General features: G+C 44.3%; 2 protein-coding genes across 3 annotated transcripts; both read left to right on the plus strand.

The window, feature by feature from the left end:
- Positions 1–8507: 8507 nt before the first annotated feature.
- Positions 8508–12132, plus strand: LOC120909440 (zinc finger protein 501-like). Its single transcript, XM_040321210.1, has 3 exons — positions 8508–8542; positions 8635–8776; positions 10713–12132. Exons 2-3 carry the CDS (start codon positions 8686–8688, stop codon positions 12065–12067), a joined length of 1446 nt encoding a protein of 481 aa, XP_040177144.1. The 5' UTR covers positions 8508–8542; positions 8635–8685; the 3' UTR covers positions 12068–12132.
- Positions 12133–16951: 4819 nt separating this feature from the next.
- LOC120909441 (NACHT, LRR and PYD domains-containing protein 3-like) lies at positions 16952–55570 on the plus strand. Of its 2 annotated transcripts, none has more exons than XM_040321211.1 (12): positions 16952–17156; positions 19555–19612; positions 21338–21622; positions 22317–22355; positions 25457–27224; positions 29365–29541; positions 29855–30025; positions 41424–41594; positions 41721–41891; positions 43321–43488; positions 51931–52004; positions 54721–55570. In XM_040321211.1, exons 2-11 carry the CDS (start codon positions 19591–19593, stop codon positions 51974–51976), a joined length of 3018 nt encoding a protein of 1005 aa, XP_040177145.1. In that variant the 5' UTR covers positions 16952–17156; positions 19555–19590; the 3' UTR covers positions 51977–52004; positions 54721–55570. The 2 variants fall into 2 exon arrangements, with proteins under 2 accessions (XP_040177145.1, XP_040177146.1); XM_040321212.1 differs by having other exon boundaries at positions 16952–17137.
- The last annotated feature ends 13743 nt before the right edge of the window (positions 55571–69313 follow it).

Raw genomic sequence — 69313 nt, forward strand, 5'->3', positions numbered from 1 at the left:
TCATCATCATTTTTTTTTGCTAGAAAATTACTCAGAACAGGACAGAAGGTTTGAGTAAGCGCTGTATTTAACGCAAAACGCATCACCTTTTATTGTTCCTGCTACACCTGTAATGGGATTTGATACCATAAAAAAAGATAGCGAGGAGTGCAGAAAATTCCAGACTTTTTGGCCCAGATCCACAAAGATCTGCCTATCTTTAGGCAGGCGTATTGTATCTCAGATACACTACGCCGCCGTAACTTACAGCATACTTTCCGTATCTAGAAAGAATTTGTGCCGTATGTTACGGCGGCGTAGTGTAAATGTGTCGGCGTAAGGGCGCGCAATTCAAATGACTAACATGTGGGTGTGTTTTATGTTAATTCAACTTGACCCCACTTAAATGACGTTTTTTTTGAACGGCGCATGCACCGTCCGTGGGGGTATCCCAGTGCGCATGATCAAAACCACGTCGCAAATAGTCAATGCTTTCGTCGTGAACGTAATTTACGCAAAAGCCCTATTCGCGAACGTTTTACGCAAACGACGTAAACAACGGAAAATTTTACGCTGTACCGACGTCCATACTTAACATTGCGTACACCTCATAGACCCAGGGGTAACGTTACGCCGAAAAAAGCCTTACGTAAACGACATAAAAAAATGCGCCGGGCGGACGTACGTTTGAGAATCGGCGTATTTAGCAAATTTGCATACTCTACGCGGAAATCAACGGAAGCGCCACCTAGCGGCCAGCGTAAATATGCACCTAAGATCCGACGGCGTACTAAGACGTACGTCAGTTGGATCGAGCCCACATTCAGTCGTATCTTGTTTTGTGGATACAAAACAAAGATACGACGGGGCATCGTAGAACTTACGCGGCGTATCAATAGATACGCCGATGTTAGTTCTTTGTGGATCTGGGCCTTTGTTTTTTCAAATCCCCAAACATTATATATAATATATATATATATATATATATATATATATATATATATATATATATATATATATATATATATATATATATATTTATTTATTTTTTTATATATATTTGTTTTTTAAATAGAGGCTCTAGAGAATGGGCGTTGCAATTTTTTGATATCACACGGTATTTAAGCAGCGATTTTTCAAACACAATTTTTGGGTGAAAAATTACACTTTAATGAATTTTAATGCAATAAAACACAATATATAACAACATTTTTTTGTAAGATATAAAAGATGATGTTACGCTGAGTAAATAGATATCTAACATGTCATGCTTCAGAATTGCGCATGCTTGTGGAATGGAACCAAACTACGGTACTTAAAAATTTTCATAGGCGACGCTTTAAAACATTTTTACAGGTTACCAGTTTAGCGTTACAGAGAAGGTCTAGTGCTAGAATTATTACTCTCTCTCTATAACATTTGCGGCGATACCTCACATGTGATGTTTACGTATGTGGGCACAACCTATGTATGAGTTCAGTTCTGCGCGTGAGCATGGGGAGAAGGAAGAGCTTTTATTTTTTTTTATTTGTTCCTTTTTTTTTTTTACACTGTCCCTTTTTTTTTTATTACTTTTAGTCCTATCACAAGAAATGTAAACATCCCTTGTGATAGGAATAGGGCATGACAGGTCCTCTTTATGGAGACATCTGGGGTCTATAAGACCCCAAATCTCTCCTCTTCCCTGGAAAGCATGAAATAAAAAATAAACATTGATCTCTACTTTCCAGAAAAAAAAATGGCAATGATTATAGCTGCCAGAACAGGAAGTGACATCATGCCATTGCTTTTTGCATCCCAGGACCATAGAGCTGGCCAGGGACCATTTGGTCCCTGGCCGGCTCTATGGTGACCTGGCGACACAGTTGGATCGAATACTGGGTTCCCCCATAACATGGGAGAGCCCAGGGATGGGCATGGGACAGTGGGGTGGGGGTGTAGACTGATTGGAGTCCAGGCTGAGGTTGCCACTAACACATTGATCAGAGGGATTTTTTTCAGATGTGCGGCCAAAGGGAGACCTTTCTGTCCATTATACAATCTAATTATACAATTTATACTTTAGATCTATCATCAACTAGGGCAAGGGCCTGCCTGATTGGATACAAATTGAGTGGATTGTTTAGAGGTGTCCTCATGTTACATAGTTTTTAGTAAATGTAAAGGAAATTGTACCATATAGCGTATGGCCAAGAGGTTTTGCGGTTGACATAGACCGGTGCGCTTCATTTTAGAGGATCAGACCTTGGAATTCATGGCTGGAGGAGAGAGGTCATCTGAACACAGGCTTGTCCTTCCTAAAGCCACAGAAACATACAAGAATTCCTTTCAGTGTTTATCTTCAGTCCAAATACGTTCAATCTGTTTATCCCCCCTCCCCCCCTTTCCCAATGAAATTATTAAATAAAACCTTTCCATCTCCATTATATACCTTATTTTGGACCCGGTGATGTCATCACTGGGTCTCTGTGCTTCTCTATGCAATGCAAGCAGATCATGGCTGGTGGGAAAACATCCTGAAAACATCACAGCAGCCGGACTCAGCCCTCAATGGCTGACTCTTGATGGGTGGGGGAGTGGGCTTTCCTAGACTGGCCACCCTAGATAACCCCCACATGTGATGCTAACCTTTTTTGATTGAAAGAACTGAAATCCAATGAATAAAAGGGGCGGGGAGGAAAGGCCTAGATGACGTTGGACATCCTCCTTCCAACTCTATCTGACTTGCTGCAGCTTTTCATGCACATGGTGAAAAGCTTGCAGTGCGCGGTGAAATCAGAGTAAGCAATTTCAGTCCAGCAGAAGAACCTGCACAAAACTGTGCAAGACTGAAGGTTCCGCTTTAATAATAACAGTATTTAAAACAACAGAGAGCAACATAATGAGGCGTCTACAGAGAGGACGGAGTTAATTTGCAGTAAAAGCGCTCAAACGCAGCAAGGCGAGGGTTAATTTGCGAGGAAAAAAACGCCTTTGTGAGCATGCTGCTGTATAACAAAGGGTTAACCACGGTATCCTAGCGTGTCCCCGGCAAGGCAGGGGTTAACCCACATTGCAATCGGCCAATCCAAGGAGCCGTTAATAGCTTGTGGCAAGGCGAGGGTTAATCCACATTAAAGAGCGGTAAGCCAAAGTGCAAACCAGGCAACGAAGGGTTAAATCGCTCGGTAGCGTGCGATACAAGCCCTTCCAACGAAATATTAGCGAACAATGTCCGTTCGCCATAAGGGGTTAATCCTTAGAATACCAGGTAAGGGTTAATCCGTTCTGGTCTTGGCTGGCGATTCTGAATCCCTTTGTATCAGAATTTGAACCTCTGGCTCGTTGTTTCCCTTATCCATGAGACCTCTATAACCTAAACTCTATCAAAACCGTCATTAAAAAGGGTTAATCTCCTGCCAATGAGAAGTTAAACGCTGAGCCTACACGGAATCTACTGAAGAAACTACGTTACCCATAATCCTCCCCACCGGCTTCCTGTGACATCATCGGCTGAAGCCCAAATCCTCGGGAAAGGTATGTTTTGTTCACTGCACATCCAGGCTGCCTGGAGTATTTTATGTGTCGAGGTTTTGGTCCCTTTTCCGCAAGCTGTAATGTTCGGTCGCTTTGGCGCCTTGCGGATTTACGCACGGATAACCCCAATTCTTAATATTTTAGAACGTTTTACGGGAACGTTTTGCAACACAGAGAAGGTTTTAAATCTTGTTTTGTAAAATATTTTGCCCGTTTATAAAGGTCGCTGAAAAATGGCAACTTTCTTTTCGGTTGCCGAATTTCGAATAGTCTCCTTTTTAGTCCCTAAACGTTGAGGTGGAACGTTGTGATGTTTATGTGAAGCATACAAAGCGTGTGAAAAAAATTGAAAAAAAAAAGACCATCGACGTGTCAAAAAACTTCAGTGAAGACCTTCAGCAGAAGGTCTTTTTTAAAATTGGGGGGACTATCAATGAAAAACATCTTTTTAAATTATTTATTTCCACCTATGTCGAAATTTGGTGAAGAATGGCTTTTATAAACTGCTCAGACTGCCAAAACGGATGTTCCTCACACCTAATAAACTGGAAAAATTGCCGTAAATTGATGTTCCTCACACTTAATAAACTTGCAAATTTGCTATAAATTGATGCTCCTCACACTTTATACACTGGCAAAATTTCCGTAAATTGACATTCCATATACTTTATAAACTGGCAAAATTTACGTAAATGAATGTTCCTTGCGCTTTATACGCTGGCAAAATTGCCGTTATTGATGTTCCTCAAACTCCATTAGCTTGCAAAATTGCTGTTATAGATGTTCCTCACACTTAATTAGCTTGCGAAATTGTCGTTATAGATGTTCCTCACACTTCATAAACTGCCAAAATTGTTGTAATTGATGTTGTTTAGACTTCATAAACTGGCAAAACTGCAGAAGCTGAGTTTTCTCACACTTACAACGTAATGAATTGGCAAATTGCCATAGATTGGTGTTCCTCTCACTGCATAAACTGGCAAATTTGACATAAAATGATGTTCCACACACTTCATAAACTAACAAATTTGCTATAAATTGATGCTCCTCACACTTTATACACTGGCAAAATTTCCGTAAATTGATATTCCATATACTTTATGAACTGGCAAAATTTACGTAAATGAATGTTCCTTGCGCTTTATATGCTGGCAAATTTGCCGTTATTGATGTTCCTCACACTTCATTAGCTTGCGAAATTGTCGTTATAGATGTTCCTCACACTTCATAAACTGCCAAAATTGTTGTTAGTGATGTTGTTTAGACTTCATAAACTGGCCCAACTGCAGAAATTGAGGTTTATCACGCTTACAACGTAATGAATTGGCAAAATTGCCATTGATTGATGTTCCTCTCACTGCATAAGCTGGCAAAATTGCCATAAAATTATGTTCCACACACTTCATAAACTGGCAAATTTGCTATAAATTAATGCTCCTCGCACTTTAAACACTGACAACATTTCCGTAAATTGATGTTCCATATACTTTATAAACTGGCAAAATTTACGTAAATTAATGTTCCTTGCGCTTTATACGCTGGCAAAATTGCCCTTATAGATGTTCCTCACACTTCATAAACTGCCAAAATTGTTGTAATTGATGCTGTTTACACTTCATAAACTGGCTGCAGAAATTGAGGTTTCTCACGCTTACAACATAATGAATTGCCAAAATTGCCATAGATTGATGTTCCTCACACTGCATAAACTGGCAAAATTGCCATGAAATGATATTCCACACACTTCAAAAATGGACAAATTTGCTATAAATTGATTCTCCTCACACTTTATACACTGGCAAAATTCCCGTAAATTGATGTTCCACATACTTTATAAACTGGCAAAATGTATGTAAATTAATGTGCCTTGCGCTTTATATGCTGGCAAAATTGCCATTATAGATGTTCCTCACACTTCATAAACTGCCAAAATTGTTGTAATTGATGTTGTATACACTTCATAAACTGTCCAAACGGCAGAAATTGAGGTCTCTCACACTTACAACATAATGAATTGGCAAAATTGCTGAAACTGATGTCCCTCGTACTTCATAAACTGGCAAAATTGCTGTAACTTGATGTTCCTCACACTTTATACACTGGCAAAATTGACATAAATTTATGTTCTTCACATTTCAAAAACTGGGCAAACTGACAAAACTGATGTCCCTGACGCTTAATAAACTGGCAAAATGTCTGTAATTGATATTCCTTGCGTTGCATACACTGGCAAAATTGCCGTATATGATATTCCTTTACATTTCATAAACTGGCCAAACTGCCAAAACTGATGTTCCACACACTTCAAAAACTGGCAAAATGTACGTAAATAGGTGTTCCCCATACCTCCTGCACTGGCAAAATTGCTGTAATTGTTCTTCCTCAAACTTCACAAACTGGCCAACTTGCTGAAACTGATGTTCCGCACATGTAATAAACCGGGGAAATTGCTTTAATTGATGTTATTCGCTTTTTGTACACTGGCTAAATTGCCCTTATTGATTGCCAAAACAAATGTTTCTGAAATGTGATAAACTGGCAAAATTGCCATAATTGTTCTACATACTTCATAAACTGACAAAGCTGCCAACATTAATGTGTGTGTCACACTTCATAATCAGGCAAAACTGCTATAATGGATGTTCCCTACTAGAACCTTTGTCGGCCTTTAGTGATCTAGTTATTGTCTGCACCCCCATTGAAGAGATTCCCCTCACTTCCTGTGCCAGAGTCTCGACAGGAAGTGAGAAAAATTCTTTTAAATGGGAAGACAGACAGCAATAAAAAACCTTAAAGGTATTCTAAGCTGTCCTTACTCCTTGACCTTACATCAACCCTTACCATGTGAACATGGAAGCTGCCATTGGTTACCCTTCTGGCTGTCAGGCTGATCCAAAGGCTAACATATTTCAAACTAAGATAAATTCGAACCCTCCTCTGGCTTTCCTGACATGTGGACTTGTTCCAGGTTAGTGACCCTCTATTGAAGAAAATTCCTTGTTTTTTATTGTCATTTCCGTTTTTTACATGTGTTCGTTCTTTTACCACCTCTTCAGAAACCCTAATCTTTCTTTATTTTAGCCATACATTCTAGTCCTGGATGGTCTACTGGATGTTGGTGTTTCATCGAGACCCTATATAGTCCACCATGGTAGATAATATTCTATAATCACTGTAGAGAGTCCTTCCATGAAGGATGGAGCAAACTAATTGTCTCTCCTCCAACATCTTGGCTGAACACATTCCACTGTGTTAGAGTACAGCTTCTTCTCATAGGTTATTAGAGGATTTTTTTTTTCGCAATTTGCCCGAACACTTGCCTATCTAGCGAACTTTTTTGGAAATGCTGATCTACGGCCCATGGACCAATGTTGTTTAATATTATGTGATTTACAACTATCTCTGGACCATATAATGATGTTTTCTTGGATCTATACTTCAGGGACAGCTGCTCCAACACAGATACATGTGTGTCCTCCAAGCAAGCCATGGACAAGCACAAAATGTACATAAAAGAGTTATTAGATCTTACGTTGGAGATCATCTACCTGCTGACCGGAGAGGTGAGGAGGATTCTGGGAGGTCACATGACATCACTCTTATCTCTATTTATAAAACACAGGCCTGACCAGAGAGGTGAGGAGGATTCTGGGAGGTCACATGATATCACTCTTATCTCTATTAATAAAACAGACCTGTCCGTAGAAGTGGTAAGAATCCCGCGAAGGTTACAAAAGATCACTCTCACCTGCATTATTAAAATACAAATGTGACTGGAAAAGAGAGAGACATCTTCTGGGAATTAATTTAGTAAAAGTTGTTTTTCCATATATAGGACTACACAGTGGTCAAGAAAACATCAGGTGATGGACAATATCCCATCGACATGGATCCATCCCACTTCTTGACATCCGAGAGTAACACCAACAAGAAGATCCTCGAAGTCACCAACAGGATCCTTAAACTGTTGACAGGAGAGGTAAGCGGTACTCGGAATTATGAAGTAGTATCCTATTATACAGGCATGTTTATAATTTGGTGTCTATATATTGCTATTTCTTGATACAGGGTTGGGAGTACCTAGAAGATTCTAAGGATCTGTATAAGGATAAGCACTCAGAGATTCAGAAGATCATTCCAACTCTTGGTAAATCAACCGAAGTCTATAACTTTTTTCATCTAAAGGTCCACTTAGATCACCCATCATTTGATAAACTTTTAACTTCAGTAAAACAAAGTCCCCCTTACATCAGGGGCTCGCATCCGAGCCCCCCTACCCCAAAGTTCACCTTTGGAGTCCCCTCTTACCTTAGAGTCCATATCATAGTTCTAAAGGCATGACTAGAACCTTCAGGGCCTCTGTGCAGGAAACCATGGAGGGCCTCCCTTTCCATTGGTCCCAGTGCCCTTTTGTTCCATGCTTGGGGACCTTCCATTTGGGCCTGGTGCCCTTCCTTCTGGGTCCAGGTCACAAGGAAATCACAAGCAAGTCACATGATTTTGGGGTCATAGCAGTGTAAACCAAGCTTTACGGCCCCGCAGCTGGATTCTCCCATGGTTGTGAAACGCAAGAGCCCAGTTGCAAGTGTGACCTTTGCGACCCTAGTAGTTCCACCACTGTCATTTCTCCCCCTTTAAGTCAGGGTCTTCTTCAAAGCCCCCCTTACATCAAGGTTCCCATTGGTGATCCCATTACATCATGTTCCCATCAGTGGGTGACCCAGACCCTTACTTTGGAATGGTTTTGCCCACGGGCTGTTGTATGGAGACCCCTGGTCTAGAGATATACTGTAGTAGAATTGAGAGCAACCATCATCGTGTCAAAATTTTGTTATGGGGCCCTCCTATATTGACCACCACCGTAGCACCACCTAGACAACCCCCCCACCCCCATCATCTGTTAAACACATAGAAACAATGTATTCAGTCAGTGTGTGTGTTTCCTACAGATGGATCCAGTAATGGGAACCCACCAGAGAGATGTCCCCGTCCTCTGTATTCCCGGGATTCCACACAGGAAAATGACACTATCCCTCACCATCATCAGGTAGGATCTCATTGTCTCCATTATGTATGATCTTTATAGGTAATGTGAACCAATATTGCATGTAGTTACTTTTTATTCTTTTATGGGTTTAGATTCAAGAATTGGCTGAAGTAAAAGTTGAAGGTAAAGAAGAAGCAGAAGAGATGTGTGTGATAGGTGGTCCGCACTCTACAGATAAAGTTAAAGTGAGGGTGACGATTAAAGAGGAAGGTATTTTTCCAGAGATCAGTACGGGTGAGTAATCACTTTCGAAAAGCTTCATATTTAGTCATTATACAAGTTTACTTAAAGAGGAAGTAAACTTCCTTTACTTCCTTTTACCTATTGGTAAGCCCTATAATAAGGCTTACCTATAGGTAGTGTAAACATCTTCTAAACGTTCGCCGTTTCGGAGATATTTACATTATATGCAGCCAGTGACATCACTGGCGCATGCGCTCTGAAATAATGGCCACCAGTGCCGTTCCTTCCGAAGCCCTGTGCTGGGAACAGCGGCTTCCACATGCATGCGCAGGAGTGACGTCATTGCGACTCCGGCCAGTCACAGAGTCGGAGCCCACGAACACTGAAGCAAGACGGGTGAAGATGAAAGCAGCTGTAGTGCTGACATTGCAGATTATTAATGATCAACAGCGATCAAGCTCACTGCTCATCAAATGATCCCCTGGTCTAGGCTCCGTCTCCAGTATGGACCACCTCTGGGCATCACCATCAAAAGGAAACAAATCAATAGAGAAGCATGTAAAAACTAAGTGTGACCCACAACAAAAATTACAGGTGCAGCTCAAGACTCCACTAGGCCCTCTTGCATGACAAACCACTAGGAGTGCTGACAAGGGCAGAGCTTGTTAAGTTGAGTGGGATCTTGATATAGAGCGGTCAATTACCCCGTAGGATCCCGACGTGCTTGACCTTACAACCTAAGGTCCCTAACACATATTCATACATATACTAGGGCCAATTTAGACAGGATCTGATTAACCTAGCAGCATGTCTTTGGAGTGTTGGAGGAAACCGGGGTACCCGGAGGAAACCCACACAGGCACAGGGAGACACATGCACAATCCAGGCAGATGGTGTCGTTGTCAGGATTCGAACCAGCGACCCTTTTTGCTGCTAGGTGAAAGTGCTAACCACTACACCACGGTGCTGCCCTGGTAGCTTGTCCCAGCTCAAAACATCTAGTAGGGAAAAGAAGTCACACACCACAGCAAAACCTTGTAAGGAAGTGTATAACAGCCTCAGCCCGGGCTTCAACCAGGGTACATAGCCTGGTTGGAGCCCAGGCTGAGGCTGTCATACACCTCCTTACAGGGTTTAGCTGTGATGTGCAGCTTTTAGAACTTCCTTTCCCTACTAGAAGTAATAAATAAGCCTTTATTAAGAACTCACAAGTTGCGCCCATATACATTCAAGTTGTATCACTGTAGTGACTAATTCCTGTATAGCAGACTGATCCTCAGTCCTGGACTCTGGGTGGCCCGGCATACGTGATGATGTCACATCGTAGCCATGTCCTACATGTTTGGTCTAAAATTTGATTTTTACTTGTATTTAGTCATTGTTCTGGTCCATTGATTAGTGTCAGAAACCATGAATCAGACCGCGACAGAAGTACAGTTAAATCACACTTGTTTAATAATAATAATAATAATAATAATAATAATAATAATAATCAAAAAAAGATAAACAGGGTAAGCGTAGTCAAAACATAGCCAGAGTTCAGGAACCAGATCGGATACTCAGACAAGCCAAAGGTCAGGGAGCCGGAGATGAACGTAGTAGACCAGCAAGCAGGATCAGGAGCCAGAAGGGATGTCAGCAAAGCAAGGTCTTCAACAGGAACGCACGAGAAAATCTCTGTGATGTTGACCAAGGCGAAGGCAGAGAGCAACTGAACTGTAAGGCTTAAGTAGGCAGGACTGATGAGCAGGATCATGAACAGGTGAGTCAATGTGGAGAGATAGGAGCTGACAATTAGCTGACAGCTGAGCGGCCAGCTCAGAGAAGGAAGGGCTGAGCCCAGCCCTGACAATTAGGAACAGCTTTTTCCACAGTTAGAGTGCTATTAGCCAGAAATAGGACAGTGATCAAGTTCTTGGAAGACAATTGAGTAGCTGTTATATGTTATAAATATGTTATAAATTGTTTTTTTTTTTATAAACCTCAGATGGGCACCTCGACTGTGACCTAGAAGATAACATCATAAGTCAAGATTGTCAAGGAGAAAAACCTGTTACGCAAAATAGCCATCACAGTGAGGAAAGTTCATCAGATCTTTCTAATGTTGAGGAATCTTCTTCAGATCAGGCAGATAGTGTTCCTCCAGCTACACTTCCGGGACCTCACATTATGGATACACTTCCAGGACCTTACATTATGGATGGGTCACCTGATCCTGCTAATCTTGAGGAAACCTCTGCTGATAGCTCACATAGGGTCAGCCCAGTAGTCTGCCCAATAGCTAGATCACCAGATGCCTCTAAACCAGAGGAATCTCCTTCCAATAGCTTAGAAATGGCTTTTTCAGGACTGCACAACATAGCTGGATCACTGGATCTCTCTATCTCTGAAGACCAGCCTGTCTGTAAGTCAGAGAAGGAGGAACCTTGTCCTAGTACTGAAAAAGGTGAATGTCACGTAAGCGCATCAAATATTGATGAAGATCCAAAAACCGACACTGATATAACCTCAGTTATTTGTTCAGACTGTGGGAAAAGCTTTAAGGAACAAGAAGAACTTGACCAACACCGGAGGACTCACACAGGGAAAAAGCCTTATTCATGTTCCGATTGTGGGAAACGGTTTCCCGTGAAATCAAAACTCATCCAACATCTGAGAGTCCACACTGGGGAGAAGCCCTTCCCATGTGCAGTGTGTGGGAGATGCTTCACCACCAAGACCAACCTTGCCACGCATCAGTCCATCCACACAGAAGAGAAACCGTTCCTGTGTACTAAGTGCGGGAAATGCTTCTCAAGGAAGTCCTCCCTCCTGACCCATCTCCGGATTCACAACGGCGACAAAGATTTCACATGCGGAGAGTGTGGGAAGAGCTTTACCCTAAAATGCTATTTACGGATTCACGAAAAGATTCACACCGGCGAGAAGCCATTTGCGTGCTCGGAGTGCGGGAAGTGCTTCCTCCAGCGGTCAGCCTTTGTCAAACATCAGCGCCTTCACCGAGGAGACAAGCCGTTTTCCTGTCCGGAGTGCGGAAGGTGCTTCCTGGAGAAAGGACAACTCGCTATTCATCAGCGTATACACACAGGGGAGCGGCCGTATGCCTGTTCCGAATGCTACAAAAGTTTCATCAAAAAGTCTGATCTTCAGAGGCACCAGAGAACGCACACGGGTGAAAAGCCTTTTTCCTGCAGCGAGTGCGGCAAATGCTTCACGCAGAAAGCTCATCTCGTGGCCCATCGGAGAGTTCACACGGGCGAGAAGTCATCTTCCTGTTCAGAGTGTGGTCGGTGTCCAAGGAAGTCTCTTTCTGGTCAGCACCAGGAAGGTCACACTCATTGACTCTGATGAAGAGCACTTGTTTGAGCAGAGAATAATAATGTGTAATAAAGTGTGGTTTCAACGCAGACCCAAATCTGCCTCCATTCTTTCTGCTTGGTGAAGCAGGTAATACCACCACCCAGGTGTACTTCAGGTAATGCAGGACAACTTTCAGTGACCCACGGATCCATGAGTGTTCATAAGATCTCTGACCTTTAGGCCAGCTTCACACCGCCGCTGCATGTGGCTCACAGCAGGGGTCCGTTGCTTGCTGGTTCACCGGTTCAGGTCTGATTTCAGCCTGAATTTTGGGCTGAAACCGAACTTGAAATGCACCAAAAAAGGCACTTGTTTTTCCGGCACACCGCACCGGACCTGCTGCGGAGATATGTGAACCGGCTCCATAGAGAGCCAGTCACATTCTCCTGCTAAGCGAATTGAATGTGGGAAAACGCGCATTCAGTTTGCATAGTTGTGAACCCGGCCTAACTGAATACCACAGTGGCTTATATGCAAAATAAAGAAGGGAGGGGCTGTTTTTTTTTTTTAATGCATATGTCTCTAAAAGTTATACAAACTCAGTACTTTCTTATCATGATTAAAACTGCTGAATTTAGTTTAACAAGAACTAGCTGATTTTGCTTACACAACAGGCTGCTCCATGAATCAGCTTTAACCGCAATGACTTGCAGGGTGTGTTTCTTTGCAAACTGTTACGCCCCGTACACACAATCGGTTTTCCAGCCGAAAACGGAATTCCTCTCAAGCCTACCTTGCATACACGTGGTCACAAAGTGTGCTGCAGAGTGTGTCAGCTTGTATTTAAACTGGTCGCTCTGTATGTAGCTTCTGACAGGCTGCGCAAGAAGCCCCGTATCTCCGGAACCATAAATGATAGCAGCCCCATATATCGCCAAGCTACAATCCTCAAAGTCGATCTTTTTTCTGGACCCCCTGCATGTAACACTGGGGGGAGACGTGACATGCGGCCCGCCGGGCATATGCCGGTATACCCTATGGCCAGTCTGGGCCTGGTTCCCACCATCCTTGTGCCAAGTTCCCAGTTCTGAACTCCTGTTGTGCTCATTATGAGGGTTCCCAGCATCCCTGTGCTGAGTTCCCGGGTCTGCACTCCTGCCGTGCCCATTATGAGGGTATCATTTTGTTTATTGAAAAATCTTACAAACAACAACTTATATACAATAAAACCATAATAAATAAATAAAACATATTATAAAATAATTGAATATATGACTATACAAAACAAAAAAACAAGAACATAATAAATGGCGCAAAACCAAATTGCGCACAACATAATCCCTACAAGAGAGCCAGACTAAGGAACATCACCGTCACCATGCATGTAGCCTTTTATCAAAAATATATTGGATCTGAAAATCTAGGGGAGTGAAGCAAGGACAGAAAGAAAGCCGCACACCCCGAGATCAACAGGCAGCAGCTACAGAGTCCTGATATTCCTCCACGCCTTTATACAGGCCTCCTGCTGCCACCTGTCTTTCTCAAGACCCTGAATCTTCCCAACCTCACCCAGAATGAATGAATGAATAAAAAAAGTGTTTCCAAATCATAATCCCGACGAGTCTGGAATGCCCCATACACCCACTCTGCATAACTCATATGGTGGAAGAAGGGTATACTCAGGGCCCTCCCCACCCTCTTGTACACCTCTATACTAAAAGGGCACTGAAGTAGAAAGTGATCCATGGACTCCACCACTCTTCCACACTCCACTCTTGGGCAGCCCCGATCACTCATAGAAAGAAACTTCAAGTTGCCCTTCGCATATAGTTTTCCATGAAAGGCAAACCAAGCCTGATCCCTAAACGTCATTGGTATTCTCTCCAAATTAAACAATTGCAAACCCACCCCCAAAACCAGGCTTGGACAATCCCTTAAGGCCAGTGGCTCGCAAAAAGCAGAGCTCATGATCCGCTTCTCAAGAAGTTTCCTTGGAAGGGGTTCTCAACATCCCTGTGCTGAGTTTCCAGTTCTGAACTCCTGCTGTGCCCATTATGAAGGGTTCCCACCATCCCTGTGCTAAGTTCTGAAGTGGCGTACCCCTTTAACCTCCTTCAACAGCAGCCTACTAAGGGCCCTGTAACCCAATTACCCACAATCCCCTGTGGCTCCCTTCATCCCCTGGATTCTCCAATACTCCCAGGGGATAAAAATTACAGATCCTCTACCTTCCTGTTCTCAATGACACTGTACTTGAAGGTGGAAGCTGGTCCCCTGTGTCAAATGGTATAGGAGCAGCACTAACTTAAACCCCAGTCAGAGTCCCCAGTACATCCATTGGGGTGGGATTGCTCACAACCAGCTTGACTACTGTACCAGGGATCTCTGCAGCCACACCTATGCGGAGCCGGCAGCAGGGTTCCTGTCCTCTACTACCTGGGCTGTCCTCTGCAGCCGGACCTCTCTAACCACACAGAGACTGGACTTCTTTGCAGGACCCCCAATTCATCATCACATTCTTTCTTTGCCAGTGACTATTTCCCCTGTACTATATCAATAGTTATGCTGTATCGCCACCTAGAGGGCAAATATAAGAATTGTTGCTGGTATTACAGTTACTCTGAATGTCCTTGTACTTTTCTGTCCTTTGTGCCGTCACTTCACTGCATGTTTGGTCCTTGGGGATACCGCTACACAATGGTTCCCATCTCTATACACCTGCTGTGCCCATTGTGAGGGGTTCCCACCATCCCTGTGCTGAGTTCCCAGGTCTGTACACCCGCTGAGCCTATTATGAGGGGTTCCCACCATCCCTGCGCTGAGATCTGTAGTGGACTACACCTTTACCCTCTTACCCCAGCAGCCTACTAAGGGCCCTGTAATCCAATTACTACCTGGGCTGTCCTCTGCAGCTGGACCCCCCTCACCATACAGAGACTGGACTCCTTTCCAGGGCCCCCAATTCTTCATCACATGCATTGTTTGCCAGTGACTATTTCCCCTGTACCATATTATTTGTTGTACTGTATCGCCATCTAGTGGGCAAATAAAAGAATTGCTGCTGGTATTCTCCTGTTACTCTGGAAGATATTTTTCCTACTGCCAGTTGAATGCTGGTCGCATGTACCTTGTACCTTTTCTGTCCTTGGTGCCGTCATACAGTTGGTAAAGATCAAATGAGCTTCACTGCATGTTTGGTCCCTGGGGACACTGCTACACAATGGTTCCCATCTCTGTACACCCGCTGTGCCCATTATGAGGGGTTCCCACCATCCTTGTGCTGAGTTCCTGGGTCTGTACACCCGCTGTGCCCATTATGAGGGGTTCTCACCATCCTTGTGCTGAGTTCCTGGGTCTGTACACCTGCTGCGACCATTATGGGGGGTTCCCACCATCCCTCTCTCATGCCGTCCCCCCATCACCATAGATAGATCCATACATTGCATGAATCTATCTATGGTTGCCGCTGCCACCCCCTATTCAGGTGTTTGGCCCCTTGTCGGGCACCGAGCACCTAAATTACAGAGGCGGGGTATTTTTTGGAAGCACCTGATTAGAGCTGTAGGCTCTAATAGGCGTCCAAAACAGTGAACGGAGGGCGCCATGCTGGGCATTCCTTGTTCACTCAGCTGTGTGTTAGGAAAGCGAATGAATCGCTTTCCTACCACTGAACCGCCTCTCAGCCAATCAGGTGCTCGGGTCTGTGTTACCTGTCACCTGATTGGCTGAAATGCCAGGCGCTGTGATTGGACGCCACCTATTAGGTGTCCAATCATAGCAGAGGACGGGAAGAGAGGGCGGAAGAAGAGATCGAGGCGCATGGAGGACACAGCAGCCGTGATCCGCTGCCCCACCTAGACAAGGTAAGTGCCGGGCGATGCACATTGGCAGCAGTTGATGGGCACAGTAGTGGCAGTTGATGAGCACACTGGCTGCAGTTGATGGGGACAGTGTCAGCAATAGATGGGCACAGTAGCGGCAACAGATCGGCACAGTGTCAGCAATTGATGGGCACAGTGTCAGCAATTGATGGGCACAGTGTCAGCAATTGATGGATACAGTGTCAGAAATTGATGGCACAGTGGCTGTGTTTGATGGCACAGTGGCTGCCAGTGATGGGCACAGTGTCAACAATTGAAGGGCACAGTGGCTGCATTTAATGGCACAGTAGCAGCAATTGATGGCACAGTGGCTGCGTTTAATGGCACAGTGGTGGCAATTTATGGGTACAGTGTTTGATGAGCACATTGGCTGAGTTTTAGGGCACAGTGGTGGCAAATGATGGCACAATGGCTGCGTTTGATGAGCACAATGGCTGCGTTTTAGGGCACAGTAGCTGCGTTTGATGGGCACAGTGGCTGCATTTGATGGGCACAGTGGCTGCAATTTATGTTTTTTTTTTTTTTCAGTTTGTTTGCCTTTCCCCCAAAAAAATTGAGAACCAGCCGCCACTAATACAGTCCCACAAAAGCGTGGCAGGACCACTCTGTCCTTTACCAGCAATTTAGACAGCATTTTTTTCCTTTATAAATGTCAGGCTCCATTCACACTTGTGCGATTTGTCATGTGACTTTGGACATCAACGTCGCAGGACAAGTCGTAGCCCAGTCTTGTCAATGGCGCCCGTTCAAATCAACTTTGCAACTTTGAAAAGGTCCCTGCACTACTTTGGTGTGACTTTTGTCGCGACTTCGGTCCAGCGAATGCAAAGTCAGATCACTCCACTGGAAACCGTTGTGCGACTTTGGAAACAAACTAATGTGAATGGAGCGTAAACCATTATTATATCGCTGCTTTCCAGATTTTTTTTTACGTTTTTTTTGCTCGGGCATGTATATACAGCGTTGAGGTGACAGGACATAGAGCACCCAATCAGAATCCTCTACTCCTTGACATGAATTCAATGAACTTGTAACCCTAAACCTGAGCAAAGGCTTCTAGTTCCGTGTGTTGGGGAAGAATTTCATCAGCAAACATCAGTACAGGGAAGGCGTGTTCTCCGATATAAGAGCAAAGAGGCGTTTCCGTCTCATTCTGAGATTCCGGACTGATCCAGGAGCCTGGGGGCCCCTGTGCCGCGTCTCGTATATATTACAGGTCGGAGGTCTCCAGGTAATCAGATCATTCCAAGGTAGGAGCCTTTCATACTTCTTCTACCTGACAGAACTTGTCCTTAGAATGTCCCTTTCACCTTCTCCGCCCTTAATCTAAACATTACTGCAGGTAAAATACAGAGCCGGGCCGATGGGAAGGTAAAAAAGGCGGCGGCTTTGGGCTTTTCAGCAGGAAGTATGGGCAGTCTATCGTAAATATATGATTTATTGATTGTTCTTCTTAAACCACTTCCATACCGGGCACTTACGCACCTTCCCGCCCAAGCCAATTTTCAGCTTTCAGCGCTGTCGCACTTTGAATGGCAATTGCGCGGTCATGCTACACTGTACCCAAACAGAATTGGCGTCCTTTTTCCCCCCACAAATAGAGCTTTCTTTTGGTGGTATTTGATCACCTCTGCGGTTTTTTTTTTGCGCAACAACTAAAAAAAGACTGAAAATTTATATTTTTTTCTGTTAATTTTTTTGTAAATAAGTAAGTTTTCTCTTTCAATTACGGGCACTGATATGGCGGCACTGATGGGCACCGATGAGATGGCACTGATGGACATCGATGAGGTAGTACTGATGGGCACAGATGAGGTGGCACTGATTGACGGCGCTGGTATGCGGCACTGATGGGCACTCATAGGCGGCACTGATGGGCATACATAGGCAGCACTTATGGGCACACATAGGCGGCACTGATGGGCACTCATTGGCGGCACTGATGGGCACTCATGGGCGGCACTGATGGGCACTCATGGGCGGCACTGGGCACTCATAGGCGGCACAGATGGGCACTAATGGGTGGCACTTATGGGTGGCACTGATGGATACTTATGGGTGGCACAGATGGGCACTGATAGGTGGGCACTGGGCATGGATGGGCACTGTGGGGTGGCACTGATGGACACTGTGGGGCGGCACTGATTTACCCATGTTGCCAGTCAGTGCCCATTTGTGGACACTGATTGGCATCTTTATTTTTTTTATGTTTTTTTTTTTTTCCCCCAGACTTTTTTTTTTATGTTTTTTTTTTTTTTGCCCTTCCCTGGACCAGGGTGGGCTTCCCTGGTGGTCCAGTGTGGCGATCCGAGGGGGGGCTGCGCTGATAAACAATCAGCGCGAACCCCCCCTGTCAGGAGAGCCGCCGATCGGCTCTCCTCTACTCGCGTCTGTCAGACGCGAGTGAGGAAGAGCCATCAACGGCTCTTCCTGTTTACATCGTGATCAGCCGTGGTTGGACACGGCTGATCACGTGGTAAAGAGTCTCCGTGAGAGACTCTTTACCGAGATTGGTGTTGCGGGGTGTCAGACTGACACCCTGCAACAACGATCGCTGCGATGCGCGCCCCCGGGGGCGCGCAGCGGCTCAAAATCCTGAGGACGTCATATGATGTCCAGTCAGGATTCTACAACCACTTTGCCGCCGTCAATATGTCATTGGCGGGCGGCAAGTGGTTAAATCCATTGCATTATTTGCAAACACCCCCCCGTAGATCATGTTCTTAACCACTTGTTGACTGGGCACTTTTGCACCCACTTCCGGCCACAACAGTCTCGGGCAGATACTGCGGGCATGACGTCACCTCCCGCCGCCCCCCGTTGTGTGCTGGGAACACTCGGCTCCCAGTACACAGCGGGAGCCAATCGGCAGGCACAGCGTGACTCGCGCATGCGCCATAGGGAACCGGGCAGTGAAGCCGGAGCGCTTCACTTCCTGGTTCCCTCAGCGTGGATGGCGGGAGGAGCAGCAGAGTGACGAGCGATCGCTCTTCCTCTGCTGCGGACGGCGCTGGACTCAGGACAGGTAAGTGTCCGTATATTAAAAGTCAGCAGCTGCAGTCGGTAATCTGCTTTTTTTTCTACGCTGTCAACGTGAGGGGAAAAAAATCTGATTATCGGCTTGTGTCTACATAATGTGATCATCTTTCATTGGCTGACAGCTGATCATGTGGTAAGGGGCCAGGACCATCCCCTTACTCTGATCTGTGATCAGCAGAGTCTCATGGACTCACTGATCAGTGCGCGCCACCCGTGCCCCATAGGGGGCACCAAGGCAGCCCATGCTCGGAACGACGTACATGGACACCCTCCCGGGATTTAGGCCCCCACTGTAGCCGTCTTTCAGCTACAGCACAGGCGCAAAGAAGTAGATTGTCTTACCTGAGCAAACATTTCCTTTTGACCTGTACACAGCAATCTGACAAATGCCTGAAAGAAGTTGCTTTATCGGTAGTCAATCATTATGCGTTGTGTTCATCAGATTTCAACCTCCAGTCTCATTCCTATATGATCCCAAAGAGACACAACCCCCCAGAAAAGGACATTGGGCATGTTAGGCAAAGACCAAATTCCCCCTAGATTCTATTGGTTGCATTGTAGGTAAGTGTGTTGTCATTATTATCAGACTGATATTTGTGTTCCATCTAGGTGATGTAAGCTCTGGTCATCTCCTGCCCGGGTGTCATGGCGGCCTCCTCCTCACAAGGTATGCCTGCTTATAGCAACTATTTTCTCCAATGTGTTCCTCCATCTTCCATCTCCAAACTTAAAGTGGAAGTAAACCCATCCATTTACCAGTTTCATGCCGGAAATATAACACTCCCATTGGTTGTGCTCTCAACCAAACTGTCAAACCATCCAATGGCTGGTGACATAACTGATCACATGTGCAGCATCATGGCAGCTGTAGATTAAACAGAGGCCAAGATGGCAGCTTCCTTGGCTGAAAACGATAGGAGGGTTTACTTACACTTTAAAGCGGAGGTTCACACAAGATTAAAAGGCAAAAATGCCCCTGCTACATACAAATGCCCAAAACCAGACAGTCTGCGTTACAGGCTTTTGTTCCTGATTGCATGCTTCCCCAAATGTAAATACCATTCAGTACACTGCCCAGCTGTTTAGAGGCCAGATACATCCTAAATATAGAGACATTTATCCAACTGCCCTTCCAGAGCCTCTGGTTTATAGACCAGATACATCCTAACTATAGAGCCATTTATCCAACTGTCCATTGAGAGCCTCTGGTTTATAGACCAGATACATCCTAAATATAGAGCTATTTATCCAACTTCCCATCCAGAGCCTTTGGTTTATAGACCGGATACATCCTAAATATAGAGCCATTTATCCAACTGTCCATCCAAAGCTTCTAGTTTATAGACCAGATACATCCTAAATATAGAGCTATTTATCCAACTGTCCATCCAGAGCCTCTGGTTTATAGACCAGATACATCCTAAATATAGAGCTATTTATCCAACTGTCCATCCAGAGCCTCTGGTTTATAGACCGGATACATCTGAAATATACAGTAGATATTATATAGCGCTGCAAATGATTTACCTTATAAGATATTTTATTGTGACAATTCCACTTGGCTTTGATAGCTTCATTACACTGAGTTGGTGTTGTATGATAGTTTGGGTAGTACAGATCTTTATAATGATTTAATAAAATACAACAACATACAAGTGGCACCATCATATATGTTTGTGATTGCAGCCAAGATTTATCCGAGAGGGAAGAATTCCTAAAAGATGTACAGGCCATTTTTTTAATTATTTACTATCTTGATATTTATGTATTTCTTTGGATCTACAAAACCTCTAGTGTTTCGGCTCCCCTTCATATGTTCTTTATTGAAGGGGTTGTAAGGGTTTATGTTTTTTCACCTTAGGTGAAAAAACATCCGACGATTATCGGCCCCCCCGTTTACTTACCTGAGCCCTGGAAAGTCCCACGCCGTGAACACGCAGGCTTCTCGACCGGGCTTTTCGGCTCATTCATTGAATGATTGATAGCAGCGCAGCCATTGGCTCCCGCTGCTGTCAATCAAATCAATGGCGCAACGCGCCGGGGGCGGGGCTGAGTGATACAGTAGACGGATATAGCCGCTGTCTGTATCACTGTATCACGGGAGCGCACCCGCAAGCTAACCCCCTTGGGAGAGAGCTTCCCATGAAGGGGGTTAGCTGATGCGGGGAGGAGCCGAGACAGCCGCCTAGGGACCCCAGAAGATGAGGATCGGGGCCACTCTGTGCAAAACGAACTGCACAGTGGAGGTAAGTATAATATGTTTGTTATTTTTTTTTAAAAGGAACTTTTACAACCCCTATAAATAATTAGTGGTCAGTATAGACCTATGCTAGTGAATTTCTTGACTTCAAGTTGACCTGATTATTTTCGGTGGTGGGATATCATTTTACAGGACAGATGAATTGGCAAACCCCCGGGGATCTCATCATCTATTCTCTGGAAGACCTAATAGAAAGCGATTTCAAAAGATTTAAGAATAAATTGTCTGATTTCTGTTATGAAAATAAACCTCCCATTCCCAGAGGAAAACTGGAACATGCAGATTGTATCACCACAAAGGACATCCTGATAGACACCCATGGAGGGGAAGGAGCTCTGGATGTCATAATTAAAGTCTTGACCCTGATTGGTCTTCTGGGACCCGCAAATGACCTCCAGATAAGAAGAACAAAAATGGGTGAGTCCCTGTGTATAACGACCTCTTCATGAAAAATGTTTTATAAATGCTCTAAAATAATTACTATGAAGAGAACCCAGAAAACTTTTTTGAAAGTTTTGAAAGTAAATAAATGTCCGTTAACCTGAAAAACAAACTGAGGTACGTAAAAGTTCTGAGGCCTCGGCCGGACCGTTTTCAGCGGACATGTCCACCCGGAGATTTCTGTCTGATGGTTGTACACACCATCAGACAGAAATCCGCGCGGACAGACAGCGCGGTGACGTGGCCGCGCCGTCGCCGCGACGATGACGCGGTGACGTGCGCGACCCTGGAAGGTCAATGCTTTCACGCATGCGTCGAATCACTTCGACGCATGCGAGGGATGGCGGCCGATCGGACATGTCCGGTGAGTCTGTACAGACGACCGAACATGTCCGACGGACATGGTTCCAGCGGACATGTTTCTTAGCATGCTAAGAAACATTTGTCCGCTGGAAACCTGTCCGATCCGCCGGACATTTGTCCGGTCGGCCGTACAGACGACCGAACATGTCTGCTGAAACTGGTCCGCGGACCAGTTTCAGCACACATGTTCGGTCGTGTGTACGAGGCCTGAGAGTTTACCAGAACTGAGATCTCATCCTAAGCAAAGAATTGTTTTTATCTGCAGCCAATTATCTGTACGGTAATCTTATAAAAATTGTTTTTGCAGCTAAATTGAATACAATCACGAACAGCAACAGATTAGCAGGTCAGTAAAATGTTGACTTTTTTTCCAAGATATCCTACTGCATAACATCTTCATAGTAGAGACCCAGCATTTTGTAGCTTGAAGATCCAAAACGCTGGAGGAGAAAAAAATCTGTTATTCTCTATGGAGATGGTTCACACCTGAAGCCAAACGCCTCAAGATCAAAAAAGTTCTGGAGATTTTTTTGTAGCTCGAATAGGGCAGATTTGAGCATTTTGGTGCTTTTTATTCCCGTTTGTGTGTGATTTTCTGCTCAAATTTAAAATCGTAAAACATAAAATAGCAATAATATATGAATAAATAAATAACTATGATAAAGATGAGGTCCTAACTCAAAACAGGGAAACCTGTACTGCCTACTGGGTCAAATTGTAAGAGCAAGAATTGACATTGTCTGCTTGCTTCGTTCCCAATGCCAAAAGAGGAAGGGGTGTAGCCAGTGCGGATTCCTTTATTAACAATATGACATCACAAATATATGCATTCACATTGGTCAGCTCATAAAATTCACTTCCATTTTACACGCCCCCCTGTGACGTCTGTTCTTTGCACACGGCACACATTCTCCTTGTAAGTCCATTTTTGCGCATGCTGCACACATCCTTCTTTCCATGTGGCATAAAAGTCTCCTTGTGTCAAACAGGGATTCCCATTGAAGCCCACAGGGGCAACTTTCTTTTCAAACCCATATAAGCTCATACGGAGAGAGAGAAGGAGGAGGTTTTTTTTTTTGGAGTGAGGGGATGACATCTGCTTTTGATTTCAGTTCTTTGTCCTCCATTTCCAATGCTGAGTTGTAACTTTTAAAACATCATATCTGATATAAACTCTTAAGGAAAACAAACACTACTGTGAAAATATATATATTTTCACACATGCATATATAGATAATGAATATAAAAACAATATAAGAATATAAAAGAAATTAAAAGAATATAAGAAGAGAAAACATTTAGGTGGTTCTAATAAAAGAATTAGCTTAACACAAAATAGGAATTTTAGTATCTTCCATCACAACTAAATTCGCAAATAACAAAAAATCATCATAAATTAATAATATGTAACAATACATAGATGTAGCACCCTGATGTTTAGGCAGGGTTGCTATCAAATTTAGGGCCAGATTCACATACATTTGCGGCCGTGTAACGCAACCCGTTTACGATACACCGCCGCAAGTTTCCAGTTTTAGTGCCCGATCCACAAAGCACTTACCTGGAAACTTGCGGAGGTGTATCGTAAATACGTCCGGCGCAAGGTGGGCCAATTCAAATAGGCGTGTGCCATTTAAATTAGGCGCAATCCCGCGCCGGACCTACTGCGCATGCTCCGTTTCGCAATTCCCATCGTGCTTTGTGCGCAGTGACGTCATTTTTTCGAAACGGCGACGCGCATAGCGTAATTCCGTATTCCCGGACGGCTTACGCACACAACGTTCATTTTTAAATTTCGACGCGGGAACAACGGCCATACTTTAGACAGCAATACGTTTGCTGACTAAAGTTAGGGTACCAAAAACGACGACTAACTTTGCGACGGGAAACTAGACTAGCGGCGACGTAGCGAACGCGAAAAACCGTCGTGGATCGCCGTAACTCATAATTTGCATACCCGACGCTGGTGTGCGACGCAAACTCCCCCCAGCGGCGGCCGCGGTACTGCATCCTAAGATCCGACAGTGTAAAACCATTACACCTGTCGGATCTTAGGGATATCTATGCGTAACTGGTTCTATGAATCAGTCGCATAGATACTCTGAGAGATACGACGGAGTATCTGAGATACTCCGTCCTATCTCCTTTGTGAATCTGGGCCTTAGTATCCAGGTCATAGTTGCCTTTGCCAATTGTTAGGAGATCAATTGATTCCTCTCTAAATCTGGTCTTGTTGCACCCTTTCTCTTCTGTTACTGGGTGGCACTGTGCTAGTGACATTAGACAAGACAGGGGCTTTGCAAGCTCAGACATGAATGGATGGGGTGTCTCAGCCAATGTGCAGGGATTTCTTTTATTTATTTTGTGTTAGGGTGTAGTAGTATTAGTAGTAGAAGTCTTACCCTAACAAAAAAGAAAATCAATAACCCTATGTCAGGAAGCTAGTCCGTGACTGTGGGAGTCACCTGCTATCAAGCTACCGGCACCCGTGCTTTTTTGAGCCTTGTACCTCTGTCACTACATTTAGGGGTGCTCGGACCAGAGCCACAAGGGAAGCCCTCTCATCAATTCGGCCTCCAACCAAGGTTTGTGACACCTAACCCATAATCCTAACCCTAACCTAACCTTAACTCTATTCCCTTACCCTAATGAAAAAAATAATAATTGATAAATATTAATAATTAAGAAATAAAAACTAAAAAAGCTAAAATACCTAGCAACAGATGATAGTTTTCTCTATTTTCTAATAAAAAAACGCCAAAGCTCAGGTGTGAATGCACCCTAATGCCTTGTACACACAATCGGAATATCCGATTAAAATGTCTGACGGAATTTTTTCATCAGATATTCTGACCGTGTGTGTGCCCCATCTGACTTGTTTCCGTCGGAATTTAGAAAGAGAACATGTTCTCTTTTTTTCCGATGGAAAAAATTCCTATCAGAAATTTTGTTCGTCTGTGTGGAACTCCGACGGAGAAAAAAACATGCATGCTCAGAATCAAGTCGACGCATGCTCGGAAGCATTGAATTTTTATCGGCTTGTCGTAGTGTTGTACGTCACTGAGTTCTTGACGGTCGGAATTTGGTGTGACAGTGTGTATGCAAGACAGCTTGAACGTAATTCCGTCGGAAAAATCCATCAGAGTTTATCCCGATGGAAAATCCGATCGTGTGTACAAGGCATTAAATTTTATTTTTGGTCATGTATTATTTTGAGTGTGTGATATGAAGTTAGACGATTTTAATTCCAACTCTGGTTTTAGTTTTTTTTTATTCAATATTTCTTTGTTATTATTGTATATAACAGTCTATTCCATTTAAACTGTATACATTTTATTTGTATATCAACCAACTAATATGCTTAAAATGGCTTAACCAATTTTTCGTATTTTCTTAATGCAATTTCACGTCCATCTGAGTGATAAAAGATTTCTTCCTTTCATGTAGAGTGTAAGAAGGACTACATGAACTCAATGAAGGAGGATTTTCAGCGGATTAAAGAATATAACTCTCGTAGAGGGGAGACTGTTAGTTTACAAAATACATACATCGAGTTACAACTAATAAAGGGACCCCAGATCATGGAAGAAAAGATGCATGAAATATTAAATTCAGGCAAAGGACATCTACATAACTTGAAGGAAAAATCAGGTGAAGATTCCCCAATAACAATTCAGACGCTGTTTGATCCAGATAAAGATGGTTTCATCCCAAAGATTGTGGTGCTACAAGGACCTGCTGGGATTGGAAAAACTATGACCTCCAGGAAGATCATGCTGGACTGGGCCTCTGGGAATCTCTACAAAGATGAGTTTGACTTTGTGTTTCATCTGAGCTGTAAAGAACTCAGCACCATCATTGGACCCATAAGCCTTGTGGGACTTTTATCCAGAACCTGCAAACTGCAGTTAAGTTCAGATGACCTGGTGTCTATTCTGAAGGATCCTGATAATCACAGAAAACTTCTCTTCATACTTGATGGTTTTGATGAATTGAGTTGGACTCTGGAGAAGAAATCTGAGGCTTGTCGTGACATTTTTGAAGAAACTCATAAAGACTTACTTCTCCAGAGATTGCTCAGGAAACAGATTCTGAAACCGTCTTCTCTGATCATCACCACAAGGCCACTGGCCCTGGAGAAACTTCACTCATTTGTTGAGGAATCACGGGATGTTGAAGTCATGGGATTTACAGAGGAAGATCGTAAGGAATATTTACTCAACTTCTTCAAAAATGAAGATGATGCAGACAAGGCACTCAGTATTATAAAAGACAATGCCATTCTGTACACCATGTGTGCCGTCCCCATTGTATGCTGGATTGTGTGTACTGTTTTGAAACCCCAAATAAAACAAGACTTGGACTTATTGCAGTACAACACAGCCACCTCTATATATCTCCTGTACCTGAAGAGTCTAATAAAGCACCATTGCAGGAACCAGCCAACAAACGCTTGCCTAAAGAAATTGTGTGCTCTGGCTAAGGAGGGAATTTTGAACCAGAAAATCTTGTTTGAGATGGAAGATCTAAATAGACATGGACTTTCTCTGTCTGAGGTTGAGTCTGTATTTTTGAATGAAAACCTCTTTCATCAGGACATCGACACCCAAACCTTCTACAGCTTCATCCATCTGAGTGTACAGGAGTTCCTTGCTGCTCTCTATTATGTGCTGGGTGATGGTTCTGGAAATGAGGACGGGACCACTGGACCGAGAGAGGGAACTTCTATCCCCGAGATCTGTAAAGGAAATTCACTTTCAGCAATGTGTGTAAAACACCCACATTTAACATTAGCTGTGCGATTCCTATTCGGGCTGCTCAATGAAAAGGACGTTCGAAAATTTTCTAAAGACACAGGCATCAATATTTCCCTCCCAGCCAGACGTGAAATGGAAGGATGGCTTATGGGAGAATGGCTCTTGACAAACTTGTATACAGGAAACAGCTTGGCACCTCATTACACTGAAGCCATTTCATGTCTGTACGAGACTCAGGACCAGGACATCATAAGGAAAATCTTCTCTAGTTCTCCACATTTAGAAGTGGCAGGGGCACGGAAGGGTGGTTTCTGGACAGGAGAGAATTGTTCTAAACAGTTGTGCTATTGCTTGCAGACCTGTGAAAGTCTTCAGGCTCTCTCTTTCACATACCTTATACTGGATCCCAAATACCTGAAAATGTTATCTTCGCTAATACACAGATGTCAACAGCTCAGGTAGGAGATGATGAGGGCATCTAACTGACTGAATTCCAAATAAATGTCCATTATCATGTTTGTGAGCTGAACAAGTATTATGCAACTGCTGAGGAATAATGTCCTCCTGAGCAGATTCCCATTTCACAAAGCAGAGGCCAATCAAGTAAAGGAAAATTATGTATATGAAAGATATGATTAAATGTAAAAAATAATATGATTTTAGAAGAGTATGAAATTTGTTGTTATGCCGCGTACACACGATCATTTTTCGGGTTGTAAAAAACGAAGTTTTTCAGCCTCTAGAAAAAACAACGTTTTTTTCAGCTTCATCATTAAAACGGCCTTGCCTACACACGATCGTGAAAAAAAAATGCTCTAGCAAAGCGCGGTGACGTACAACACGTACGACGGCACTATAAAGGGGAAGTTCCAATCGGATGATGCCACCCTTTGGGCTGCTTTTGCTGATTTTGTGTTAATAAAAGACGATTCACGCTTTTCTGTCTGTTACAGCGTGATGAATGTGCGATCTCCATTACGAACGGTAGTTTTACCAGAACGAGCGCTCCAATCTCATAACTTGCTTCTGAGCATGCCCAGATTTTTCACATCGTTAAAGCCCACACACGACCATTTTTTACAACCCGATTTTTTTTTTGTCGTTTTTCAGAACCCGAAAAATGCTCTGAAGCCCAGACACGATTGTTTTAAATGACAGTGGTCATTTTTTACAACCCGAGAAATGATCGTGTACGCGGCATTAGTGTTTTTGAATGTTGATTATTAACAAAAAGCACAATGGGCAATATTTGTGAATATGTGTGAAATATTTTAAAGTTTCACAGCATAATTTTGCAGCTAAGTAATAATAATAATAATACAAATAATAAATGGTGGCTTCATTGCCGGCCCAAGACATTGTGCTGCCTGGGACCAAGAATGAAATGCTGCCCCCCCCCCCCCCCCAGAAAAAAAAATCACGCCAACCAAAAGGCCCCCACATTTATTATTTTATATCATGATTACTAAAGGGGACCCGTCATGGCTCTATACATGTATAAAGGAGTATAAAGAGGACCTGTCATGGCTCTATAAATGTATATAGGACTATAAAGAGTACTTGACATGGCTCTATACATGTATAAAGGAGTATAACGAGGGCCTGTCATGGCTCTATAGATGTATAAAGAGAACCTGTCATGGCTCTATACATGTATAAAGAAGTATAAAGAGGACCTGTCATGGCTCTATACATGTATATAGAGGACCTGTTGAGACTCTTTACAGGTAAAGGAATATAAAGAGGACCTGCCATGGCTCTATACATGTATAAAGGAGTATAACGAGGGCCTGTCATGGCTCTATAGATGTATAAAGAGGGCCTGGCATGGCTCTATAGATGTATAAAGAGGGCCTGTCATGGCTCTATACATGCATATAGGCGTATAAAAGGACCTGCCATGGCTCTATCTCTATCTCTATCTGTATCCAGGAGTATAAAGGGACCTGTGAATTGCCGGCGGCCACAATGTCTTTTGCGCAAACTAATCAATGTACGCTAATTGTGGGTTTTTTTTGGTACCAAAAATATGTAGAAGAATACATATTGGCCTAAACTGAAGAAAATAGTTTATTTTTCAAAATTGTGGGGATATTTATTATAGCAAAAAGTTAAAAAATATATATATTTATAGCACAAAAAATAACCACAGAGGTGATCAAATATCACCAAAAGAAAGCTCTATTTGTGGGAAAAAAAGGACATCAATTTTATTTGGGTAGCGGAGCTGGCGGAACAGGCTGGCGGGCATCAGTATGCTGCCCCCTAAAAGTGCTGCCTGGTACCCATGGTACCACCCGGTCCCATCATAGGGCCGGCCCTGGGTGGCTTCCTCGAAATTAGAAAATCACGTAAATCTGATGCTTGTTCAGGAAAGTGAAATATATTTATTAATCATAAGGACCACCATTCAGAGTTCTGCTTTTAACAAGGAGCTCAAGGCAGAAAATAAAACCAATCACTGATATGCATGAAGATAATCTGAACAAGCAAGGTGGGAAGGATGGGATCACACTTTGACAATTTACCTTGGGTGAAAGAGAACCTTGCTCTGACAGTGGGTAGTAGAACTTACTTGTAATACATTTTTTCTTACAGTTTTCAGAATGTAAAACTGCATAGTGGAGACAGTCCGAGAAAGGACAAACTGTTCACCTTTACTCAATATGATGAATTGCCGGATAAAGAAGAAGAATTATTCATTTCATCCGCTGAAGAAGTACCTGCCAATCTTTCCTGGCTGACTTACTCACAGAGTAATATAAGGGAATTAAAGTGAGACAATTTGCATTTTTCGCAGACATATATAAAATGTTAAGTAGTTAGTAAATTGGCCTTCCCCAGTGTTCCCTTGAAGCTTATTTTTTTTTCATTCCCACTGATAGTGCTTCTTTAGTTGCTGGCCCATTTTGCTTTTGTTTTTCTCTCTTTTCTTTGCTTCTTAGATTAATATTGGCTTTTTCATTAATTTAACCCATTGTTTTTAGAGACTATGAGGCTTTGTCATCCTCCTTTAGTTTTTTTTAGACAAGTTTACAAAGTTGTGTCAAAGTTGTGTCTGGTATTGTCATCTTCCTCTTCACTACAGGTTCAACCATTGTGGTCTGACTGCATCATCCTGCAATGATATTTGCTCATTTATGTGGGAAAACAGACTGCTCACCAGTCTAGATCTATCAGACAACAGGCTACGGGACCCTGGTTTAAAAATCTTGTGTGAGGGACTTAAAAATCCTGCCTGTACCCTGAAGGTGCTGAGGTGAGAACTATAAATTATATAATAATCTGGAGAATTCTAAATACTGTGGGTATAAAACAGAATCCCCCCCTTTAAAATCACATTTCGTTGCTTCGCAGACAGTTTTTGATTTATCTAGCTGTACTCTAGTGCAACTTATAATGTCCAAGTGGAAGATATGACACCAATATGTCAGAAAAAAAAATACAGAATCAGAGTTGGAAAAAGGATCACCCCCCCTCTAAAAAATGACTTGTAAAATCAGTCAAGTGAAGCTAATTTTGGCAAACAAAAACATTTGACTTTCAACCGTGATCATTTTAAATAGCTTAGCATAAAAAGAGCTTTCCTGGAGCATTTCAGTCCCTGGTAGTGAAAAGGATGTTAGTACAGCAATCTCCCTGCTGAGCTATTGGGTTCTCAAAGGTGGACCCCCTGCCAGAACACCTTTTTTTCCAGAACACCACAACATTAACACAGCACACAAATGCATAGAGAAAACAGCATGACGACGCAAAGGTTTATGGCCATGCCATAGACACACACTTTGCATGTTCCAGAGTAGAAAAGTGCATGGTAAAACGCAACACAGCATGCCACTACACATAAATATACGTGCTATTACCTTCACACTACGCATATATTGCAATGTTAATAATACAATAACACAATACATACTGTACATATATACAGACCTCAAAATTTCCACTCGCCAGCTCGCACTTGCCGAGTGGAAATTTGAGGATTCCAAGTGTGGAAAGGGCTGTGCTGTCCTGGGAATGTATAGCCAGTGCCCTCCCACCGCGCACAGACTTGCAGCGCAGGCAATTAAATATAATAGGAACAGTCAGCCGCCTGGGACCGCCCCTCTCCACCTCCCTCCTGCTGCACATCCCCACCCCCCGCACAGGCTTTCAGCGCAGGCAATTTAATTGTAGCAGTCAGCCGCCTGGGACCGCCCCTCTCCACCTCCCTTCTGTTGCACACCTAAGTAGTGAGGCAATGCATGTTTCAAGGCAGTCCTAAGTCGGTGGGCTCAAACCTTCTTGGTCCACCCTCAGTGCGCACCAATGCCTGACCCCCGTGGTTGCAGGAGAATGGTAACTATGACAGTGTGCTGTGATTGGAAGCAGTACAGATGCTTGAGGGGGTTGGAGGCATTGAATAGGGAATTGGACAAAATGTGTGCTGGGAGGAAAAGGGGGGGGGGGTTGGGTTGGGAGCATAGATGTGCTGGGTTGGGGATGTGTGGGAGGGGGGGGGGGGTAATTTGAGGCATATATATGAATCATACCTATGCCTCCAATTCCACCCCCCAATCTATGATACCTATGCCTCCAATTCCACTGTATTGCATTGTGGCTGCATTTATAGTCACTGATCAGGCTGCATTGATGGGCACTGGCGAGGCTACATTGATGGACACTGGTGAGGCTGCATTGATAGGCACTAATCAGGCTGCATTGGTTGACACTGGTGAGTCTGCATTGATGTGCACTGATCAGGCTGCATTGATGGGCACTAATCAGGCTGCATTGATGGGCACAGGTGAGGCTGCGTTTATGGGCACTGGCGACATTGATGGGCACTAATCAGGTTGCATTGATGGGCACTGGTGAGGCTGCATTGATGGGCACTGGTGAGACTGCATTGATGGGCACATAATACCTCAGCAGTGCCACAGACTGATCGCCTCCATGCCACGCCACATTGATGCAGTAATTCATGCAAAAGGAGCCCCAACCAAGTATTGCGTGCATACTATACTGTACATGGACATACTTTTCAGTAAGCCAACATTTCTGTATTAACTACTTACGGACCGCCCCACGATCGGTATACGTTGTTACTTGGAAGAGGGATATCATTGTTATGGCAGCAGCCAGCTACCATAACCCCGGTACCCTCTTAATTTTGCGGGTGGTCCACTTTCAGAGAAAAGTGATCCCTGCGGCAGATTCGCCACAAGATCACTTATCGGCGGTGGGAGAGTGCCCCTCTCCCACCGCACTCCGGTGCCCTCTGCCGCTTACTGGAGCCGTCAGTAGCGGCGGAGGCGATCAGGTCCTCTTCCGTGTGTGGTATGGAGATGAGTGAGGGGAAGATGGCCCCCACCCTTCTCCATACCATTGCAGGGTGGAGGCGACATCAAAACGTCACTTACGCCCATAGCTTTTAAAGAGCCTTTTTTTTAAATTACATTTTTTTTTTTTTTATTATTGCATCTTAGTGTAAATATGAGATGTGAGGTCCTTGTGACCCCAGATCTCATATTTAAGAGGACCTGTCATGCTTTTTTTTTATATTGCAAGGGATGTTTACATTCCTTGTAATAGGAATAAATGTGACACAATATTTTTTTCTTAAAGAACAGTGCAAAAACATAAAATAAAAAGGTAAAATAAATAAGATATAAAAATTTTTAAACGCACCCCATCCTGCCAAGCTCACGTGCAGAAGCGAGCGCACACGTAAGCAGCGCCTGCATATTAAAACGGTGTTCAAATCACACATGTGAGGTATCGCCGCGATCGTTAGAGCAAGAGAAATAATTCTAGCCCTAGACCTCCTCTGTAACTCAAAACATGCAACCTGTATTTGTAAAATGTCGCCTATAGAGATTTTTAAGGGTAAAAGTTTGTCGCCATTCCACGAGTGGGTGCAATTTTAAAGCGTGACTTGTTGGGTATTAATTTACTTGGCCTAACATTATCTTTCACAATATAAAAAAAATGGGCTAACTTTACTGTTGTCTTATTTTTTTATTAAAAAAAGTGTATTTTTTCCAAAGAAAAGTGCACTTGTAAGACCACTACAAAAATACGGTGTGCCATTTTATTGTTTATTGTTTATCTGTTTGTTCAAAAAAAAAATATAATGTTTGGGGGTTCTAAGTAATTTTCTAGCAAAAAAAATATTAATTTTTTAAAGAGGCTCGGTCCATAAGTGGTTAAAAATTCTTTTTTATTGGTCTAATGTAATATTTGAATTTTCTGAAATACAGAATTTAGTGTTTTCACTAGCTGTAAGTGATAATCATCAATAATGAAAAAAATAAATAAAAAATGCTTGAAAAACAAGAAAAACAGCACATAGGATAAAATTAGAATCAGAATTTTGAAAATACAACATCAACAGTGGTAACAAGTATATAAAAGTTGTTATACATATAACATTCAGGGCAGGTCATTATCATAGCATGAAAAGAGTAAAATCAATGCAGGGCATTTGTAATTGCCCCCTTATGGACCCATTAACTTATGATTTTAACAAAACGCGCAACTACACAGAGTTTTGTACACTGCCCAGCTATGTTTCATAATACCAAGATCCTTTCGATGGAAAACGAATGTACGTAGAAAAGCGGAGTATGTTCATATTTTACCTTCAAACTGTGTGGTTGGTGTATTAGTCCAGTAGGGGCAGGAGAGCCTGTGGGGATGACCTCTCCAGTCCAGCCAAGAAGAAAAGAGTAAAGAAGAATACAAATTTGGCTTTTCTACGTACATTCGTTTTCCATATAAAGAGTCTTGGTATTATGAAACACAGCTGGGCATTGTAGAAAACTCTGTGTAGCTGCGCATGTTTTGTTAAAATTATGAATTAATGGGTACATAAGGGGGCAATTACAAATGCCCTGCATTGATTTTACTCTTTCATGCTATGATAATAACCTGCCCTTAATGTTATATGTATAACAACTTTTAATGTTATATACTATTACTACTGTTGACATTGTATTTTCAAAATTCTGATTCTAATGTTACCTTATGTGCTGTTTTTCTGTGTGATTTTTAAGACCCTGACGAAGCGAGGCTAACCGCAAAACGTGTAGGCCATACTTATGATACATCTGACCAGGATCTACACAGCCTGGACCAAAATAACAGTAAAACTGTATTTTGTATCAAACTGTGACATATTGTTTTAAAGAATCCCTTCCAAGGATGGTAACTAAAATCTTTTCTATGTTGTGTAGAAAGTGAGACCCAAATCAGAAAGTACCACAGGCTGCTTGTGGCCAATTGGTATCAATAATCATAGGTCAAGGGAAGGGAAAAGGTTTTTGGTTGGGACTTTCACGGCACTGATAGGAGACCAGATTAGTATAAAAAACAATATTTATTTACATAAAACAAATTACAATGTAAAAACATTTAGGGACAGACCCCACAGATCAAATTAGATAACAGAGCCATCTGTGTCTAATAGGTGGAGCCAATGACCTCACCCGGTTTCTCGGTTGTACCGCTTCATCAGGAGGGTCTAAGCTGGTCAGGGCGATCAAACACTGGGTCTGGTAATTTCCCCTTTGGCGCATGAAGGGGGATAATTTAGAACAGGCTCACAGGAGCTCAATTAAACTCATGTATACTGGGGCACATGAAGGCGGGTAAAGTCAGTTAAATGGAATGGAAGCAGGTATCCGAATACTTAGCCAATATAAGGCAATTCGTCTGGCATTTAGCTGAATGTAACACCGCGTGTCCCCAGGGAGAGCGTCCGTGCTGACTCATGCCAGACGAATTGCCTTATATTGGCTAAGTATTCGGATACCTGCTTCCATTCCATTTAACTGACTTTACCCGCCTTCATGTGCCCCAGTATACATAAGTTTAATTGAGCTCCTGTGAGCCCGTTCTAAATTATCCCCCTTCATGCGCCAAAGGGGAAATTACCAGACCCAGTGTTTGATCGCCCTGACCAGCTTAGACCCTCCTGAAGAAGCGGTACAACCGCGAAACCGGTCGAGGTCATTGGCTCCACCTATTAGACACAGATAGCTCTGTTATCTAATTTGATCTGTAGGGTCTGTCCCTAAATGTTTTTACATTGTAATTTGTTTTATGTAAATAAATATTGTTTTTTATACTAATCTGGTCTCCTATCAGTGCCGAGAAAGTCCCAACCAAAAACCTTTTCCCTTCCCTTGACCTATAATTATTGATACCAATTGGCCACAAGCAGCCTGTGGTACTTTCTCATTTGGGTCTCACTTTCTACATACCAAACGGAATGCTGGCACATCTAATTTATTTTTACAATTAGTCTAACGGAGGCAATACTCTCCCTTTTTTGATCTTTTCTATGTTGTTTTAAAATTGTGATAGAACTTATTTACTTTTTTCGAAACCCCACCGAGGCAGATTTAAAGTCCCACCCCCACTTTGTACTTTTTTGAATTTTGAAATATATCACTCTGTGTGTTACGCATCTATATAAAATATATGAGTTTGACTTTTTGAATAGAATTATTGAAATATATAAACTTTTTGATGATATTAACATTTTATGAGATGCACCTGTGTGTGTGTGTGTATATATATATATATATATATATATATATATATATATATATATATACATACAGTGGAACCTTGGATTACGAGCATAATCCAGGAGAATGCTCGTAATCCAAAGCACTCGCATATCAAAGCGAGTTTCCCCATAGAAGTTGGGAAACAAAAAAAATAATTTGTCCCGCATTGAGGTGGGGGGCACTGTAGAGCCTCGGAAATACTTAGAACAGCTTCGCTGAACTCGGAAACCCTCGGAAAGGCTTGAACGGAGTATTTTCAAATTTTTCCGAGAATTTCAGAAGGGCTTAGATTGGCTCCGCTCGGCTCCGGCGCCCCTGCATCTTTGGCCAAATGCGGTACTGCACACCGCTGTGGCTTGAATCCTGCTCATTTGGCAAGACACCATTCGCAAACTGAGTCAGGATTTTTTTTTTAGTTGTTCGTATTGCGAAAAGCTCGTTAACCGCGTTACTTGCAATACGAGGTTTCACTGTATGTATATACAGTATATATATGTGTAGCGCCTGTGTACTTTCAGTCCAGGTGCTATTTTAAATTTGTAGGCGGATGAGAGAGTTATTTGGCGCTCATCCGGTTAATTTGTGTAAATTGGGTCTCTGCCAGGCTGGGCTACACTGTGGTTTCATTCTGTGTTCCAGAGGTGCCATTCCACCTCTGAGTGACAGGTGGCGCCAGAGGGGTCCAGGTGGAGGTGCTTCTTGCCAGCAGCCAATCAGAGGGGTTTTTCCCTCGCGGGGCATGCTGGGGGAGAGTATTTCCCCTAGACGCTCACAGAGGTAACACGCAATCTCTATTCTATCCAGCGGCTCCTGCGGGGGTAGCGCTACATGTGGGGGCTCGTTCGGGATCGGCTGTTGCCCCTAACAATGGAACTGTGAGTTTTATTTCTGCTATTGCGCGCAAGGAATTGTCGTGGTGTTGGACTGTGTGGTGAGGAAGGCGTTAACCTCAGGTAGCAGGAGTCTGGGCGCACGTGCGGTGAAGCTGCGTGCGCCTGCCACATGCAAAGGAAGTTTCCAAGTGGGAGGAGCCACCCACCCCTGCGTGAGACGTAGGGCGAAGTTTGGCGCCAAACCAGCAGAGTGATTGCCTGCCCACGAGAGAGAGACACGTGCAACATGTCTGTTCCCCCGATGCCGTTTGAAAGATTGAGGCCTCCGATGTCCACCATTGGAGCCCAACCAAAGCCTGCTGCCGCCGGAGTACCCCTTACTGAGGCGTGGAGGCCCTCGGACGTCCTGCCCCTGCTGCTCGGAGCTGGCTGTTCGGATCTTGCCTTTCGTCCGGTGTAAAAGATGTTATGCTATTTGTTCCAGATCGAGCCACCGACCGAAGCTCCACGGGAGTACAAGGTGGACTGGATTGCTGGGACTGTGACCGCGGAGGAGGAGGCCCCATGGCCGGAACCCTCCCCATCTGTAGTGATCGTTGATCCGGAGATCGTGACTGTCTCATCCACGCTGACCCTGCTATCGGCTTCCTCCCCGACCAGATCACTGGAGGTAAGCGAAGTGGATGAGAGAGAGTTGAAAGACTGTGTGACCAGCGTGACTAGTACGCAAACTGATGCTATATCGGAGGCTACTCCCACTAATGTGGTCTCCATATGGCACGCCATTGCTAAGAAGGGTCCCGCACAGGCTTCCCGCGGCTGCGGTCGAGGCCTGCCCGCCCACCTACCGGACTTGTCTACTGTCCCATCCGGGGCGTGTAACTATTTGAAGAATACAATTCCTCCGAGCTGGGATCCCTGTCGGACGACGGGGGGATTGATCACTGGTTCGAGCCCGAGTTTCCCGAATCCCAAGGCTATTGAGGGTTTCGGGCCCACAACTCTCAAAGGAGGAAGAAACGCTCCGGCTGCATTGAGCGCACCAAGTTCAAGTGTTTCGCAGCATACCTGCCGCAGTGCCTATGCTCAAAAGGGCACCTGATACTATTGTGTTACCAGGACTGGGAGATCCTCGCATGCTGCCTAGACTGGCACGGTTGCAGCGCATCGTTATGCGCAAAGTGGCCACTGATTATGGCTGGGAGTACCCCTATGTACCTCCAGCCCTTCTTCTTGAGATTGACCAGGAAAGAGAGAGATGGTACAGAGATGCTATTTGGGAATACCTGAATGTCCCAGCAAAGGACCGTGAGACGGAGTATGCCTTTCTGTGTGTCGGCAACCGTCTCAAATGCTGTTTGAGAGAATGGAGCCCTGGCCGGTACATCTTTTGTGACCATGTGGTTCTCAAGTGTACCGGGAAAACGGATCAAGTGTTCTCTGTTACTTCCACAAATTCCAGAGTAGACATAATTTCTTTGCCGGATCCACAGTTCTATAGATAGGCCTCATGCCTGTATTTTCATGCCTGCTGCTGCTTTTGAAGTAGTCACGAACAAGAACTATTACCCCTATCCAAGTTATGTTTTCGTCCTACCGGATCCACATTTTGGTGCTTGTGCAGAACTTCGGGTTGGGTTTTATTCAGTTAGTTAGGATAGGGTCTTGGCGGTTTCTTTACAGCACCAGGAAAAACAAAAAAAGTGGAGAAGATGCCATTTTCTACATGTCCCTTCTTCTGTTATGCGTTCTAAAATGAACGTTGGACTGCCGTTGTAGTACCAGCACACTGACCACTAGGGGCAGTGTTCTGCAGATTTCTTTTTTCTGAGACTAAGGCCCAGATTCACGTAGGGCGGCGTTACATTGAGCGGGCGTAGCCTATCGTATTTACGCTACGCCGCCGCAACTTAGAGAGGCAAGTGCAGTATTCACAAAGCACTTGCGTCCTAAGTTACGGCGGCGTATCGTAAATGTGCCGGCGTAAGCGCGCGTAATTCAAATGATGAAGAGGTGGGCGTGTTTTATGTAAATTAATCATGACCCCACGTAAATGACGCTTCGAACGAACGGCGCATGCGCCGTCCGTGGACGTATACCAACCAATGCGTCGGATAGAATGCCTAAGATACGTCGAACACTGCCTACGACGTGAACGTAACTTACGCACAGCCCTATTTGTGTATGACTTACGTAAACAACGTAAAAAGATACGCTTGTTCCGACGTTCATACCTTGCATGGGCTGCGCCACCTAGAGACCAGCTTTAACTTTACGCTGGCATATGTCTTACGTAAACGGCGTAACTAATTGCGACGGGCGTACATACGTTCGTGAATCGGCGTAACTTGCTCATTTACATATTTGACGCGGAAATCAACGGAAGCGACACCTAGTGGCCAGCGTAAATATGCACCCCAAGATACGATGGCGTAGGAGACTTACGCTGCTCGTATCTTGGCCAAATCTATGAATCAGGCGCATAGATACGACGGCGGCCATTCGGACTTATGTCGTAAGTCTTTAAGAATCTGGGCCTATGTGTACATATTTTTTTTTTTCTAGGTCTTGCAAATTAGTAAATGCCTAGCACTTGCTGATATCTCTTTGGGAGGAAAGGAAATTTCATCCTCTGACGAGAGGGTGCAGTTTCAGTTCTGACCTCAGTGATTTTTGTATATACATAGCTAATATATGAGAATGTGTTTTTTTGTGTGTGAAAAGGTGAAATTCCGCGCCAAACAAAATAATAGATTAAAAAAATGAAATTAAAAAAGCTGTTCCTCGTTAAACAATACTGAATTGTGAACATTTGATGTGAAAGATAGAGGGCGCTAAACCATGATAGCACATAGGCTGTGCACCATACCAAGTAAATAAATTACAAATACAATTAATAAATATGCAAAAAAGCTCTATAACATATGTGAACACAATCACTTGTGATGCCTGTGTTAAGGAGAAAAAAAGTGCAATAATATAATTTTCCCAATACTGTGCATAGATTTGCAGATGGCTCTGCAGCATAAATAAACACAAACACTATAAGTTCACTGTGTTAGGGAGAAAAAAATATATAGTATATATAAATATAGTCCCAATAAGGTGCATGGAAAACAATGAAATCTTCTTGCTGTGATCTTCTAAATGAAGAGAAGTAAAGAGTGCCACCACCACACTTGTATCTTCTTTTACACCCAAGGTGTGTTGTAAATAAAATGCTCTTACCAGAACTAGTTGACCACTTTCGTTAAAAAGATGGTCACACAAACTTGAGCAGGATTGTGCTTGCACACATGATGATATGGAAGGAATAAATAAACCTCGTCTCCAGGAGTTCCAACGGGGTTATATATGCAAAAAAGAACCAGGGTTATCCAATAGCGTGATATTGTTTTAATAAAATACAACAATAAAAACAGGAAAAGCCAAGTGGCCTCTTAGTCTGCATTCACACCTCCGCGACAAGTAACGCCGCGTACGCGGCGTATTTTGCCGCGATTCGTGTAACTTTTTTTTTTAACAAATCTTTCCCATTGCTTTCTATGGCCGAACGCCAATGCCGCCTGAAAAAAAGGGTCCGGGACTTGTTTTCAGGCGGCAGGCGTACGGCATCTATGAGATGTGAACCATCTCATAGACAGCAATGGGAGCGTCCGGCGTCGGGCGTTTTGTCGCCAAGGTGTGAATGGAGCCTTACTTTAAAAGGTGCCTACCCGGCACTGAGGCTGCAGACTTTTTAACCGTCAATCTGAGGTTCAAAGATCGGTTCGAGGAGTGAATGTCCACCGCCGTAGCTCACCCACAAGATCCTTTCTAACAGCACACCGGGCGGGAGGACATCACGTGACCAGGACCGCCTCCGACGTACGTTTCGTTTGGATGAACGTCTTCAGGGGGGTGTGCCTGGTCACTGAAGCATCATGGCATATGTAGTCAGGTATGACTACTCATTGGTCCAAGCAGGGAAAACTAATTCTGAAGTCAGCCTCGGTACCGTTTAGGATATAACTCCACAAATAACAGCATAAAAACGATTGTGTGAGCATTTTTCGGGTTCTAAAAAATTGGCAAATTTTTTTTCGAACATGCTCTATTTTTTCACGACGTTTTTAACGTTGTTGTTTTTATAAGGTTGTAAAAAATTGGCGTGAAAAATAACAACGTGAAAAACGTGAAAAATCCGCGCATGCTCAGATGCAAGTTATGAGACGGGAGCGCTCGTTCTGGTAAAACTACCGTTCGTAATGGAGTAAGCACATTCATCACGCTGTAACAGACAGAAAAGCGTGAATCGTCTTTTACTAATATGAAATCAGCTAAAGCAGCCCAAAGGGTGGCGCCATCCGAATGGAACTTCCCCTTTATAGTGCCGTTGTACATCACCGCGCTTTGCTAGAGCATTTTTTTTCACGATCGTGTGTAGGCAAGGCTGTTTTAATGATCGGGTTGAAAAAAACATAGGGCCAGATTCACAGCCAGGGAGCGCAGCATAACGTAACCGATTTAGGTTACACTGCCGCAAATTTTCTGGCTAAGTGCCCGATCCACAAAGCACTTACCTGGAAATTTGCGGCGGTGTATCCTAAATCCGTCCGGCGCAAGGCGGGCCCAATCAAATGGGGCGAGTCCCATTTAAATTAGGCCCGCTCCCACGCCGGACGTACTGCGCATGCTCCCGTCGCAAATTTCCCGGCGTGCTTTGCGCGAAGTTACGACGCGCCAACGTTTTGTTATTGGGACAAAAAAAAGACTTGCGCCGGGAAAAAATAAAAAATAAAATAAAATTGAAAGCGACGCGGGAAAGACGGGTATACTTTTACATGGTGTACTAAGTTTACACTTTGTAAAAGGTGCCCTATCTTTGCAACGGCAAACTAACACTTGTGGCGACGTAACGACGGGAAAACATTTAGTGGATCGCCCCAACTGCTAATTTGCATACCCGACGCTGGTTTACGACGCGAAATCCCCCCAGCGGCGGCCGCGGTACTGCATCCTAAGATCCGACAGTGTAAAACTATTACACCTGTCGGATCTTAGGGATATCTATGCGTAACTGATTCTATGAATCAGTCGCATAGATAGAAACAGGGATACGCGGTCGTATCCCTTTTGTGAATCTGGCCCATAGTTTTTTTTAGACCCTTAAAAACTTTATTTTTTAGAACCCGAAAAACGGTCGTGTGTACGCGGCATAAGAGGTTATGATATAGTAATCTGCAATAATTGCTTTCAGTTCACTGCATTTGTTTTGCCTCTGCAGAATCTGGCAGTGTAAGTTGACTCCTTTGTGCTGTGATGACCTCCGCTCTCTTCTAATCACAAACCGATCTCTCACCCATCTGGATTTATCAACAAATACATTGATGGACTCTGGGATTAAAATTCTGTGTGACGGACTCAAAGATCCAGGCTGTACCCTACAGGAGCTGAAGTAAGAATTCCACTATTAGCTAAACTATAAAAGAACTTGCTAGATTGTATAATTGAATGCCATTGTGAGAATTTCAGACAGATGAGTGGTACTGTACAGGAAATTCTGTTTTTCTTTCCCCGGCAGAATTGAAGCTTGTAGTGTGACTCCCTTGAGCTGTGATGACCTCCGATCTGTCCTTATTGCAAATCGATCTCTCACCAAACTGGATTTATCATTGAACTTTCTAGAGGACTCTGGAATAAAACTTATCTGTGAGGGACTGAAACACCCAGACTGTATCCTGCAGGAACTGAGGTGATAGTTATAGCCATATAAATGATATAGTAATCTGCAGGGCTCTGAAATAAACCTTTTATATATAAGTTTTAGGCTGGCCTTACACATTAAAAGCCCTTTCACACTGAGCTGCTCGGGCATTGGCGGTAAAACGCCACTATTTTTAGTGGCGCTTTACTGCCGTTTTTGCAGCGCTTTTCGGCCTGCTAGCGGGGCGCTTTTAACCCCCGTTAGTGGCCGAAAAAGGGTTAAATCCGCCCGCAAAGCGCCACTACAGTCTCGCTTTGCCGGCGGTACGGCGGCGCTGCCCAGTGATTTGAATGGGCAGGGTCGCATTAGAAACGGTGAGTTCACCACTCCTAATGCGCTCCAAAGAAGCTGCTGGCAGGGCTTCACATGCTTTCACACTGGAGAGAATAGATCCGCTATTTTAGGGCGCCTTGCAGGCGCTATTTTTAGCGATATAGCGACTGCAAAACGCCCCAGTTTGAAAGGCGTCTAACACAGAGTGTTGATGCAGGGCCACTGTCTTCTCCTGGCGGGAGGGTGGGGAAAGCCATCCCCACCAGTAGAAGACAGTGATTATTGCTAACGCCTATAGTAGCCGCTAGTAATAATCACAAGTAAAACCTTGGTATGCTGGTTGTACCCAAGTTTATCGATCAAATTGGTACATTCAGCATGCCCATACACCGTTTGAATATCGACCGGTTCCTGCTAAACCAGTCGAGATTCAAACCGTGTATGGCCTGCCTAATGCCGCGTACACAAGACCGTTTTTCGCGATGTAAAAAATGAATTTTTGTTTATGTCATTAAAAACGACCGTGTGTGGGCTCCAGAGCATTTTTTGCGACGTTAAAAATGGGCATTAAAAATTTAGAACATGCTCTAAATTTTCGCGTCGTTTTTAACGTTGTCGTTTTTAACTTCGTAAAAAATGGTCGTGTGTGGGCTTTAACGACGTGAAAAAAAAACGTGCATGCTCAGAAGCAAGTTATGAGAAGGGAGCGCTCGTTCTGGTAATACTACCGTTCGTAATGGAGATAGCACATTCATCACGATGTAACAGACTGAAAAGCGCGAATCGTCTCTCACCAAAGTTTTACTAACACAAAATCAGCAAAAGCAGCCCCAAGGGCGGCGACATCCGAATGGTACTTCCACTTCCCCGTCGTACAAGGCCGGCTTAACAATATTCAGGTTGAAATTTATTTATTTTTTTCTAGACCATTAAAAACGGTTGTGTGTAAGCGGCATTAGACTTTCAGGTGATAATTATACTATAAAGGGAGAAAATAAGCCCAGTGAAACTTAACGTTATCACCTCTACAGATGTGGGTGCTTTGTATCTTGTTCGGAGACCTTTGGACGCTTTATATCTTTTGTATCATTTACATACTTCCTTTTTAAATATCACAGTTTACATTTCCTGTTTCTCCCACAAGATTTGACTTTTGTCACACAACATTATCGTGCTGTGATGATCTGTGCTCAGCTATCTCTACAAACCGAAATCTGAGGATGCTGGAAACGAGAATAAAAACTGAGATCTCAGAATCGGTTCTCTGCTTTGAGGATCTGCGACATCTTGGCTGCACTGTGGAAAAATTTGGGTAATCTTCATGATATAAGGAGTTATATCCATGTAGCACTACCCCCGAAGGAGCTGCTGGTTAAGATTTGGGTTTTGCACGTTACCTTTAAGTTCGTTGTCAGGGGAAGAAAGTCTTTAGTAATTGCAATGTCCATACAAGATGTAAAACCTTCAACTGTTGGTTTTATTTTTCCTGCATAAACTTGTGAAGGAAGTAGAGAGTATAGAGAGAAGGGGAAGGTTCAGGTACGCGGTACAGAATGCACAAAAAGTATTCAAAGTTCCAATGTTCGCCACTCACTCCTGAGTGGGTATTGCTCACCCGGATAGACCCCTCTAACATGGCCAAGCAGCCGGAATGATGCACGGACAGTATAGAAACAGTCTCTGCCACAGAACGTCTGAGAACGATGGATAGTCAGGAATCCTCTGCCACAGGATTTACGTCCCGAACTTCCTGCCTTACAGCAAAAGGGCCTTTAAGCCAATCCAGCGGGCTGTAAGACAAATTGCATAGTGGATCCCTTTCCATAACGAGGTCACCAGGCCTATACCGAGACATCAGCTTGCCTTGCTTGGTCTCCTCCAGGGCAGGTCCTCCCCCAGTTTCCTTACCCCCGCTTAAATGGACAGGTAGGGATCCCTTGTAGAACCAGAGGTCCCAGCCAGCATAGCTGGGCCTACCTGATAGGAACACAGCCTTGGACAGATGGGCTAAAATCACACACGCACCTCGCGCAAGGAGGGCCATGAGGCGAAGGACCCCGGAAAACGGCGTCTGCCCTTTAAGTATGCCCTCCCAGCATGCACAGCGGGCCACCACTCCCACTGGGCTGCTGCCGAAAAGGGTCACTCAACACACCATGGTTCGCCCGAGTTCCAACATGGGCCTGAGGTGGTAATGCCACCTACAGGCAACAGGGGAAAATTTATGTCGAGCACAACCACAGCTAGAACAGAGGCTAATTTACATAGAATTAGCAAAGTCTGAGCCCAACTATTGGCTCAGACACCCCTAAATTTACAATAGTGCCCGACTCATTGAGAGACCAGCGCTATATCCATGACATGCTAGTTAATAATTTCTAAGATGATTATTTGCACGAGCAGTTATATTTTTAGGATAAGCTTTCAGGGGTCTACCCATTATCTAAGGTCCAATACTGATAGACAAAGTTTTAGCAAAATGTTAAGAAATCTACCCACAATCTCTGGAAAAAGAAAAGACACACAAACACAGGGTAATAAAGTAAAGATGGGGGCTATGCAATGGGAGTGTTTTATCTAGGGGTGCACCGAATGCAAAGTTTGGTGCCGAAACCGAAAATGAAGGATGCACTAGGCCAGAAAAAAACGATACAGATACCGAAAATGACAGTTTTTTTTAAATATTTTTATTTTTATATACAATTGTATTATATTCAACTTTTTAATTAATATCATCAATTTAAATTAAAATGAACTTATTCTTGGCCATTATTCGCACCTTTAGTGCAAGAAAAGCTCAAGAAAAATGCAGTCTGCAGTCTCTAAGCATCTCTTGTATTATGTCCACAGTCTCTAACCATCTGATACAGGAGATGATCAGAGACTGCAGACATAGTACAGTAGATGGTCAGAGACTGGGGATATAGTACAGGAGATGGTCAGAGACTGCAGACTTAATACAGGAGATGGTCAGAGACTGCTGACTTAATACAGGAGATGTTCAGAGACTGCAGACATGATACAAGAGTTAATGCAACCTCACCAGTGTCCGTCAAATGTAGCCTGCCAGTGCCCGTCATATAACCTGCCTGTGCCCCTCATGCAACCTGCCTGTGCCCGTCATGCAGCCTGCCTGTGCCCATCAGATGCAGCCTGCCAGTGCCCATCAAATGCAGCTTGCCTGTGCCTGTCATGCAGCCTGCCAGTGCCCATCATGCAGCCTGCCAGTGCCCGTCATATGTAGCCTGCCTGGGCCCATCGGATGTAGCCTGCCTGTGCCCGTCCCCGTCATATGCAGCTTGCCTAAGCCCATCAAATGCAGCCTGCCAGTGCCCGTCATGCAGCCTGCCTGTGCCCATCAGATGCAGCATGCCAGTGACCATCATATGCAGCCTGCCAGTGATTGTCATATGCAGCCTACCAGTGACCGTCATATGCAGCCTGCCTGTGCCTGTCATATGCAGCTTGCCTGTGCCTGTCATGCAGCCTGCCAGTGTCCATCATGCAGCCTGCCTGTGCCCATCATATGCAGCCTGCTAGTGCCCATCATATGCAGCCTGCCAGTGCCCATCATATGCAGCCTGCCTGTGCCTGTCATGTAGCCTGCCAGTGCACATCATGCAGCCTGCCTGTGTCTGGGAATGCAGCCTCACCAGTGCCTGTCATGCAGCCTAACAGTGCCCGATCTCCTTGTGTCACGGCGCTGTATTTGAATTGCCCAGGCTGCAGTAACAATGTCCCGCCTCCTGTGATCACAACATACTGATTCAATGTCCCACCATTGGATCAGTGTGCCGTCTGTCACAGAAGGCCCGGGCAATTCAGCTCCATGACACGTGGAGATTGCCGCTCTGTGGGAGGGAGGAAAGGAGGAGGGAGGACTGGGGTGAGCCAGGATGACACCCCCGCAATGGACGGCACCAGGGACGGGGCCCCGCCCAGGCCTTGCCCTATTTTCGGCTCCATTAGCGGCAATATTTTGCTTTTGGTAATGTGCCGAAAACATAATTTTTGGCATTTTTTTTTTCGGCCGCCGAAATTTCAGTGTATCCCTAGTTTTATCCTCTGTTATGATGGAGTGAAACTGAGTATGAAACACTGAAAGGAAATGGGAGCTGCAGTGCAGTGGGACTGAGAGAAGGGGAATGGCAGGCTCAATTGGGTGTTGTAGGTATGGTGGGTGCTAAAGAGAATGGGAGCTACAGGCATAGTGAGTGGTAAAATAAGAGGTGATGTGACATGCTGGGTGCTGAGTGTAAGGCCTTATACACACGACCGGATCTGTTCGCTGGGATTTATCTGCGGATTAGTTCCAGCAGACAAATCCGGTCGTGTGTAGGCCCGAGCGGACATTTTCCAGCGGACATTTGTCCAGCCGACGGTTTTCCAGCGGATAAAAATTTCTTAGAAATCTATCCGCTGGAAACCTGTCCTTCGGACTTATCCGGTCGTCTGTACAGACTCACCGGATAAGTCCGTCCGATCCCCATCCCTCGCATGCGTCGAAATGATTCGACGCATGCATGGAAGTATTTACCTTCCAGGGTCGCGCACGTCGCCGCGTCATCGTCGCGGCGACGGCGCGGACACGTCACCGCGGATGTTTTCCGCGGGGATTTTGATCTGATGGTGTGTACAAGCCATCAGATCAAAATCCGGAGGAGAAATGTCCGATGGAAACGGTCCGGCGGACCGTTTCCATCGGATATCCTCTCGTCTGTACAGGGCCTAAGGATGCTGAAAGTGTGGTGAGAGTGTCACATGGTGGTTGCTGAGAGAAGGGGGAGCTGTGAACACATTGGGTGCTGCGAGCGTGATGGTTGCTAAGAGAATAAGGGGGGTTGTAGGTGTGGCGGATGATAAAAGTAGAGGTGTGTAATGCTATGGGTATTGAGAGAAGGGGAGAGACGTGGTGGGTGCTGAGAAAATAGGGTGTGCAGGCAAGATAGACGGCTAGGGAAGGGAGACTGAAGGGAGGTGTGGATGGTCTGCAGAGGTGGAGAGGGGTACAAGATTACAGAAGAGGAGTATAGAATGACAGGAAGATCTCAGGGTAAAGGAAGGGGGTACTGATGAAATGTAAGGATGGAGTAAAGAAGGGGGAGGACATTATGGCAGGAGAAGAAGATGGGGTGGAGAGGATTTAGGGTGTTAGGAGGGGAGTAGGGTGGCAGGACAGATACAAGGTCATAATGGGGAGGGCATGGTAATAAGACAGAGACAGTGCTGGTGCTGGTTAAGGGTGTTGTGCAGCTTTGATAGGCAGAAATGGGAGCAATGCACCACCAAGCAGTGACCGTAGGGTTGAAGAAGGTTGTGGGCAACAAGGCCCATGGATGGAGTGGAAGGCACAGAGAAGAGTGGCTATAGAGGTGAGGGAACCACAAAGACCAATGGCTGTAACCTGTAGTGATGAAGATAGGAAAAGGCTGCAGCAACTGCCAGCTAGCACAGGTTGTGGAGGTGCGGTAGCAGTTTAGAATCTGCTCTATGAAAAAATGGCATTGCAACCAAGCATACACAATACTGTAGATGCTAATAGCCTAGTCTATCACAAATCAATCTGTACATGTCTACTGCGCAAACACAGTTGAGCTGCTGTTTTGCTGGAGACTAGCCAGACGGACAGTGGCGCCCCCTTCCCCCCAACCAAAAGTCCATTTTAAAAAGAAAGATATTTTATTTAAGTTTTGAGCTACATTTATCACATACAGTACTTCAAATTCAAATATTCAAATACGCGTACTGAAACTATTCTTACTTTTGCACTGCCTACAGTGTGGCAACTAAATTCACCTATCAACTACACATTCTAATGTACACACGATCGGACATTCCGACATAAACCCGTGGATTTTTTTCTGACGGATGTTCGCTCAAACTTGTCTTGCATACACACGGTCACACAAATGTTGTCGGAAATTGCATACAACACTACAACGAGCCGAGAAAACTTAAGTTCAATGATTCCAAGCATGCGTCAAATTGATTCCGAGCATGCGTAGAATTTTTGTGTGTAGAATTGTGTACATGCGGTCGGAATTCCTTGTTGTCGGAAAATTTGAGAACCAGCTCTCAAATTTTTGTTGTCGGAAATTCCAACAGCAAATGTCCTACACACGGTCGGAATATCCGACCAAAAGCTCCCATCGAACATTTGTTGTTGGAAATTCAGAGCAAGTGTATGACTACGCGGCATAACACTTATCTAACTATCCTAGCACCTAGGATATAATACCATATAACCTTACCAGGTAGCTTTTCAATATGTTCTTTGTATTTTTGTGTTTGTTCTTATTTCCTGTTTTCTTTTTCATAGAAAGCTAATAGACAGTGAAAACAAAAAGTTGTATAAAACTTTACTTATAATATTTATTTATTTTTGCCTTTTTTCTGTGCAAAAAATCCAATACTTAAATAATATTTCTAAGTAAAAAACACAAATACATTTTCTGTTCCATCCCTTGGGCCCGTACACCCTCCCTGATACCTTAAAGTAGAACTATGGGCAAAACTTTTTTCCTGACGCCAGACATGGCAGCATACATATGATATAGCTCCGCCCCAATATCCACCCAACAGGACCTTTTTAGCTCTATAAAAGTCTGACTGAGAGCTACCTCCCCCTTTCTCTTTTTTGTCCTCAAAAGATCAACACCTACAGACCGTTGCACTCAGGATAAGCTCTTGCCTGCCGACTATGTCAGAGTCCTTCTGGGTTCAAGCTTTTCCCTGCACGCAGTCCCTTAGGCTGCTAAATGCACCAATAAAGTGGGGAACCCCTTCTGGTGGTCTTTTGGGGTCTAGGTGTTCTCTATTTAGAGACGACAATCCTCTTCTGGCATGCCTGATTTAGAGTCTGGATTCAGCAGCTGGGACTGCATGATGTCTTCTCTCCTATGGAACGCTTTCCAGGTCTGTCAATTTCTATAAAACTTTTTTCTTTTTCTTGATTTCATGTCTCTAAAGACCCCATACACACTGTGCAGCTTTTGTTGTCTCATTTCCTTTAGATTTGCCGGGACAATACAAATTGAGGCTCTTAAGGTTTGACCTCGTATAGTGTGGTTTTGGTAAATCTGAGGGAAAAAAAATCTGCAGAGGATTATATGATGTGTAGCCAGCTTGAAAGTGTCCTTGTGGAGACGACCCTATGCCTAGAAAGCTTCTTTGCAGCAACTGCTTCAGGCAGCTTGCCAGAAACCAGGAGTATGAGAGTTAGCAGGTGTCAACCTTGCTCAAGGAAGTAGTCCCCAACTCCCTGGCAGAATTTTCTGGTCATCTTGGGCAACCAGGGACAGAAGTGGACAAACAGTGTCGGCACTACACCAGGTCTAAACCAAGCCATTCAACTCTCTCTAACTCGAGGGGTACCAGGCACTTCAGGGGTGACTCCAGCCCAGCAGATTAGGCAAGCTGATTCCCCAGACCCAGTATTACAGCCAACCTTCCAGGCAGAGGGAGAAGACATCGCCTCGTCCTCGGCAGAGGATCCTGAAGGCCCATCATTGCAGCCTGACCGTGCCCATCATTGCAGCCTGACCATGCCCATAATCACAGCTTTACCATACCCATAATTGCAGCCTCATCGTGCCCATAATCGCAGTCTCACCATGCCCATAATCGCAGTCTCACAGTGCCCAAAAGTGCCCACAGTACCCAAAATCTCAGCTTTACTGTGCCCATAATGCAGTTTCACCGTGCCCATAATAGCAGCCTCACTGCAGTCAGTGCCTGTGCCCAGAGGTGTAACTAGAACCTTCAGGGCCCCCAAGAAACCATGAAGGGCCTCCGGGACCTTGTACTTTAGTAACCTATTTATTTTTGATATGGAGACTAGCATCCAAAAAAAAAACAAAAAAAAAAACAGATGATCATTTGTCCAATAATGTGTGTACTAGGCTTTATACAACCTAAACCAGTTCTGGTGACTGGTCCCAACAAAGGCAGCCAGAGACATTGACTACACCTTTGTACAATAATCTCCGTTAAGAAGTAATTGCAAGGACTGCTAGACATGTGCATTCGTTTTCGTCCGAATGCATTTTTGGCCAGATTTCATGTATTTTCGTTATCATTTTAACAAACGATAACGAAAGCACAGAAAAGGAAAACCGAAAGATCCAACATAAACAAATGCTTTATTTTTGTTTTCGTTGCGGTCGAATATGCCTAACCTTAAGAGTCGGTTCACACTAGGGCGACACGACTTCCAGCGTGACTTTCAGAGGCGACTCCGAAACGACTTGAGCATGAACCACAGGGCGATCTGGGGCGATTTACAACACGACTTGAAGTCGTCTCCAGGACAGGAGACTTTCCAGTGGCCAATCAAACAACAATCAGCTCTAGGGGAGGGAGGGGGAGGGAGAGGTTTGCCTGAGAAATGTATGTTATCTTCCTGGAAAGTCGCTTCAGTTAAGACAATGATCGGACTTAGATCAGACTTGGAGGCGACTTCCATTGAAATCAATGGGTACAAATCGCCTACAAGTCGGATTGAAGTAGTACAGGAACTTCTTTTGAAGTCGGAGTGACTCGAGTCGTGTGTATTAACACCGCTCCCATTCACTTGCATTGTTTTTCTCGACAGCGCGACTTGGGACGACTTGAGGCGACTTCAAGTCGGATCCCAAGTCGCCCCAGTGTGAACCGGCTCTTACTTTATTAGTCCAATATTATTCTACATAAAGAAAAAAGATTTGACATAGAGAGAAAAGATTCAACATTATAGAGACATGAAGAAGAGTCGACATAGAGAGAAAAGATTCGACATTATAGAGACATGAAGATTCAACGAAGTAGCTAAAAACATACGATCGCAGCAAGCAGACATTTATGGTGTAATGCTCTACCCATAGGCTATAGAAGAATTCTAATGTTGGTTGACTAGTAATAATAATTAATAAATATAATTATTACTAGTCATACAACATTAGATTTCTTCTATAGCTTGTAAGCGGAACATTCAACCGGAAATGTACGATTGGGGCATCGTACAGTTTCGTTGCTCCGTCTAATCTTTTTCATTTTAAAGCGGTAGTTCCCCCTCTAACAAAATTTTTACCCTTAGATTGATGCTCATTTTGTCTAGGGGAATCGGGTAGTTGTTTTAAAATCAACGTTGTACTTACCGTTGTAGAGAGCGATCTTCTCCGCCGCTTCCGGGTATGGGTCTTCGGGAGTGGGCGTTCCTTCTTAATTGACAGGCTTCCGACGGTCGCATCCATCGCGTCACGAGTAGCCGAAAGAAGCCGAACGTCGGCGTGGCTCTATACGGCGCCTGCGCACCGACCTTCGGCTACTTTCGGGAAATCGTGACACGATGGATGCGACCGTCGGAAGACTGTCAATCAAGAAGGAACGCCCATACCCGAAGACCATACCCGGAAGCGGCGGAGAAGATCGCTCTCTACAACGGTAAGTACAGCGTCGATTTTAAAACAACTAGCCGATTCCCCTAGACAAAATGAGCATCAGACTAAGGGTAAACATTTTTTGGAGGGGGAACTACCGCTTTAAAGATTTTAAAGATTCCGTTGAATCTTCTTAGAACATTCGACAGACACCATAAGCCTTCAATGACAGATTCAACCTTAATTAATTTAGATTTTCGGACTAATGCAATTTTTTCTACGAAAAACTAAATAAATAAAAACGAATTTCGGGAGTAACTAAATAAAAAAAAATGTGCACATGTCTAAGGACTGCCTGATTCCTAAAGTTCATTTTCTTGCTTCTGTTTTTTTTAAAGACAGCAAATTGATATTACATACAGAAGACCAAGACTTCAAGAGTGACTTTGTGGATCCCTCTACAACAATGAAGGTAATACAATGTACTACTGCAGTTTCTAAAACAATAGTATCTGTCAATTTAAACTCTTGTAGTAAACCGCTGGGTGATTTTTTTTTTTTCTGAAAGGAAATGTCTTCGCATACTAGCACATTATGTGAAACTTGCATGCAAATGAAGAATACCAGTGATGTATAAAAATTAGAAAACTAAAAAATTCGAAATTTCGAAAATGAAAAAATTCGAAATTTCGAAAATTTGAAATTGCAAAATCTAAAATTAATGGGCCAGATTCACTGATAATGGCCTAAAGTTGCGGCGGCGTAACGTATCTCAGTTACGTTACGCCGCCGCAAGTTTTACTGGCAAGTGCTTGATTCACAAAGCACTTGCCTGTAAAGTTGCGGCGGCGTAGCGTAAATCCTCCGGCGCAAGCCCGCCTAATTTAAATGATCTGGGTAGGGGGCGTGGATAATTTAAATTAGGCGCGTTCCCGCGCCGAACGTACTGCGCATGCGCCGTCCCTAAAGTTTCCCGACGTGCATTGCGCTAAATGACGTCGCAAGGATTTTTCCAAAATTCAGAAATCTGAAAATTCGGAAATACGAAAATTCGGAATTAACGAATTTCTCAAAATTCGTTAAAAAACGAATTTGAAACTAAACAAATTGCACAGGTCTAGTCTTAAATAGTATATTGCTGCTGCCTCTAGATCTGGACACCTATGATAAGCTGGAGTCGTATGTGGGTCAATCACTGGTAAGCGATTTGCTGATTGCTAGCTTCTTATATATCCTTGCTCGGATTTTGTGTTTTTTTTATATAAACAGTAATCCTCATTTGTGCAATAATCGTATTTCACACAGTGTCATTCACATGTATCTATATATGAAGAAAGTCATATAAGCCCTACCCAATGCATTGATGTTGGAGCGATCAGGGCTAAATTGCCATATGTTACTATAGATGCTGGACATCAATAATACTGTCCAGTTAACACACTGATCCTGAACATCTTATTAGGCAAGGAAGTCTGTCAAATAGCACATGTATAGATGAAAAGGGTTCCTACATTGCCCCCTCCGTTAGTTGTATAGACACCCTTAAGGACATTCCCTGTGTCTGCAGTAAACGGAGTCCATCTGCTGTATTCTCACTTGTCGTGTGTACTCACACATCTGGGAAAACAGGTTGAAAAAAGATGCTGTATAGTATATACCCAGAGGTTCAGCAGTGTTTTCAGCTGTGATTCCAGCACTCAATTCTCAGCTCTCCACATCCCGCTTAGCTGGGGGATCGTTCTGGCGGCGTCACGGAGCTGTGTGACGTCAACGCATTTCGCCACGGTATGTCACTGTCATGGATATGCAGTAATGTCTGGTTTACCTTGCTCTCCATGTGTTCATCTTAGAGGCCAGGCCCTCTCACCTGGCTGCCTTTATCATCTCTCCTCCCTGTATGGCTCCACCCCAGGCCATATCAGGAACTCTATATTAAACAGTGCACTGCAGGTCTGCCTTGCTGATCAACGTTGTTTGTTAAGCATTGTGTGTTTTGGGTTCCTGCTTGCCGTGTGCTACGTTTATCTCTGTGGACCGATCTTGGCTTGTCCCCGACTACTCTTGTTTGCCTGTGACCCTGACCCTTGGCCTGTCCCTTGTTTATCCTTGTCTGCTTGTCGCCCTGACCTTGGCTTAACACTTTACTATCTCTTGTGTCCTGAGTGGCTGCCTTCCCTCTCTACCTACGGAGCGTGACCTAGGGGACCCTGGGGGCCGCGACCTGGATTCAGTTGCAGCTAAGGCCATCCTCACCACTAGAGCCAGCTGGATCTTAGACTCCGCGCCCGGGGAATCTTGGGCTCAAGCTTCCTGTGGGATCCCTGTTTAAGCTCCAGTGGATCTGTCCTCCATATCCACACTGTGGTCCATCCGCAGCAGTCTGCCATAGGGTTCACTACCTTGTGGTGCACTCCTGACTCCAACAGGGTGCATCTGTCATCTGGCCACAGGTGACCTGCCAGCCACTTAGCTTCTTCTGAACGAGATGTGGTCATGTGGCCATATTTTAAAAATGATTCAGCCACTATCCCTGCCCCTTTGTTTATATGGCCCGCTGATTCATGACCAGCAAATTAATGGGGCCAGATGAAGTCACTGGTTGCTTAGAACGTGGTGGGTGCCAGCACCTGTTACTTCCTTAGCAACCATTGATGGTGAAATTCCATTTCTAGCTGTAACCTTTTCCACTGCCCACACAAACATCAGATACACAGATCCATTTCCTGGCAATGAGATCTGCCCCTGCCTATAACAGGCTCTAATCTGCATGCATTCAGACTGGCCGTTCTCCAACTACTACAATAGGGCAAGGGTGCAGCCACAGGATGCAATCTAACACAGCCTAGCAGTGATTCACAACCTAAGTTATAGGTACGGATGATAAAATACAACTACACACACAACAGTGTCATAAGATACATGCAATACATAAAAGAGTCTGCAACACGCCGATGTAGACCTTACCCTCTACACTGATGGGACCACTTAGATATGCATAGAGTGAAAACACAGATGTCTACCAGAACCAGTAGAGCCATAAAAGACTAAAATATTAATAACTCCCCCATATTTTACCAAAAAAAAATAGCATCTTTGATTTTGACCAACCTCAAGCTTTTACAGAAGGTTTTCGAACTATGTGCTGCACGGGATGGAAATTACTATTATTATTTTTTTTTTTTTTACAGAGTTTGAAGACTGAAATACACACTTCTGTCTCGAAAAAGGCCAAGTGAAAGTTTAGAGTCTGTGCCAACCTGCCATTCAGATCCATTGGCTGGTGTTCAGTGAGAAATACACGGGACCCAAACCACCCCTCGCTGTGTGGACACACGGAAAAAAAATTGGGCCTTTTCATGACAGTGTACTGTAAAAAATGTTATCGTATTCTAAATGAACTTCTCTACACTTTATTGCTAAAATATCTGGCATTTTTTAAACCAACTTTTCCCTTGCTGGATCAAAAATGGTCATGCAAATTCGACCCAGACCTCCTCCCACTTGGCTGGATCATGACACAGACACATAAAGCTGTAGCAAAAAGGATCACATAAAGGGGCTCATACCCATGTAGGCACTATTAGTAGCTGATGGGATGAGACTGCAACAGGAGAGGCTTAACCTGGCTAGACACCACATGAGGGTGGTAGGTAAAAAGTTAGGCAGGAAGCTTATTTCTGGTATTTTAGTTCTCAGGAACAAATAAGAGAATGGAGGTGGTGTTCTCTAGCCTTTCATTTTTAGTCATACCAGATCCTATGGGGTGGGTTAGGGTGGAGCCTAGCACCATATGTGTGCTGACATTTAGGCACAATGAAAGACAGACACAAAGTATCAGTGATTGGTATTTACTCTGTTTCATTCATCTTTAGATTAAAGGGATGAACTTTAATTTCCATATTATGTCATTTAAAGCAACCTAACAAGTAAAAAAATGTAAATAAAATATGTCCCTTTTTAACCCCTTTTAAGCCCTTAGCCATAATCAGGCCATAATTATCTCCTTCTTCCTCTTCTCCCATAAGCTAATATTTTTCCTCTAGATTTTTTGTTTATTTCTATTATATAAAAAAGTTTTTATTGTATAAACATGTAAATAAATCTGTAAAAAAAATGAAATGCTTTTTACTGAAATCATAATTGTCATCAACATTTTGAACAGGTCAAATTATAGAATAACATTTAAGTAAAAATAATTTAACCGCTTAAGCCCCGGACCATTATGTAGGTAAAGGACCTGGTCCCTTTTTGTGATTCTGCACTGCGTTGCTTTAGCTGACAATTGCGCAGTCGTGCGACGTGGCTCCCAAACAAAATTGGCATCCTTTTTTTCCCACAAATAGAGCTTTATTTTGGTGGTATTTGATCACCTCTGCGGTTTTTATTTTTTGCGCTATAAACAAAAATAGAGCGACAATTTAAAAAAAAATGCAATATTTTTTACTTTTTGCTACCGTATAATAAATATCCCCAAAAAATATATAAAAAAACATTTTTTTTCCTCAGTTTAGGCCGATACATATTCTTCTACATATTTTTTGTAAAAAAATTGCAATAAGCGTTTATTGATTGGTTTATAGCGTCTACAAAATAGGGGATAGTTTTATGGCATTTTTATTAATATTTTTTTTTTACTAGTAATGGCGACGATCAGCGATATTTTTTTTTCTCAATGACTGCGACATTATGGCGGACACATCGAACACTTTTGACAAATTTTTGGGACCATTGTCATTTTCACAGCAAAAAGTACTATAAAAATGCACTGATTACTGTGAAAATTACAATGGTAGTGAAGGGGTTAACCACTAGGGGGCGCTAAAGGGGTTAAGTGTGTCCTATTGTGTGTTTCTTACTGTACGGGGGCGTGGCTTGATGTGTGACGTCACTGGATCTTTACCCCCAGACAGGCTGCATGCTAATCCATAAACATAAACATCACACAGGCCAAATTTGGTAAAACATGCTTTTTTCTTTTTCTGGGTTTCCCTCAGGCAGTGGCGATGTGGCCCTGGTGACACAGGTGCAACCTGGGAAGGCTACATCACCATTCCAGGGAAACCTAACCTGATCTCATACATGGGCCATATGAGATATGTCATATGCTCCATACATATTCTGGGGCGGCTTAGCATTGAACAATATCATGCCACCCCAAATCTCATTTACCAAGTCCCTTAGGTTACCCTAGATGTACCTTATTATAAGCCCAGTTCTCACACACAGGCAGCACAGTGGCTCTGTGGTTAGCACTTCCGTCTTGCAGCACAGGGTTCTCCAGTTCAAATCTAGGCCAGGGCACTATCTGCATAGAGTTTGCATACTGTGCAGGTTTCCTCCTACACTCCAAAGACATGCTGTTAGGGTAATTGGCCCTAGTGTGTGTAAGTATGTATGACCTTTGACTGCAAGCTCCTTGAGGCACCTAAGTAAATTAATAGTATGTAATTCAAGAATACTCTTCCCTTACAGATGTAGGTGAAGGTTGCCACCATCCCTATTATAACAAATGCAGATTATTGTAGACCTTTTATAGGATTTTGATTGAACACTTACAAAGTGAACAAAAAGATCAGTATTGCAAAAAATGTACCTGACAGACCAGTTGTTATCTGACATCACCACAGTATGTTTCAACTGGAAAATCCAACGCGTTTCAAACATACATTAAACAATGTTCTTCATCAGGGAAATACCACAATTATACACACCTGCAGGTTCACCTATGGTCCGAAAGACATCCACTGAACGCCCAATAGATGATAAAGAGAGTACGAGCCCATTCACACAGGGGCAACACGACTTCCAGAGCGACTTTGGGAGGCAACTTGGACACGACTTGTGTATGAATGACAGTGCAACTTGGGGCGACTTCAGCATGACTTACAATGCGACTTGAAGTCGCCTAAAAAAACGGCATGGGTTCCACCTCCAAAGGCATACCAGAACCTTAGGTCTGGTATGGATTTCAAGGGGAACCCCCTACGCCGGAAAAAACGGCGTGGTGGCCCCCCCAAATCCATACCAGACCCTTATACCATACCATACCAGCACGCAGCCCGGCCGGTCAGGAAAGGGGGTGGGGACAAGCGAGCACCCCCCCTCCTGAACCGTACCAGGCAGCATGCCCTCAACATGGAGGGGTGGGTGCTCTGCGGCCCCCCCCCCCACCCCAAAGCACCTTGTCCCCATGTTGAGAACAAGGGCCTCTTCCTGACAACCCTGGCCGTTGGTTGTCAGGGTCTGTGGGAAGGGGGCTTATCGGAATCTGGGAGCCCCCTTTAATAAGGGGGGCCTCCAGATCCCGACCCCCCACCCTATGTGAATGAGTATGGGGTACATCGTACCCTGGGGGGTAAAAAGTGTCAAGAATAAAAACACACTACACAGGTTTTTAAAGTAATTTATTAGGCAGCTCCAGGGGGTCTTCTTCCGATGCTCCCTCCCACTGCAATTTATATAGGCCCCTTATGACGTCACAGTCCCAGCATGCTCCGGGTGGTGACGACATAAGGGGGCGGGGTAATTTTGTCGTCACCACCCGGAGCATGCTGGGACTGTGACGTCATAAGGGGCCTATATAAATCGTTGCGCAACGTACACCCGGCATTAAAGCGGGAGGGAGTGTCGAGTCAACGTCGAAGAAGAGAAATGGGAAGAAGGCGACGCAGAAGACCGGGCCCCCGCTGGAAAAAGAGCTGGAAGAAGACAGCGGAGGTGCCCGGCAGAAGGGAGAAAGAACCGGAGAGCGGAAGAAGAGAGCGGAGAATTCGGAAGAAGACCCCCCAAGTTGGAAGAAGACTCTCCGTAGTCGGAAGAAGACCCCCAGAAGTCGGAAGAAGGGAGAAGACCGGGCCCCCGCTAGTAAAAGAGCTGGAAGAAGATAGCGGTGCCCGACAGAAGGCAGAAAGAACAGGAGAGCAGAGGAAGAGAGCGAAGAAGTCTGAAGAAGACCCCCGATACCCCATACTCATTCACATAGGGTGAGGGGCCGGGATCTGGGGGCCCCTTATTAAAGGGGGCTCCCAGATTCCGATAAGCCCCCCGCCCGCAGACCGCGACGACCAACGGCCAGGGTTGTCGGGAAGAGGCCCTTGTCCTCATCAACATGGGGACAAGGTGTTTTGGGGTGGGGGGCCGCAGGTGTCCCCCTGCCCCAAAGCACCTACCCTCCATGTTAAGGGCATGCCACCTGGTACGGTTCAGGAGGGGGGCGCTCGCTCTTCCCCACCCCTTTTCCTGACCGGCCGGACTGCGTGCTCGGATAAGGGTATGGATTTGGGGGGGGAACCCCCACGCCGTTTTTTCGGCGTTGGGGTTCCCCTTGAAATTCATACCAGACCTAAGGACCTGGTATGCTCCTGGAGGGGAACCCAATGCCGTTTTTTTATTTAAAATTTGGCGTGGAGTTCCCCTGTGGGAGGGAGGTGCAGGTTCACACTGGGGCGACTTCCTTTAAAGTTGCCTCACTGTGAACGGGGATCCGACTTGGAGGCGACTTCCATTGAAATCAATAGGTAAAAGTCGCCTACAAGTCGGATTGAAATAGTACAGGAAACTTTTTTGAAGTCGGAGCGACTGCAGTAGTGTGCATTAAGACGGCTCCATTCACTTACATTGATTTCTTCATGCAGTGCGACTTGAGGCGACCTGGGGCAACCTGAAGTCGGATCCAAAGTCGGACCTGTGTGAATGGGCTCTGTATCTGCATCCAAATGTAACAAAGCCAAATGGAGACACACATCAATTTAAATCATTAGCTAAACAATTCTCTGGACAGGCCTCTCCCCACAGACAGCGCCAGCAGCACTTCTGTCCCGTCACATAACATTAGCCAAAATCATTGGCTAATTTTATTCAATGTTATTCAAAGATATATAAAATTATATTTTTACACAATTTCATATGTTCATATGTTTGGTTGCAGACAAAATAAAAGTTTTTTTATAATCTGCAATGAATAGTATGTAAAGCTCTGCATGAATTGCCAGTGCAATACAAATGCCTGTAATAAATAACCTTGGGTGTGGTTATGATCTGGTGCCCCTTCTGATCAATAGGGAGACGAGAGAGAAATCCTTGGTCCGTGCCTTTGGTGTCTTTCTGCTTGCATGACCTCCTTCATTCAGTGGTCCATGCCGGGAGGTGAGAGTATTTAGTTAAACCAGAGGTGGAGTGATTGTCACCGATTGTGGACTTTTTCAGCACTGGTGGAAGTCTCTGTGGAACTTGAAGTTCACCGTTTCTTTGGACTTTTATTTATTTGTACTCTCTGATTACTTATCTACATGTGGGACTGATTCAATTTTGCGCTGCACTTATTCTCCTTTTAATATTTGTCATTTGAATTCTGTGAAAATTCTGTAGCGTTCAGCTTGCATACGGGGAGGTTTATTTAATTTATTTTATTCATTTATTTAATTTTTATGCTGATTGCACTTTTCTGCTTTTATATACGCAAACACAAAAAGTGCCAAAAATATTAAAAGTCCCCAAAATTATCAGAAAAAACTGAGCGATTCTGAGCAAGTCCAAAGAAGAGAATTTCCAACAAATTCTTCCAACAATTCCACGGTAGCGCAGAACCCAGTGTGTGAGTCCACTCAAATGCACCCGTGGAGAAAGCTGAAAAATCAGCCGCTTACCAGAAGAGACATAACCATTACTTAACTAGCAAATGGTCAGTCAGCACTCCTCAGGTTAATAAAGGTCACCCTTCAACTGTTGGATCACCACAGCTTCACACCCTTCAACCGATGGATCGCCACAGCTTCACACCCTTCAACCGATGGATCGCCACAGCTTCACACCCTTCAACCGATGGATCGCCACAACTTTACACCCTTCAACCGATGGATCACCACAACTTTACACCCTTCAACCGATGGATCACCACAGCTTCACACCCTTCAACCGATGGATCGCCACAACTTTACACCCTTCAACCATTGGATCACCACAGCTTCACACCCTTCAACCGATGGATCGCCACAGCTTCACACCCTTCAACCGATGGATCGCCACAGCTTCACACCCTTCAACCGATGGATCGCCACAGCTTCACACCCTTCAACCGATGGATCGCCACAACTTTACACCCTTCAACCGATGGATCGCCACAGCTTCACACCCTTCAACCGATGGATCGCCACTGTGCTGTCACGCAGCTTTTACTGTCTAGCAGTTATTACATGTTATGTTATTATGTTATTTGGTATGATCCTTACCCCCCTGCTGTTCTAGCTAGTTTGGTTGCTCCCACCCACCATTTCCTGCTCTAAACCCCATCTTTGCTTAGTTGCTTGAAAAGTCTGCAGAGTGTGGGAGCTGTGTATCTTCATTGGAAATTTACCTATGGAAAAGCCTCTATGTTCATATCTTTGTTATCTTGAAGCATAAAGAAGCATTGGAAAACACCTCTGGAGTCTTTATTCATTGAGTAAGCTGTCTGTTAAAGTCACCATTCAACCTGCTGCATACATCCTTACAGACTGGGTCTACAAGAAGCTTGTCACAGGTACAACCGGTGCTGATACAGAACAGTAAATTTCCAGAAGAATCCATCACACAGCTATCTCTGCAGCTTCAGAAACGTGAGTAACCACATGTGTGTGTGAAGAACAAACATCCTAACACAGGATACCATCTGCAGGCTGTGCACTGAGAGTTAGGCCTGTGTGCCACTGCTGCAGCCACCGGAAGCATTACTCTGTGTATGAAGCCAGCCTTCTACTGAATGCTCCATAACTGTTCACTGCCAGGGACTTTTGCCTTTATTGGAGAGCAATAAGTACCTTTTGAACTGCTCAAAGACTGTATCATAGCTTCATCAAGTCCCTAGGATTTATCACTGTCAAGCTGTTTTTGGTTGTGAATCCAATACCTGAATCTACTGAAATAACTGTGTATTCCTGCCTGTATAAAGTGATAGTGAGCTAAGCCATCCAGTCTGAAACAGTTGCAGCACTAGATGTCACAAATATCCAGCTCCTCAGTTCAATCTGCCTAATATCAGAAGTCACTACAGAGCTCAGCTCTGGCAGATTTGTAACAAGACACCAAAACTACAGCACTTGTCATTATGTCTGATAGAGATCCCACAGAGTCACCTGCATTTAACCAAGATAAAGCAGACTCCTTACTTCATTCTGCTCGTCCCGCTAGAGGCCCTCATCCATCCTTGAAGGCAAGAGAGGTTTATGAAGCAAGTAAGGAAGAAACATATAGTAACCTGACTGCATTATGGCATAAGACTTTAAGTTGTATAAAAACCGCTAATGAAACTAGCAACAATCCTGAGCAATTGAACACTGCTCTCTCAAGGGTTAAGAAGGCATTTGAGAATTATAAAAGACTTTCTGAAAAGTTCTATTCCCTATTGTCACATTCCAGCATGGAGGAAGCCGCAGTGGAATTAAAGGACTTTACTTCTACTGACCAGCAGAGGCATAGCACATATCTTGAAGCAAAGGCACAGATAGAAGGTAGATTAGCACAGCTACATGAAACTACATCCTGTAAATCTGCTTCTTCCAGACACTCAGGAAAATCTTCTAGATCTGCCCGCTCCTATCATAAATCCTCTTCTAAGTCACTGCGGTCCTGCTCTGTAAGGTCAACACTGAGCGACCAAATAGTCAAAGCTCGCCAGAAGGTCGCAGCAGCCCAGGTTCAAGCCGCCTGCTCTGAAAGAGAAGCAGCCATCAAAGCAGAAGCTAAACGCATTCAAGCAGAAACAGAGGCTCAGCTAGAGGCTCAGCTAGAAATCCTTCAGAAGAGTAAAGAAAAGGAAGTAGCATTGGCGGAATTATTCGTCTTGGAACAAGCCCTATTGAAAGAAGAAGGAGCAGCTTGTCCCAGCTTGGCTGCTTGTCAAGACCCCATTGAAAGGACCCTACAGTTCGTCTTAAGCCAGAACCACGACATCACAGTCCCACCTACAGTTGGAGATTTTTCTCATAATCATCCAGCATGTGGACCAGAAGGCAACGTGTCACAAAATCAAGCTGGTCAACTAGACACACCTGCTAACAGAGAGACTCCGCAACTACCGCATGTCACAAAATCAAGTGAGTCAACCTACGCGGCTCACGTGCCACCGCAACCCTATGCGAATAGAGATTACAAGGGTACAGCAAAAGACTACAGGATGAACTCTATGACCCCTGTGATACAGTTCTCTTCAACTTCAAATGCTCAGAGACCTTCAGACATCAGACCCTTACCTAGATTGAACCCATCTGCAACACTTTTCGCTCCACCAACCAGCCAACTTCAGATACCAACCATGGCTCAAGTCGGCGCACCATCAGTATCCCCGGTGGCTATAAAAACTGAAAGCATCAACGCCACGGAGCTCAGCAAGAGTATAGCTTTACAAGAATTGATCACAACTGGACTGTATAAATTTGATGACCGCCCAGAGAACTACAGGAGTTGGAGATCTACATTTAAGGCGGTAATCAAGAGCTTGCCCGTTGAACCTCAAGCAGAACTCGATTTACTAATAAGGTATTCGGGGCGACAATCTTCAGAACAAGTAAAGAGACTTAAATCTGTTTACATCTATAACTTTAACGCAGGCCTTGATGCTGCCTGGGAACGTCTAGATCAAGACTATGGGAGTCCCGAAGTCATTGAATCTGCCTTATTCCAGAGACTAAACGACTTTCCTAAGATCTCTGTTAAGGACAATCATAAGCTTAGAGATTTAGGTGACCTCCTTCATGAACTTGAAATTGCTAAGCTAGATCCTAGTTTACCAGGTCTTAGCTATTTAGACACTGCTCAGGGCGTGAATCCTATTGTAGCAAGGTTGCCTAGTTATCTTCAGGGAAAGTGGACTAGTGTAGGATCAAAATATAAGTATGAACATCATGTTTCCTTCCCTCCCTTTTCTTATTTTGCAGAGTTTGTGCGGAAGGTTGCAAAATCCAAGAATGACCCAAGCTTCTTCTATCCAGATACAACCACCACTCCTTTAACCACTTCAAGGGGTATTGCCACCAACAGTAAATTCAAGGATTTAAAGTATCCTATTGCCGTGAGGAAGACAGAGGTAGCATCCAACGTCTTGGCTACAGGCATAAAGGCAAGCAATCTTAATCAACAGTGTCCTATCCATAATGCGCCACATTCTCTCTCCAAATGCCGTGCATTTAAGGACAAGCCTATTGAAGAACGCAAGTCATTTCTCAAAGAGCATAATATCTGTTTCAAGTGTTGTGCATCCTCCGATCATTTAGCAAGAGACTGTAAGATCACCATCAGATGTTCTCTGTGCAACAGTGCCAAACATGTGGACGGTCTTCATTCAGACCTGTTCAAAAGGAAACCTTCACCCGGCAGCAACCCCAAGCCTACATCAGATGATGGCGGGGAGAGAACTGAGCAACACGCCAACCCCGTAACCACAAGGTGTACAGAGGTATGTGGAGAAGGGCTTCATAGCAAGTCTTGTAGCAAGATATGTCTTGTAAGGGTTTTTCCTGAAGGATGCCCACAAAATTCCATAAAAATGTATGCCATACTCGATGATCAGAGCAATCGCTCATTGGCCAGTCCAGAATTCTTTGACCTATTCAACATTCATGGAGAGGCCTGGTCCTATACCTTGCAGACATGTGCAGGAAAGATCAATACTTCTGGAAGAAGAGCCCATGGCTTCATAGTGGCATCAGAATATGAGGACATAGAGTTTCCTCTTCCAACTCTAATCGAATGTGATCAGCTACCGAACAACAGAGAAGAAATCCCCACACCAGAGGCTGCACGTCATTACCCCCATTTAAGCCACATTGCTGACTACATTCCACCACTTAACAAGGATGTTAAGATCTTGATTCTACTAGGGAGAGACGTTCCTAGAGTCCATAAAATAAGAGAGTTATGTAACGGTCCAGACGATGCTCCTCAGGCCCAGAAACTTGATCTTGGATGGGTGATAATAGGAGAAGTCTGTTTAGACCAATCTCACAAGCTCTTGGATGTAGCTTCCTACAAAACCAATGTTGCCTATCGGTCGATGAAATGTCCATTGCATTATTATGCGAAGAAAAGACTTGATTTTAAAAACGAAGTTCCATATCAAGCACTCCAAGGTATAAACTGCAAGCTCACTTCTCAGAAGGACCTTGGCGATTCAGTGTACCAAACTACTTGCGATGACAACAAGATTGCCCCTTCAGTAGAAGATAAGGAGTTCATCAAGATTATGGATGAAGAGTTCTTCAAGGACAATTCCAACAGTTGGGTAGCTCCATTACCCTTCCGAGTACCAAGGCTTACCCTCCCTAACAATCGAGGACAAGCTTTAACCAGATTTGCTGCACTTAAGAAGACTCTCTGTAACAAACCTGAGATGCAAGAGCACTTTCTAGCATTTATGCAGAAGATTTTAGATAATCTTCACGCTGAACCAGCACCAGACCTGTTGCCTAAATGGGAGAAATGGAGAAACTCCATGAAAGTACTGAAAGAACTTAATATCCCACGCTGCTATTCACCCATTTCAACTTCAAGAAGTCTGAGGAAAGAGATTCACGTCTTTTGTGATGCATCTACCGAGGCTATAGCGGCTGTGGCTTATCTCAAGATCATAGATCCCTCCGGGAGATCCAATGTCGGTTTTCTACTAGGAAGAGCCAAGTTAGCTCCAAAACCTGCTCACACTATTCCAAGATTAGAATTGTGTGGCGCAACCCTAGCTGTCGAAGTCGCAGAATTCCTGCAAAATGAAATGGACTCTGAAATTGATCAGGTTAAGTACTACACCGACAGCAAGGTCATACTTGGCTACATATGCAACAGCGTAAGGAGGTTCTATGTGTATGTGGCTAACAGGGTAGAACGAATAAGAAAAGTCAGTAGACCTGAACAATGGAACTATGTCCCGACTGGTTTGAATCCCGCAGACATTGCAACGAGGTCAGTGCCAGCAGGTGTCCTCACGCAAACCATTTGGTTTTCAGGACCCAAGTTTTTATCGGACCAGTCTTCTACAAACTCAAAGGAAGATATCGATTTCCACCTGGTGGATCAAGATACTGATCCAGAAATCCGCCCTGAAGTGATAACATTGAGTTCCAACATCTGCTCAAGAAGAAACTTGGAAGCAAGACGCTTTAAACGTTTCTCTTCTTGGAAAAGATTGGTCAAGACTATAACAAGATTGAGACATATTGCCCAGACTTTCCGCAAGCTCAATCAGACATCGTCTTGTCATGGATGGCACACTTGCAAGGAGTCACCCAATGCGTTAGAGTACGATAACGCAGAATTGTTCGTCATACGTCTTGTGCGAGAAGAAGTCTTTGCAGAAGAGATTAAATGCTTGAGAGGCAATAGACCAGTCTCAAAGAGTAGCCCACTATTCAAATTGAATCCAATAATCAACTCAAGACCATTGACTGCCGTATCTACAGACCCAGAATCTCTGACTATCTTAACTCCAGCTACATTATTGAGCCGGAAGATTGGACAGATTCCAGCGCCAAAGGGTATCTTCGATGAAAAGGACATATATAAACGTCAGTGGAGATACGCTCAATACCTTGCAGTATTAGGCCTTGTTTCTGGGACAGATGGAGGAAGGAATACCTCACACTTCTTCAAGGACGTAAAAAGTGGCAAACTCAGAAGCCTAACTTAAAGGAAGGAGACCTGGTGCTGCTAAAAGACCAGCAAGTTCACCGAATTCAGTGGCCGGTTGGACTTATTACAAAGGCCATCACCAGTGATGATGGAAGAGTCCGAAGTGTGGAAGTCAGGATCGTTAAGGATGGGGCTTCGAAAACCTTCCTGAGACCAGTCACAGAGACAGTCCTAATAATGCCTGCTTCCAAAAATTCTGATTCAGTGTTATGTGAAGGAGTCACTTAAGACCTTTAATATAGCTAGCTTATAGACTTGAGAAGGCTAGATAGCATGTTACTGTATGCAATGTTAATAATATGTAAAATAAAACAGAGTATAGTGGTATCTCACGATACCAGGCGGGGAGTGTGCTGTCACGCAGCTTTTACTGTCTAGCAGTTATTACATGTTATGTTATTATGTTATTTGGTATGATCCTTACCCCCCTGCTGTTCTAGCTAGTTTGGTTGCTCCCACCCACCATTTCCTGCTCTAAACCCCATCTTTGCTTAGTTGCTTGAAAAGTCTGCAGAGTGTGGGAGCTGTGTATCTTCATTGGAAATTTACCTATGGAAAAGCCTCTATGTTCATATCTTTGTTATCTTGAAGCATAAAGAAGCATTGGAAAACACCTCTGGAGTCTTTATTCATTGAGTAAGCTGTCTGTTAAAGTCACCATTCAACCTGCTGCATACATCCTTACAGACTGGGTCTACAAGAAGCTTGTCACAGGTACAACCGGTGCTGATACAGAACAGCCACAGCTTCACACCCTTCAACCGATTGATCGCCACAGCTTCACACCCTTCAACCGATGGATCGCCACAGCTTCACACCCTTCAACCGATGGATCGCCACAGCTTCACACCCTTCAACCGATGGATCGCCACAGCTTCACACCCTTCAACCGATGGATCGCCACAACTTTACACCCTTCAACCGATGGATCACCACAGCTTCACACCCTTCAACCGATGGATCGCCACAGCTTCACACCCTTCAACCGATGGATCGCCACAGCTTCACACCCTTTAACCGATGGATCGCCACAGCTTCACACCCTTCAACCGATGGATCGCCACAACTTTACACCCTTCAACCGATGGATCGCATCAGCTTCACACCCTTCAACCGATGGATCGCCACAGCTTCACACCCTTCAACCGATGGATCGCCACAGCTTCACACCCTTCAACCGATGGATCGCCACAGCTTCACACCCTTCAACCGATGGATCGCCACAGCTTCACACCCTTCAACCGATGGATCGCCACAGCTTCACACCCTTCAACCGATGGATCGCCACAGCTTCACACCCTTCAACCGATGGATCGCCACAGCTTCACACCCTTCAACCGATGGATCGCCACAGCTTCACACCCTTCAACCGATGGATCGCAACAGCTTCACACCCTTCAACCGATGGATCGCCACAGCTTCACACCCTTCAACAGATGGATCGCCACAGCTTCACACCCTTCAACCGATGGATCGGCACAGCTTCACATCCTTCAACCGATGGATCGCCACAGCTTCACACCCTTCAACCGATGAATCGCCACAGCCCCACACCCTTCAACCGATGGATCGCCACAGCTTCACACCCTTCAACCCTTCAACCGATGGATCGCCACAGCTTCACACGACGCACAACCATGGTAGGTCATTGTACTTCAAGTGGTTGTACTGCAGCTGCAGCTGGTATCATTGTTTTAACAGCCAGCGGTTGGTTGTCTTGTATTAGCTGCTTGATTGATATTACAAGCAGTTGGAGGGGACTCCCCCCTTCCCGCTGCCTTCCACGGCTCTCTCGGGTTCTCCCATCCCACCGGGAGACCCCAACAACCAGCTGGCATGTGCTTTGGTCCCACACGCACGCAAACAGCGATGGTCCCACACATATCGGCGCAAGCGTCAGATCATGGGCAGTAATTCTAACACCAGACCTCCTCTGTAAATCTAAAGTGGTAACCTGTAAAAGCTTTTAAACGTTGCCTATTGCCGCGTACACATGATCGGATATTCCGACAACAAAACCGTGGATTTTTTCTGACGGATGTTGGCTCAAATTTGTCTTGCATACACACGGTCACACAAATGTTGTCGGAACGCAGTGACGTACGACACTACGAAAAGCGAGAAAAATTAAACTCAATGATTCCGAGCATGCGTCAAATTGATTCCGAGCATGCGTCTTTTTTTTGTGCGTCGGAATTGCATACACACGATTAGAATTTCCGACAAGAACTTTTGTTGTTGGAAAAATTGAGAACCAGCTCTCAAATATTTGCTATGATTAAACACTAGGAATAGTGTGAATCGCGTCAGCTGTCCAGTTTGCTGTGGCTCGTAGTGCTGTTTTTGATTTTACCAATAAAGGCGATTGTTAACGATAACGATTGTTTGGAGTGCGGCTGTCCAGAAAAATATTTATTTTTTCTACATCTCAAACATTTGTTGTCGGAAATTCTGACAGCAAATGTCCGATGGAGCCTACACACGAAATATTCGACCAAAAGCTCCCATCGAACATTTATTGTCGGAAATTTCCGATTGTGTGTACGCGGCATAAAAATAGTAAAATTCATGACGTTTGTCGACGTTGCACGACATGCACAATTTTAAAGTGTGAAGCCTCGTACACACGCTCGGCAAACCGAGCGTGTGTACAAGGCTTTGAGGTTTCTCGTCTGAAAATCTGCCCAGAATCTCGACAAGAAAAATAGAGATCCTGCTCTCTATTTTTTCGTAGAGATTCTTCTCGGCCTGTTTCCCGACGAGAAACCCGAGCGTCTGTATACTTCTGTTGCCGTGGAAACCCGCTCATGCTCGAAATGATTTCCATGCATGCGCAGTAGCTTCCTAGGCATAGGTAGGGTGCAGCAAGATGGCGGCGACGGCATTGAATGTGACGAGCGCATGCTCGTCGTACGCGATGATGTCACCGCGTTCTTGCCTTTCAAGAGAACAGCGGTTCTTTTGAAAGGAGAGTCTGTACACTCGGGCGGCAAGAGATTCTTGCCAAGAATCTTGTCATGAAAAACTACGTTTTTTCCTGACGAGATTCTGGCCCTTGTGTACGAGGCTTAAGATGTTTGGTATCTATTTACTCAGCATAAAATCATCTTTTATATTTTACATTGGGTT

Source organism: Rana temporaria, chromosome 8, assembly GCF_905171775.1.
Source record: "Rana temporaria chromosome 8, aRanTem1.1, whole genome shotgun sequence".
In the NCBI taxonomy this organism is placed as follows: Eukaryota; Metazoa; Chordata; class Amphibia; order Anura; family Ranidae; genus Rana; species Rana temporaria.

Bases quoted from the DNA above. Each gene is read 5' to 3' on its own strand.
- LOC120909440 (XM_040321210.1), top strand. From the start codon at position 8,686: ATGTGTGTGATAGGTGGTCCGCACTCTACAGATAAAGTTAAAGTGAGG. The intron at 8,777-10,712 runs GTGAGTAATCAC...TATAAACCTCAG, and splicing joins TTTTCCAGAGATCAGTACGG to ATGGGCACCTCGACTGTGAC.
- LOC120909441 (XM_040321211.1), top strand. From the start codon at position 19,591: ATGGCGGCCTCCTCCTCACAAG. The intron at 30,026-41,423 runs GTGAGAACTATA...TTGCCTCTGCAG, and splicing joins TGTACCCTGAAGGTGCTGAG to AATCTGGCAGTGTAAGTTGA. The intron at 41,595-41,720 runs GTAAGAATTCCA...TTTCCCCGGCAG, and splicing joins TGTACCCTACAGGAGCTGAA to AATTGAAGCTTGTAGTGTGA.